Raw genomic sequence first — 72089 nt, forward strand, 5'->3', positions numbered from 1 at the left:
CCCAACAAACGTCGCAGCACTCCTAAAGTATCCATAGGAGATTGGAAAGATCAAGAGTGGCCTCCTGAACGAATTGTACAATACTATGGTCCGGCCACCTGGGCTGAGGATGGTTCTTATGGATATAGAACACCTATCTATATGCTCAATCGAATTATAAGACTCCAAGCAGTACTGGAACTCCTGACAAATGATTCTGCCTTGGCTCTCAACATCTTAGCCAAGCAAAACACTAAAATTCTAACAGCTGTCTACCAAAACCGGTTGGCTTTAGACTACCTCCTAGCCCAGGAAGGTGGTGTATGTGGCAAATTTAATCTTTCTAACTGTTGTTTACAGGTAGATGACAAGAGTAAAGTCATTGAGGAGATCACTGATCGAATGATTCGCCTGGCCCATGTACCAGTGCAGACGTGGACTGGAATCCTTGACTGGACAGGGTCTTTACCCAACTGGCTCACTTCCATTCCTGGCCTTAAAGAACTCCTCTTTCCTCTGATACTTCTTGTTTTTACATGTATTCTGTTTCCTATTTGTCTCCCTCTTATCTTTAGGCATCTCCGATCCATGATTGAACATATTGCTGATCGGCGAGCGGCTGCTCACGTCATGATGATTAATAAGTATGTGTCTGTCTCCACATTTCCTTCATCTGATTCTTCTGACTACGACACTACCAATGATTCGGATACCGATTCTGATAAAGAATACTTAACTACTAACTTATAAGTCTGATAAACTCTAACCTCTAAGCATTACCATAATGGAGCCAACGTGTTGTTGGGGTAAGTCGGGCTACAAAGGGGGGTGACACCAATATGGTCCACCCGTCTCAAACTCGTGAAGAAACCAACGACCTAACAACATATTAGGGCTCACATTCAATGTCACTGGTATTAACTCTCATTGTCGTTTCAGTTCCTCTTCAGATATAAAGTGATACTTCTGCCTTCTCTTCAAAGTTGAAGTATCAAAGGGGGGAATGAAGAGGTTCAATTTCGGGACCCCCCCCTGAAGTACGAAAGAGCAACTGAACATCTTCCGACTAATCATGCCAGCAGTGAAACGCACAGCCATCTTGAACATACTAATATTTGCAACGCAAATGATACGTAATGCGTAGTGACGCAGTGACGCACTAATTTGTAACGTAACTCCATTTTGGAATAATACTTTGTATTGTATTAATACGAATGACAATGTAAAATGTCTAACACGTCAATTAAATGACGAAACAATAGTCTGATCTTAAGCTACACCTACTAGAGGACCACGCTAGCTAATGCTTGTTCAGCAATTTGTGAAATGTTTGTTCAGCAAAAACCAGAACGCATGTGTGAAAGATAAGAATTGTAAAGTGCATAAAAGTTTGCTCCGGAGGGGGCGTGGCATGCAGTTGTACTGAGCCTTTGTCTTAGCTGCATCTTGCTGGCAATAAAAGTCTATCTTTACGGATCAGTTGTCTGGACCTCCTTACTGACTAAAAAGAGACGGTTACAGTCATGGTTGGGAAGTGGGAAAATTTTGATGCTCTCTGTCATTTTTGGGAAATGTGCATCTCAGAACACTTCTGTTTTGTACAGTACAGGAGGAAGTGCATTCTGCTTTTATTTTCTGGTGTTGCACTACAGGCAGAGTCCATCTTTTGGAGGTTACCAACTCAGCTTTTGTCTCCATGTTTCTGCTTCTAAGTTTTGGTCACTCATTCTGTATTTGGTAAGGGTCCTACCTCTGTTTTGCATGTGGGATCAAGGTGAAATTTTCTGCTTGTAGGTAGTTTCTGTGTCAGGTTCTGGAGCAGTCTAATTTGTTCTGTTTTCAAAGCTGCATCTCCTAATAGGAAGAAAGTATAGGGCAGTGCTTCTCAAATTTTCTTGACTTCTGTACCCCTTTCAAGAGTTTTAGATGTCTAGGATCACAAAAATTCAAAATTTGCAGCAAACATTATGGCCCCTATTATTATGCCTGGGAGGTGGTAGGGGGTTGGGGAAAGGGAAGAGAAGGTAATGTGCATTTACCAAATCCCCTACTTTGAATGTCATCGCACACTACTGATACCCATTCTGTATCAGTTGGCTCTAGAAAGGGCAAGGCTCCTCCATGCCAGGTTGGTCCCTAGGGCATTCATACATGTGCAGCCTCACTTTATGCCCTCACTATGGGGTTCCTGCAGAGCTCCTGGCTTCTGATGCAACACAGTGCATCTCCTCAGGTTTGTTCCAACAAAAGGAGTAAGCAAAGCTGAAATAATCACTCCATACAGTGATTAGTGTTCCAACAAAAGTAAAGCTTACTGAAATAAAATCTTTTCAATAGTAATAAATCTAACACACTACACACTTTCTGAGAGGTGCCGCCACATGGAAGATGAATCCTTAAAAGTTACAAAGTTATATCCCCAACTTCTACTTCAAATGGAAGATTGATTACTTGTACAGGTCAATGCAGACAGATGCATTCAGCGGAACACACCTTTCTGCAGGCAAAACTAACTGCTGATGCATCATGGAGTTTTGCACATAGAAAATGCAGGTTTCCAAACAGGAGTACTGTTTAGCACCCTTGCATGGAAATCCCATGCAAATGAGGGCATTAAGCATTACGCCCTGCTGCAGAAAGCAACCCTGGAAGTGGACCCTTAGTCCGAGGAACGGTAAGAGCTACCTAGGAGCGAGTGAACCCTCGTAGATCCCTCTCGTCGGAAGGCGAGACCTGGTACCGCAGAAGTTGAGTAGATGCTTCGCCACTGGAAGTCCTTGGTCCCCCCAGGAGAAGCCCGTAGGGACCAGGACCGCTTGGACTTAGATGAATCACAGAGAACGGAAGATAGGTCTGGATGCAGGCGCCTCCTGCAGGTCGTAAGTCCATCCAGTAGTGGCAGCCGAAGAATGGTCGGAAGTAGGTCCTATAGTCCAAGTTATGCGAATGGTCGGAAACCAGTCCAAGGTCAATGCCAAGAGAGAGGTCAGAAGCCGGTCCAGAGTCAATGCCAGGAGAGAGGTCAGAAGCCAGTCTGGAGTCAATGCCACAAGAATCAAACCAAGGAGGGAAGAGAGCAGAAGCAGGAACAGACGAACAGGAACAGGCTCGGTCAGAGGGACCCAGGAACTCCGAGCTCAGAACTAACCAAACAAGAAGCTTCAATACCAAGGCTAGGTCTGAGGAGCAGACCTTGCCTTAAATACCAAAGTGCAGGGAGGAGTCCAAAGGAGGAACCACGACAACTTCCTGTCGTGGCTCCTTAAATTTAGCCTGCAGCCGCGCGCACGGCTCTAGTCAGCCCCAGAGAGGGACGGAGTCAGCCCGGCAGGAGAAGAGCCATGCGGCCAGACCTCAGCAGCGGCAACGGCTGTGAAGGGAGCACAGGAGAGGGCTGCCAGAGCCTGCCGGAGCCTGGGAGATGGCCCGACCCCACCGGTAGGCTTTTGCCCCGGTCGCAGGCTGCTGCGACCGGTGGCCATGACAGTTGGTCCCGACCGCGGACCATAACACTCTAATGCTGGAAACTTAATGCTTGCTCAGAGATCGAGTTCAGTTTCCAGTGCTGGACAATAAGAGACAGCCACATCTCTCATCTCTTCATGTGACTCCCCTAAATCCCTCTTCTGTCTCCTAGCAGCTACCGAAGGCAGACTACAATAAAGGCCGAACAAGCCTGAGAAAAGCACTGCAGAAAAGCTGGAGGATAGAGGCGAGCTTACTGTCAGCAGGAAATAACAGAGTGAGTGACATATCAGGAAAGAGAAGGAAATGAAAGCACTTACAAAATGTCCCCAGAGCCAATGATCACTCTAGGGGCCACCCTGGGGATAGTAACTGGCCTGCTAGCTGGTGCGGCCTCACTTAACCTAGCAGCCTGGACACCCGTGGGCTCCTATCCGTCCCCACCACAGCCTCAGTGGGCTCCCCACTTACACATAAGGAAAACGTGACACACAGTTTGGATGCAAAGGCCACAGCCATTTATTAGAATCCCTAACATGGAAGTGAAATTAGGCACCAAGTCCTTTTAATAATATTTACAAAATTGCGGCCAGGCAGATGTCGATACTCTAATATATCCACCCAAGTGGAACCGCGGGGTCTCGCGCCCAGCGAGCCCCTGGTACATGCGTCGTTACCGCCAAGAAACGGATGGGATCATGGTATGGACCACCACAAAGCAAGCCCCCTGCTGTAGCCTATCCACCAGAGAGGATACCAGCCCAGCCACCACAACGCAAGCCCTGCCGGAGCACCTCCCCACGTATCAGCAATCAATCTGTCAAGGCCCAGAGTGCGGGCCCGACATTGATCATCTGTGGCAAACGGGTGAGGGCCACTAGGCCTCTCATGCACCTCCCAACTTCCTTATGATGCTTCTGCATTTATGACAACACTCCTGGACTCGGTCGTTGTTGCCACAGGGGCTCGGCACATGAAAGTGCGGAAGCACCTTCCCACCCTTGCGTGACGGGCAACCCCCAAACAATGGCTATGGCCACTGCATCTGGGTGAAAACCCTCTGCATAGCTTGCAGAAACAGATTGTTTCCCAAGTTCGACAGGTGAACGCCATCCGGGGCATATAGTTCTGCGTAGTACCCGACCACCCATTCATGTCGCAAATGATAACCATCCTGGAGTTCTATGGCTTCGGCTACCTGCCAGTTGAACTTGGCATGGTATCTACCCCATCGCCCAGTGCACATCAAGCTATGTTGGGTATGATCTCAGACCAGCAGATTTTTGCGGACAGCCATGAGGAGGCCAGATGCCTAAAGTCCTTCCTGATAGTGTTCATCAGGGCGATGCCGACGCCTTTGCCTAAATCATTGCCGCCAAAGTGAATGATGATTAGATCAGGTGGTGCTGTGCTCATTCTCCTCGACTGCAACATGGTCCATAGCTGATGCCACCGCATGCCTCCTTGACCCAGCCAATCAATTGTCCAACCTTTCCATGAGAGCCTAAGGTCATGACCAAACTTCCCTTCAATGGCTCTTTTCCATGAATGCATGATGAATGAGTGGCCGACGATCCACGCAGCGCAACACCGGATGACAGCTGCAAGTGAAATAGAAAACTAGATCATGGGGCGTGCCCAGCCATGGGCAAGCACAGGGGAACTGTCCTCATGCTTAACATATGACACGTAAACTCCCGACCTCCAGTGATCCAACTGCTGAAATCACAGCCTGCGGAATCCCAGCGGTGGCAGCACTGGAAGTGGCTCCGATGAGGAATGAGTGAGTGCCAAAACATTCACTCTGGAGCCTCACTTCTGCTAGGGCTTTCTTGAACACCGCCGAAAACTGATACCGAGTTAAAGGTGATTTATCACAGTGTAGCAAAAAATAAACCGTTCCCTTTTGGATGTAGGGTTAGGTATAGGGTTATGGCCATTTCCAGATATGTCTCCAGATCTCTAACCACTGTCAGCGTGATATCTTGGCCATGGGCACTCTGGTCAGTCTTTGATTGCCTCAACTTTAGGTTTAAGGTGCCGCCTGAGACGCTGACATCCTCCTCCAGCAAGCCCCAAAGCTGTGATGCCTTACGCGAAGGCACCGTAAATTTGCTGATGCACAAGGCACTGAAAAATGCCAACGCAAAAGCAACCCGGAAAAGCGCAGTCTCAAACTCATCAGTAGCTACTGCGAGCAGGACATGCCACAGTTGTAACAGTAGATCTTGGGTTAGTGGTCTCCGAGCATCATGCCGAGGCAGAGTCTCTCTGGCCCAGCTGAGCATCACTCTTTTAACCACCAAATGGTGCTCAGCGCAACTCATTTCGAGCTTTGAGAAAAACGTTAGGGCCGCTAAGTGCAAACGAACCATGATCCTGGACAGTCCCTACCACTTGGTGTGAGCTATGTATTTAATCAAGAGGTCCTCTGGAACCTGGTGGCCGGATTAACGGTTTGCTATGAAAAACGCCTTCACTTTGATGTAGTTGCGGATATATGAGTTCCATGTAGATGGGCAAGTGATCTTCACAGTATCTCGTGCACTGTCCGGTTCCGAACGACCAAAGCTGTTCCAGAACCTCTCTGCCATTTGGCTCGACTCGCAGTGCAAGCTTCCTGAACAGGGACCACTTGCAATGAGAAAGAGAGTCAGCTATCTCATTGCGCATTCCAGGAACATGCTTTGCTCGTACAAAATGTTCACGTGCAGGCAGCATAGGACGAATTCCCTAAGTAGCTCTGCCTCCAGGAGGCACTTAGAAGTTAATTGATTGAACTACTGCCACGTTGTCGTACCATAGCACTACCCATTGGCAGCTGCGAACGCCGCCCCAGAAATGCATGGCGACAATGATGGGAAAGAGCTCAAGAAATGTGATATTCTTGTTTAGGCCACAAACAGTCCAGCTGTCCGGGCAGCATGCTGCATACCCATCACCCCTAAAATAGGCACCAAAACCAATGCCTCCTGATGCGTCAGGATATAACTGAAGGTTGTTGCTGCTAACCAGGCTGGGCAGCCAGGCTGAGACACTGTTGAAGTCCTTGAGGAACTTGGACCAAAGCTTCAGGTGCTCCTTGATGGGCCTGCTAACCCACAAGTGATAGTGGGCATGAACATGGCCTATTGTGGACCGAATCAATGCACGAATATCCTTCCCATGGGAATAATCCGCATGGCAAAGGCGAGGATGCCTATGAGGGACCTCATGTATCTCAGCGTGACTTTCCTGCTGTGCAGGATGGCGACCACCAACCCTGACAGTTTCACTACTTTGTCGCATGGCTGCCTGGATTCCACACATGTGACATTAATCTTAATCCCCAGGAAAGTGAGGGCAATTACTGGGCCAAGGGTCTTGTCTTCTGCAAAAGGGACGCCAAATCTGTTCGCCAATTCGCGAAAGTGAGGAACAGCTTAACGAATTCCAGCAAATTCTTCTTTCCTATGAATAGGAAATCATCCAAATAGTGAACTAGTGATGCTATGCCAGAAGCCTCCTCAGTTGCCCAATGAAGGAAGGTACTGAAGGTCTCGAAATAAGCGCATGAGACTGAGCATTCCATTGGCAGACACTTGTCATAGTAAAACCAACCCTCGAATTGGAAGCCAAATAGCTGGAAAATGTTCAGGTGAACTGGGAGCAGCCTAAATGCAGACTCGATGACTGCTTTAGCCATGAGGGCAGCCTGACCACAGGATCTTAATAAGTCCAATGCAATGTCAAAAGGACGAATATTGCACTGAGCAGAATTCCGAGGGAATATGGTCGTTCACAGAAATGGCTCCACTCAGGGCCAAGGCTGGCCCAAGGTGAACCAGCAGAATTTAAATTGCCCACCGGCCACCTCCCTCTGACATCAGTGAGGTGCACTTCCCCCCGGTCAATCAAGTGGCCTGGTGTCGGGGTGCACCTAGATGACATCGCCGATCCCGGACCAATCAGGGGGAGTGCCGTCATCAGGAGCGCCGCAGCACCCCACGGTGCCAGCAACACAAGACCAGCACCTTTCTTGCTTGCATGTGGAAGGAAAGGGGGTCAAACTCCTCTCTTCACACCCGCGAAGGTATGTTGCCAGCATGGGGGCGGCGGCCACCCGCACAGGTGCATCGGGCATCTGGTTATTTACTGCACCCTTACATCCATGCTGGAGGCCGTCCATTTCCTGTGAAAGTGCTTGCCAACAGGGAAGGCGCTGCTCAATTGCAATTGGAATCCTGGCACTGCTGGCAGGAAGAAACCCCTGAGCCAGCAGGTAATGTGGCGGAAGTAATGAGTACTGTAATGAGTACTCCCTGGAACAATACACAGCACCGTCGGTGCTCGTCAAAAAATATGCTTTGCTGAAACTGCCACCTTCCCAAATTAAAATGTGCATTTGGCCTGTGCTGAACACACATTTTAAAGATCACGTGTGTTTATTTATTTTTTAATTATCTCTTTATTAATTTTCAAAACCATTACAATCAAGAATTACTTGATATCAGAACACATATCAACACTTGGCTCACACAAAGAGGAAAAATTTACAACAAAAGCTAAAATTGCACAAGCTAATATTACTTAGTCCACAAATGGGAAAAGAGAGAGTATCATAGAAAAAACATAGAAAATGAAATAAATGGTCTTTTCCTGAGGTGATAGGGACAGGCACGGATCTATTATGCAAAACATTCTCCATCTGAACCAGCTCAATGAAAATATACTTAATGCTTTGGAACTTAATATGACATTTACAAGGATATTTTAATAGAAAGTGAGCCTTTAGAGCTAACACTCTAAGCTTTAAAGCTTGAAATAATTTCCTTTTACTCTGAGTTACTTTAGTAACATCAGGAAAAATAGCTAATTTCATACCCATAAACATTGCTTCTCGTTTAGAAAAGAAAAGCCGTAAAGTCATGAAATTATCTGCATCTCGAAAGAAGGTAGCTACAAGTGTAGCTGTCTCGAGGGATTCAAACTACAAATGTTCTAAAAGAACGGTTAAATCAAAATCTCTAATATTTGTGGGATTTGCTTCTAATTCCCTTTCACTTACAGCTACCTGTCCTCGATCAGGCAAGTAGTACACCTTTTCAAAGTGGGGTATTGCTTTAAGACAGTGGTTCTCAACCTTTTTTCTGTCGGGATACACCTGACAGATGGTTCTCACATGCATGACACACTGACCCATGATCGTCACAGGGCTAGATGTAAAAGTACAGTTTGCATCCACTTGAACCCCCCTGACCCACAATAATGGATGTAAAGCAGAATTATGACATTCCCCATACAACTCACCCTACAAAAAAGATATTCTGGTTCTGGTGTCATCTCAGTAACAGCAACTCAAACTCCTTCTACTTCCAGGCTCAATAGTCCTACTTATGAAAAGACAGCAGTTTACCACCAATGCATGTCCTCTTGAGAAAACACAACAAATAAGACTGATACAAACGCTTACATGCTAGTAAAATATCTCATCTCGGTAAGAGACACAGATCCGACCTAACATACTCCCAGGATCTGTAGTAATGCACATAAACTAATCCGCACACAGTTACACCTGTATTATGGAATACACTCAAACAGGAGCAACCCTATCTATGAAAAGGCAACACTACAAATATTAAATCAGGCCCTAAAAACCAATACACCTCTTATTAGGAAAACAGAACTAGCAAGCAGCTATAGATCCCCACACAGAAATAATTGTAAAACTATACTAATAGGCAGAATAAATGTTTCAAAACAGCTATGAACAGAATAACATCCAACAATTAAAAACTCATAAAAACTATTAAACATTCTCCAAACACCAATAAAATATTTCAAAAAAGCAGACATCACATAATATTAAGTAATAAAAATGGCAATCAAGAAAAATAAACTTAAAAAGCCACCTTTACTTACCCCCTCCAGCAGCTCTCCTACTCCCCTTCCATGCAGGCCATGGCACACACCAGAAGGAGCAGTAGAAGCTAAGCTCTATACTCATGGTCCTCTTCCTTAGTGCCCATGTCTCTCTCACACACACACACCATACCAGACATGTCCCCATGACCAGTTTCTGTCTCTCACACACCAATCATCTCCCAGCCTTTGACACACATACACCAGTCACCTTCCTGAACAGTTTCTCTCATGCCATACACACACAGAGGCTTCCCACTCCCGTGTTCTACTTACATATATGGGCTTCTCACTCTCATAATCACTTTTTCTGTCTCAAACACACACACACACACACACTCACCAGTCTCTCACTCCCATGCTTGTTCTCTCCACATGCACATGCTTCTCATTCCCATAATCATTTTCTTTCTCACACAGACACAGACACACCAGTCACCTGACCTCTCTCATGCATACACCCACACCCAGGCTTCCCATTTCCATGTTCTCTTTCAGATATACATGCTTCTCACTCCCATGCTGTGTCTCACACCACCCAGGTTTCTCACTCCCCTGCTCACTCTTCACATGCACAGGCTTCTCATTCCCATAATCACTTTCTTTCTCTCTCACACACACATACACACAAACACACACCAGTCACCTGATCTCTCTCATGCATATACACACACACACAGGCTTCCCACTCTCATGTTCTCTTTCAGATATACAGGCTTCTCCCTCCCATGCTATATCTCACACACACCCAGGTTTCTCACTCCCATGCTCACTCTCTTCACATGCACAGGCTTCTCATTCCCATAATCACTTTCCCTCTGTTACACACCCCAGTCTCTCTCTCATTTCCATGCTCACTCTCCATGTGCACAGGCTTCTCATTCCCTGAATCACATTCTTTCTCTCACATTCACACATACCAGTCTCTTTCTCTCACACACACCGTCACCTTACCAACCAGTCTCTCTCTCTCTCATGCATGCACACATACAGGCTTCCCACTCCCATGCTCTCTCTCACATAATCAGGCTTCTCACTCCCATGATTTTTCACACACACACACACCCCAACACCAGGCTTCTTATACCCATGCTTTCTCACATACCCAGATTTCTCACTTCCATGCTTTTTCTCTCTCTCACACACACACACACACACATCAGTCACCTCCCTGACTAATGTCTCACACTCTCACATACACATCAGTCATCTCCCTGAGCAGTCACTTTCATTGTCTCTCACATATACACACACATCAGCTCTCTGACCAGTTTCAATCACACACATGCTCTCAATCACACACAGGCTGGCTGGCTGGCTGCTTCTCTCTCTCTCTTTCTCTCACTCACTTCCTCTCCCCCTCCCCCCCCCCCCCCCCGAGCACAAATGGTAGCTGCAGCAGCCTCCTCCTCCAGCCCCCGCAGGCCAAGAAAAAAGAATTCCATCGGCTGCGGGAGGCTCATGCTGCTGTCTCCTTTCCTGATTACTGGCTGCTTCAATTGCTCGGGAGCCGATGCTGCTGCCGCCGCTGCTATTTTTCCACGTGGCACGGCTCTTTCTCCTTCCCGCACACCGCGTATCACTTCCTGATCCGGGTCGGGAAGAAGAAAAGGCCAGCCACGGGTGCCACAGCTTCTTCTACCACCGCTGCCGTTCCCACTGGGCTTGAACATACTGATAGCCCGGTGGCAACGGCAGCAGGGAAGGAAGAGCAGCGGGAGAGACCGGGAGCATGTGACACACCTGCCAGTGCTTGGCGACACACTGGTGTGTCCCGACACACCGGTTGAGAAGTGTTGCTTTAAGAAAGCTTTAAAAATTCTAAGAAAAAATTTTTAAGCAATTCCACATAAGGGATAAGGGTGTTGGCTGATACCAGCCGAATGTGGACCTTTGACCGAGGTGAGGTAAGGCTGCCAGCGAGGTGACCCATGGATCCTCACCGTCGGTAGGTAGATTCAAAAGGTGGAACAGGAAAACCCCTCACCTGGTAGAATGGAATCCAGGCATGGCCTGGGGTCGGAGGCTGGCAGAAGGCAGGCAGCGTCCAGAGTAATCCGAATCAGGGCAGACGGTAGGCAAGCAGGTAGGTCAGGCAATCCGGGTCAGAGGCAGGTGGCAGACAGGCAGGCAGAGTCCAATAGTAATCCAAATCAGGGCAGGTGGCAGGCAAGCAGGCAGGTCAGTCAATCCGGGTTAGAGGCAAGCGGCAGACAGGCTGGCAGAGTCCAATAGTAATCCAAATCAGGGCAGGTGGCAGGCAAGTCAGTCAATCCAGGTCAGAGGCAGGCAGCAGACAGGCAGGCAGAGTCCAGTAGTAATCCAAATCAGGGCAGGCGGCAAGCAAGTCAGGCAATCTAGATCAAAGCAAAAACAGCACGACACCAAAGCAGCTAGCAGGAAGACCTGTTGCAAGGCAAGGCTGGCAGACAGGTCCATGGCTTTTAAGGAAGCTGTCTTCCGATGTCACTTCCTGGGGCTGGGACACTTCCTGGTCCCTGGCCCCTTTAAGAGGCGGGGCGAGCACCTGGAGGCCCACCCGCATTCCGTGACATCAAAGGTCCGGCATGAAGAGATTCCCAGATGCCCCGTTGAGCAGTTACGGCCGCAGACCTGGCCATGTCGATAAGCTGGGCTGGTCGCGCGGCTGTGCGGTTGCGTCGTGCAACAGTATCCCCCTTTTAGGCCTCCTCCCAGGAGGTCTGGGTTTCCGAGGATGGGCACTGTGAAACTGGCACAAGAAGTTTTTATCAAGTATATGGGATGCGGGTTCCCAAGTATTTTCTTCGGGACCAAAGCCTCCCCACGATATGAGTTACTCCCAGCGGTTCCGGCCATGACGAATGTCCAGAATCTCTTGAACTTCAAAGATCTGATCGTCCTCTGTTGACACTTGGGAGGGTTCAGGTAGTTTGCGAGACGGCTAGGAAAGAATGAGAGGTTTCAACAAAGATACGTGAAAGACATCATGTATCTTGATAGCCGCAGCTGGTAGGAGACTGGCCCCATGCACTGTATTACAGAAAAAGGGCCAAAATAGCATGGTGCCAACTTCATGGATGGAACTCTAAGGCGTATGTTACATGTACACAACCAGACCTTTTCACCAGGATGAAATCGGGGTGCCAGTCGTCGATGGCTGTCAGCTACCTTTCTGGCCCGTAGGTCGGCTTTATGGATCAGTTCTTCAGTCTGTCACCAGAGATTGTGCAGATTGACAGCTGTCAATTGAGCAGCAGGGGAGGGTATGGAGAGAGGTAAGGGAAGGGGTGGTAATGGTTGTCTCCCATAAACTACCTGAAAGGGAGAAGTGCCTGTGGAGGAACTGATGTGGGAATTATGTGAGAATTCCACCCAAGGAAGAAGGTCAGCCCAATTGTCCTGATGAGTATTGGTAAATGTTCTGAAGAAGGTTTTAAGGTACGATTGAGTCTTTCCACTTGCCCATTGGCCTGGGGGTGATAAGCACTAGTGAGACCCAGATGGATATTGAATTTCCGGCAAAGGGATTGCCAATATTTAGCAGTTAATTGCACACCTCAATCAGAGATGATGCGACAAGGAAGGCCATGTAAATGGAAGACATGGAGATAAACAGATGTGCCAGCTCTGGCACAGATGGGAGGCCAGGGAGGGCCACAATATGAGCCATCTTCGAGAATCGATCCATGACTACCCAGATGACAGTACAGCCATGGGACGTGGGAAGATCCACAATAATATCAGTAGAAAAATGTGTGCAAGATTGTTTGGGAGCATGCAAAGGTTGTAGAAGTCCCCATGGTTTTCCTACGGGTGGCTTGGTTTGGGCACAGGTGGGACAGGATTCTACATAGGATTCTACATCGTGTGTCATAGATGGCCACCAATAATATCATCTGAGTAGATCCATCGTACGATGTTGGCCTGAATGTCCCACCACGAGAGAATCGTGGGCCTACTCTAAGACCATTTGATGATGCCTAGTGGGAACCACAGTCTTCCCGGAGTGTATGGGTAAGGTCGCAGCTAGAAGAATCTGGGCTGGATCTATAATGTATACCGGTGGTTCCAGGGTTTCATTGGCTTCAAAAGAGCGAGAGAGCACGTCTGCCCTGGCGTTCTTTTCGGCCTGGCGGTAACGTAGTTCAAAATTAAATCGGGCAAAGAAAAGTGACCATTGGGCCTGACGAGGATTAAAGATGTTGTGCCTGATGCAGGTATTTGAGGTTCTTATGATCTGTGAAAGTCGTGATCCGATGATGTGCCCCCTTCAACCAGTGCTGCCATTCCTCCAAGGCTAACTTGATGGCAAGGAGTTCCTTATCTTTTATACCATAGTTACACCCCGTGGAAGTGAACTTGCGTGAAAAAAAGAACAAGGTCGTAAGGTCCAGGAATCTGCCCTCTCGCTTAGCACTGCTTAGCACTGCTCCCACTCCCAAGCATCCACTTCCATAATGAATGAGCATTCTGGATCAGGGTGCCAGAGGCATGGTTCCTGTAGGAAGGCCTGCTTAAGTCTTGTAAAGGCTAAGCATGCCTCAGGTGGCAAGTTCTTGGCGTCAGATCCCTTTCGCGTAAGTGTGGTTAGTGGAGCCACAAGTTGGGAAAAATGCGGAATAAAATGTCGATAAAAGTTCGCAAATCCTGGAATCTTTGGAGGCCCCGGAGGGTAGATGGTTGGACCCAATCCTGGATGCAGCGCACCTTTTCAGGGTCCATGCAGAAGCCTTGGCAGCACACAATGTAGCCCAGGAAAGGTAGACTCTCTTGCTCGAATGCACATTTTTCCAGCTTGGCATAAAGTTGGTGGGCTCGCAAGCATTGTAACACAGTTCATACCTGTTGTCAATGAGTCTGAATATCACGGGAAAAATAAGGATGTCATCAAGATAAACAATCACTGAGTCATATAGGAGATTTCTAAAAATCTCATTCATCATATGCTGGAACACTGCGGGAGCATTGCATAGGCCAAAGGGCATGACGAGGTACTCATAGTGGCTGTCTCGAGTATTAAAGGCAGTCTTCCATTCGTCCCCCGGCCAGATATGGACAAGGTTGTATGCTCCACACAGGTCCAGCTTAGAAAACGTTTTGGCAGTTTTAAGACGATCTAACAGTTCTGTGATGAGTGGCAGAGGATATCTATCCTTTTTAGAAATAGCATTGAGTCCTCGATAATCTATACATGGGCTTAGGGAGCCATCTTAATGTTAATGTTAATGTTAACGTTATAACCCTTTGTTCCTTGTAAACCGATATGATATGATCTGTATCATGAATGTCGGGATAAAAAAGCACTAAATAATAATAATAATAATAATAATCTTTTTTGGTGACAAAAAAAAAACCCGCACCAGCCAGTGACGAGGATGGTCGGATGAACCCTTTTTCGAGATTTTCCTGAATGTATTGGGACATGGCCCTGGTTTCTTCTGGGGAGAGAGGATACACCCTTCCCTGGGGGGGAAAGAGTGCCTGGTAACAGGTTAATAGTGCAAAGAAACCTTCAGTGTTCAGGCAGAATCTCTGCTTTATTTTTGCAAAAGACATCTGTAAAGTCCCAATACTGTGGTGGAAGATCCAATGAGGTGGTATCCAGGGTAATGATTCTTGGAGGATATATGTGTTGTAGGCAAGTTTTGAAGCATTGAGAACCCCAGCTGGTGAGCTGGAGGGTCCTTCAATCAAGCACGGGAGAATGTTGCTGGAGCCAAGGTAACCCCAAAACCATGGGGTCCAACCGACTCCCTCAAGATGACCGAGGGGTTAAAGGGGCTCTTATGGAAGATAAGGCCATTGCAGAAAGACTAAATGAATTCTTTGCTTCCGTGTTTAAAAATGAGGATGTTGGGGAGATACCAGTTCCGGAGATGGTTTTCAGGGGTGATGAGTCAGACGAACTGAATTAAATCACTGTGAACCTGGAAGATGTAGTAGGCTAGATTGACAAACTAAAGAGTAGCAAATCACCTGGACCGGATGGTATGCATCCTAGGGTACTGAAGGAACTAAAAAATGAAATTTCTGATCTATTAGTTAAAATTTGTAACCTATCATTAAAATCATCCATTGTACCTGAAGACTGGAGCAGCGGTTCTCAACCGGTGTGTTGCGACACACCAGTGTGTCGCCAAGCACTGGCAGGTGTGTCGCGGCTCCAGGTGTTCCAATGCCCTGCGTGTGCTTCCCTTCTCCCTAGGGGCGGGGCTGAAGAATGGAGAGACGATGCTTGCCACCGCTGGAGGCCAGGCCGGCATGGCCAAAGAGGAGAGAGACCTGCGTGCCACCGCCGGCGGGGCCAAAGAGCGGAGAGACCCTGCGCACTGCAGAAGGCAACTGGAGAGAATTTGCACGCTGCCGGAGGTCAGGCAAGAGGCGGCTGAGAAGTGGAGGCTAGGTTTATTGGGCCAAACAATGAGAAGAGGCTCCATGTGAGCTTGTATGTGTGTGGTAGAATGGGTGCCTGGGTGCATGAGTGAGAGCTTGTGTGTGTGTGTGTGTGTGTGTGTGTGTGTGTGGTAGAATGGGTACCTGAGTGAGAACTTGTGTGTGTGTGGTAGAATGGATGCCTGGGTGCATGAGAGGGAGCTTTGAGTGTGTGTGTGTGTGAGTGGTAGAATGGATGCCTGGGTGCGTGAGTGGCAGCTTTGTGTGTGTGTGTGTGTGTGTGTGTGTGTGTGTTAGAATGCATGCCTCGGTGCGTGAGTGGCAGATTTGTATGTGTGTATGGTAGAATGGGTGCCTGGGTGGTGAGTGGCAGCTTTGTGAATGCGTGGTACAATGGATGCATGAGTGGCAGTCTGTATGTGTGTGGTACAATGGGTGCCTGGGTGCATGAGTGGCCGTGTGTTTGTGTGTGTGTGATACAATGGGTGCATGAGTGGCAGTGTGTGTGTGAGTGGTTGTAAGTGACAGATTATGTGTGAGCTTATATGTAAGTGACAGAGCATGTGTGTGATTGAGAGAGACTGGTCAGGGAGGTGACTGGTGTGTGTGTGTGTGTGTGTGTGAGAGAGACAGAGAATGGTCACCAAGGTGACTGGTGTGTGTGTGGGAGAGACAGAGACTGGAGGTGACTGGTGTGTGTGTGTGAGGAAGAGATACTAGTTAGGGAAGTTACTGGTCTGTGTGAGACAGAGACTGGTTTTGGGCCCTAAGGAAGAGGACTGTGAGGACAGAGCTTCAGCAGCCATGCTGCTTCTGGTGAGTGCTATTGGCCTGCAAGGGAAAGGAGTAGGAGAGTTGCTGGAGAGGGTAAGTAAAGGCAGGTTTTTAAGTTTATTTTTCTTGATTGACTGCCATTTTAATTATTGGGTATTATGTGATGTGACTGCTGTTTTGAAATATTTTATTGATATTTGGACAATTTTTAATAATTTTTATGAGTTTTTAATTGTTGGATGTTACTCTGTTCATCAGCTGTTTTATAACATTTATTAGTATAGTTTTACAATTATTTCTAAGTGGGTATCTATCTATAGCAGCTTGGCTTGCTCTGTTTTCCTAATAGGAGGGGTATTAGTGTTTAGGGCCTGGTTACATATTTGTAGTGGTAAATTACTGTCTTTTCATAAGGAGGGGTATTGTGCTTGTCAGTAAAGAGAGTTTGTTTTGCTTTTACTGAGATGTCATCAGAACCAGAATATCTTTTTTTGTATGGTGAGCTCTACGGGTAATGCCCTAGTTCTGCTCTGCACCCATTTTTGGGGGTCGAGGGGGTTCCTGAGGATGCAGAATGTATATTTATATTTTGCCCCATGACTGTCACATGTTCAGTGTGTCACACATGTGAGAACCATCTGTCAGGTGTGTCCCGGCCAAAAAAAGGTTGAGAACCACTGGACTGGAGGATGGCCAATGTAACCCCAATATTTAAAAAAGGCTCCAGGGGCGATCCGGGTAACTATAGACCAGTGAGCCTGACTTCAGTGCCAGGAAAAATAGTACAAACTATTCTCAAGATCAAAATCATAAAGCATATAGAAAGACATGGGTTAATGGAACACAGTCAACATGGATTTACCCAAGGGAAGTCTCGCCTAACAAATCTGCTTCATTTTTTTGAAGGGCTTAATAAACATGTGGATAAAGGTGAACCAGTAGAAGTAGTGTATTTGGATTTTCAGAAGGCGTTTGACAAAGTCCCTCATGAGAGGCTTCTAAGAAAACTAAAAAGTCATGGGATAGGAAGTGATGTCCTTTTGTGGATTACAAACTGGTTAAAAGACAGGAAACAGAGAGTAGGATTAATTGGTCAATTTTCTCAGTGGAAAAGTGTAAACAGTGGCGTGCCTCAGGGATATGTATTTGGACCAGTGCTTTTCAATATATATATATATATAAATGGTCTGGAAAGGAATACGACGAGTGAGGTTATCAAATTTGCGGATGATACAAAATTATTCAGAGTAGTTAAATGATAAGTGGATTGTGATACTTTACAGTAGGACCTTGCAAGATTGGAAGATTGGGCATCCAAATGGCAGATGAAATTTAATGTGGACAAGTGCAAGGTATTGAATATAGGGAAAAATAACCCTTGCTGTAGTTACACAATGTTAGGTTCCATATTAGGAGCTACCACCCAGGAAAAAGATCTAGGCATCATAGTGGATAATACTTTAAAATTGTCGGCTCAGTGTGCTGCAGCAGTCAAAAAAGCGAGCAGAATGTTAGGAATTATTAGGAAGGGAATGGTTAATAAAACGGAAAATGTCATAATGCCTCTATATCGCTCCATGATGAGACCGCACCTTGAATAATGTGTACAATTCTGGGCGCCGCATCTCAAAAAAGATATAGTTGCAGTGGAGAAGATACAGAGAAGGGCAACCAAAATGATAAATGGGATGGAACAGCTTCCCAATGAGGAAAGGCTGAAGAGGTTAGGGCTGTTTAGCTTGGAGAAGAGATGGCTGAGGGGGGATATGATAGAGGTCTTTAAGATCATGAGAGGTTTTGAACGAGTAGATGTGACTCGGTTATTTACACTTTTCAATAATAGAAGGACTAGGGGGAATTCCATGAAGTTAGCAAGTAGCACATTTAAGACTAATCGGAGAAAATTATTTTTCACTCAACGCACAGTAGAGCTCTGGAATTTGTTGCCAGAGGATGTGGTTGGTGCAGTTAGTGTAGCTGGGTTCAAAAAAGGTTTGGATAAGTTCTTGGAGGAGAAGTCCATTAACGGCTATTATTCAAGTTTACTTAGGGAATAGCTACTGCTATTAATTGCATCAGTAGCATGGGATCTTCTTAGTGTTTGGGTAATTGCCAGGTTCTTGTGGCCTGGTTTGGCCTCTGTTGGAAATAGGATGCTGGGCTTGATGTTCTTATGTTCTTATAGAAAGAGATCTGCTCCTAGTGCAAGAGTCCGGTGCGGAGATGTAAAGTCTCAGTCGTAAATGTGATATGCCCCAGCAGGGGCTCTCCATAGATCGAGGAAATATATAGAGGATGGTCTCAAGCGTAGAGGGTTAGCTGTAATTCTTTCACCAGGGCTCTGCTGACAAAGTTTTCCTCAGCCCCAGAGTCTATTAATGCCAGCAAGGGGAACTCCCTCCCATCCTTCAGGATGGTTATCGGAAGAGTTAGTTGTGGGGATGTGTGGGTGCAGCCTAGAAGTGTTTCCCCTCCGGCGACTAGGCTAGTTCATTTCCCAGCTTCTGGGGGCATGAATTTACCACATGTTCTCTACCAGCACAGAAAAAACATAGCCCCAAATGGCGTCGACGAAGTTTCTCCTCAGATGTGATGTGGGTTCTTCCAAGCTGTATGGGTTCATCGACTTGCCCCAGAGAAGAGGCCTCCGAGCTGGTGAGGAGAAGGGGGTGAGAGAAGGAAGGAGCCAAAGGTAGGAATCTTCTTGGAGGGTGCGACTTGCGAGCGCGTTGCTGAAGGCGTCCATCAATTCTCCCAGCAAGATCAATCAAAGTGTCCAATGAATTAGGTAACTCCCTCACCGCTAATTCGTCTTTGATGCATGGTGACAGTCCTTCAAGAAAGATGGCCCGCAAACTGTCCTCAAGTCAATTTAACTCCAACAACAGGGTACGGAATTCGATAGCGTAGTCTATCAAGGGCCTGACACCCTGACGGAAGTGGAGCATATCTGTGCTTAACGTGGCTGATCATCCAGGGTCCTCGAAAGCCTGTTTGAACATTCGTAGAAAAAGTTGAATGTCCTGGAGCAAGGGATCCACCCTTTCCCATTGTTATGAATTGGTAAGGTTGTGAACCCTGGGTCGAGGTTAGAGGTGACTCCACCCACAAACGTGGTCTCAGCAGCATAGGACACATCTGTAAAATAGACTTTATTAAGCTGGAAAGAATAGCAGAACCCGCAGAGCGGGAATGCAAATACAGTTCTTAGTAGTGGTGGTAAACCCAGCAATGAAGATCCAGTAGTGGCCCACAGAGCGGGGTATGCCAGAGAGTTCCCCTTGCAGAGTAGAATACCTTGAGTGTGCAGATCCGGTAGTGGCCCGCGGAGCAGGGTACGCCGAGGAGTCTGCACTGTAGATGGTAACAGAGGTGCAGGAGTCCGGAGGAACTGCTAGGTAATGAAGCTGTATTTTGCAGCGCAGAGTGAGATGAAAAGAAGTCGCTGAAGGGAGAACAGTAGTGGCCTGAGGTCCGGGGTACACTGTAGGGATTCCCCAGCAAGGTTGAAATGGTAGCATACAATAGTGTACTCACAAGGAAGTTCTAGATAGAGTCCCAGGTAGTGAGTAATAGATTCTCCAGGCAGGAAGGCCTTCCGAGGAGCAGATAGCCAGGATGCGGAAAGGCCCCCGAGAAGCAGGTACCTAGAGCGTCCAAGTACTGGAGACACAGGAACAAGTCCCAACGTAGTGTGGAATTGAGCAACGATGAAACTCCTTTCTAACTTGTAGAAGGAGAGGGCCGAATGGCTTAAGTACATCAGCGGGATGACGTCATGCGGAGGGGACGCCTCCGAGGTTCCCGCCATGACGTATACAAAGGAGGCCCTGGCGCGTGCACGCCCTAGATAATTCCGGATCCAAGATGGTGGCCGACAGTGCCCACGCCGTCCCGAGGATGCCGGGGGAGTCGGCGTTCGCTGGCGGAGCATGCCACTCTTCCTAAAAGAGCCGGTGCAGGGAAAAAATAGGTGAGCATGAGAGGTCGCAGCTGTCTGCGACCGACAGGCGCAACAACCATAAAGGTGATGCCCAGTCAAGTGCCTTGCCATCCAATAGCAAAATGATGAAAGTAGTCTTGATGGCGTCGGTGGAGAATTGGGCCAGTTGTAGCAAAAAGTGCATTAAGCATTGATTCACGAATCCTCGACAAAGTTTGGGGTCCCCAGTGTACCTGGGTGGTACTGGAAGATGCAGAGAAGCAGGAGCTGCTAATGAAGCAGGAGGCTCTGGTAGGGGTTGGGCTTCAGCTGCCGTTAGAGCATCGAGACCTGCATTGAAATGATCCATGGGGGCTACCACTACCTCAAGATGTTGTTGTTGCTGAAGCTTCCTGGCTAACCCAGGAATGGTCTGGAGTCCCGAAAGGTCCACCAGGTCAATGGCCCTGCAAACTGTTGGCTGATGCCAACCGAATGTGGACCCTTGACCGAGGTGAGGTGGGGCTACCAGCGAGGTGACCCATGGGTCCTCACCATCGGTAGGCAGACTTAAAAGGTGGAACAGGAAAATGCCTCACCTGGTAGAATGGAATCCAGGCATGGCCTGGGGTTGGATGCTGGCAAAAGGCAGGCAGAGTCCAGATTAATCCGAATCAGGGCAGACGGTAGGCAAGCAGGCAGGTCAGGCAATCCGGGTCAGAGGCAGGCAGCAGACAGGCAGGCAGACTCCAATAGTAATCCAAATCAGGGCAGGCAAGCAGGCAGGTCAGGCAATCCGGGTCAGAGGCAGGCGGCAGACAGGCAGGCAGAGTCCGATAGTAATCCAAATTAGGGCAAGCGGCAGGCAAATCAGGCAGTCCAGAACAAAGCAAAAACAGGAAGATACCAAAGCAGCTAGCAGGAAGACCTGTTGCAAGGCAAGGCCGGCAGGCAGGTCGAAGGCTTTTAAGGAGGCTGTCTTCTGATGTCACTTCCTGGGGCTGGGACACTTCCTGGTCCCTGGCCCCTTTAAGAGGCGGGGCGAGCACATTGGACGTTGGAGGACCAGCAGGAAGAGGTGTCCCGGATGCCCCATTGAGCAGTTACGGCCGCAGACCCGGCCGTGTCGGTAAGCCGGGCCGGTCGCATGGTTGCGCGGCCACGCCGCACAACAAAGGGAACATTTTGGAAAATTTATAAAATGAATATTCATCCTACGATTACAGATTTTCTACTTTAGTATGTAATATCGAATTATTCTTAATTAACGACATATAACTATTCTGTAAAGTTATACATTTATCTTCTAAACCTTTAATTTTGATCCTCATATCTTTAATTATTAAAGAGTGAGAATTAATTAGAGCTGATAAAGAGTCCCATTTGGTAAACATAGAATCCATCCTGGTTGTAGGAGAAAGCTCCGTCCTAGAAATGGCTGACCAGAGCACCTCAAATATAATTACTTCAGGCAGGTAATCAAGTCTGTCACCTGAGGGGTCTAAAAACTGGAGCTCCAATAACTGGTACTGTCCCACCTCTAGCAGACAAGGGCATGGAAGATCCAATCCCCCTTTTTCCTTCATTCCCAGAACTGGGAGAGACAACAGCCTGAGGGCACAAGGTAGAGCTAAAGGTAGAGAGAGTGTGGTCATTTTGAGTTGGCTCTTTTTTTAATTTATATTTTATTAATTTCTTTAAACATCATATAACAATGAAATAAAAAACAAGCAAACAAATTGGAATACAAAGAAAATACAAAAAGAAATAGCAAACACACAGTTCTTGTTACATAGTCTTCCAATTAATCCAGACCACATTAACAAATGGGAAGCAAACTTAAAGCAAAAAATAAAAGAAAATACAGTGCATCAATACTCTAATAGAGAGAAAAAAAATCTAATTTTATTTTACCAGTATCACAAACTCTCCTAATTCTAGCTGCTACCAAATTCCTAATCAACCAGTCGTATCCACAAGAAAGGTTTCCAGATGAACAGAGTCAAGAAAAATGAACTTATTCTTCTGAAACATTACAAGGCATTTACAAGGAAATCTAAGAATGAATGTGATTCCTAAAGCCACAAGTCTCTTTCTCAAATGTAAAAACTGTTTTCTTCTAAGCTGAGTATTCCTGGAAACATCAAGGAAAACTTGCACTCTGACCACAAAAAAGAAATTCTTTAGTTTTAGAGTACTTTTGGAGCACAAGATTCTTATTTTGCTCTAAACTAAAGGTAAACTAAAGTAACTTTCAGAGTGGCTCTAGTGGGTATACTATCTATGGAAGCTTCTAAAAAAGATGTTAGATTAGGACTATCAGCCTGCAAAACATCCATAATATCTTCAGAGCCTTGATTTTCCTTTATAAATCAAAGTACATAATACATTTTAGAGATCAATATTTCTTTATCACTAGAAATATTCAAAATTTCCCACATATAACACATTTAGGCTCACCTACTTCATTACCCCCTTCTGCCACCATACTCCATCGTGCTTTTAATATCTTTTGAGAAGTGTGATAACTTTATTAAGTTCAGAGGCTCATTATAAGGTTTGATGTATTAACCTAGTTCCAATCCTATAACATCTAGATGAGTCCTGTCCCAAGGAATGATATATGGTATATTTCCACCCCTGTAACATCTTGATGGAATTTCTTTGAAGTTGCGTACTGGGACTGCAGCAGCTGCCAGTGTAGAAATCCACCGCTACTACTGAAGTATCTCAGGTGTGATTTCCCCAATCCTGCTCTGTGGGAATGTAAGAGGTGCTGACTTGTGAACACTCTATCTTAAATAGCCTGCCTCAAATTCTGTCTTGCCATTCCAGCTCAGCAGATACCGGAGGGAGTAAAGCACTGCAACCAAATATTAAAGGTACACCATGTTAAATAATTCATGCATCTCAGTTCCCACTATAGCCAGGTTAAATGCCTTGCTAGCTAAGTCGGATTGTATACGAGCTTCTGTTAAGCATGCAGTTATTTTACCCACTGTCAAGACTGGCCAAACTATTCAGAGACCAGTATTTGAAAAATTGAATCCTGTTTCTGAATCCAGTCCTGTTGTTGCTCCCAGTTCTGTACCTGGGAGCTCTATCCATTCAGGTATTTTTAGTAGGGATGTGCATTCGTTTCATCCATTTCATACGTTTCCTATACAAGCATGTAATATGAAACGTATGAAACATATGAAACGAATGCACATCTAATTGACATGTAATGGGAAACGTATGAAACAAATTAAATGAATGAAATGGATGCACATCCCTAATTTTTAGTTCAGTGTCTGAGATTTTACCTCGGTCAGCTGATTCCTGCTTGTGAGACACCCCCTTAGGTCAGCCACTAGATGGCCCTAGGTATCTGGTTAGAACCCTAATATCTATGAGCCTTCCATCCCCCTCTGCCCCTCCCAACCTGGAGGGCTTGGATTGGATGCCTCATCCTATTTAGCTCAGCCATGTTAGTGTTAGGTGTGGTCAGTTTTAGAAAGCCTTGTAATAGTGACAATGCCTTGTTTTTTTGTCTCTGGTGAGGCCTCCTAGCCTCATCCTGTGCCTTAAGTTTGAAGGGATTCCTCATTGTGCACTCCCTGCTAGAGGGTCCTGCTTCTATTAATTACAGAAAAATAGATTAGGAGCTGAATTCCCTTTTGGGATCTCTCTCCAGGGGACTGAAGACCTGTGAGTTCTACTCTACTTCCTAGGTGAGCAAGACTGGTGACACTCCTTTTGAGAGAGATTGTGATGGCTGAAAATATATTCAGCTTTATCTTTAAAATATATTTTTGGACAATTGCTTTGTGGGCAGGTTTTTTTTTTACTCACCCCTCCCTAGTAGGATGCAGAACTGAAGAAGCCTGATTCCTTTTTTTTTTATTTTTCCTGCAAGAGAAGTCCCCAACAGCAGAACGAAGAAGAATGTGCAAGACCAGGAGACTCCAAGTGGATCTCCACTTATGGGACCAGGACAGACTGGGTATCTGAGAGTGAGATGCACTCAGGTAGGTCTGCTTTTTCTGTGATTGAGGGGACTCCTCCAATAGGGTTCCTGGTTAGCTGCTGGGTGAGCTTTACGCAATTAAAATCAACATGGCAAGTTCTACTCAGATGCTTGAAACAAAGGGCACTTACCTAAAGAGAAATAAACACGTGCCAACAGTCAGATGTAACTCCAATCTTATGGACTTTAATTTAATTGTTGCACAATCTATAAACTTTAATTTAATACCCAAAGCCTGGTCCTGCCTGGTTTGTCCCTGCATCTCATCCCTTGGGATGCAGCTGCTAGCAACACTCACGGAAAGTAACACACCACTGTTTGGACCATAAACGAGAACATCCCCCAGCCCACCCCCGGGATAGAGTTTGATCATGGGAGTTAATTGCTAGGCGGATCAACCCCAAAGAAAACAAATAAGTTTGTGCGCCCTTGGGACCTAAACATCCCCAGTAAGGGTTACACTTGCAAGTGGACGGATGTTCCCAAAGATTTCTCCTTTTACGGAGGTAGATATTATACAAGTATTTACAGCAGCAGGACAGTCTATTTACAATCCTTATGTCTATTTGTGCTGAACAGGTACTTTCTCTTCTACCTCTGCTCCTTGGTGCTAGGGATGCAGACTTCCCAATGGATTTCATCCAGTTTGGGGCAGTAGGGCTCAGGACAAAAGGGATATCTTTTTGTTTGACTAGAAGAGATTCCATTGTCTCCGGCCCATGTGATTAGGGTCAGTAGTGTATTCCTGACTGGCCACAAAGCCAAAACATGGACTTGAAACTCCCCTTCCATTGTGCATGATTAAAGGTTGATTAGAGATAGCACGGTCTGGGGTGGGGAGGGGGGGTGGAAAACAAAGAGTCAGGGATTGGCGGTACCGTGTGCCTTTTATTGCTTATTATGCTCCTGTTGTTGTAGTGGTTTGACAAATGTATTCTGTGGTCCCGGTTGGGATGTTTTGTTATTTCAGGGTACCACTTTCCCTGTTAATAAAAAAGTATTTTGACAAAAAAAAAAAAAGAGAGAGATAGCATTCCCCAGAGGTCTGCTCAGAGATTCCTATGGAAGTGTGGTCCAAGGAACTGGTGACAATGATCCACTGAACTATAGGCAGCTTCTCTCGGTGCCACATCTTTTGCTCAGAGCTGCTGTCCTGATAGCAAGATGATCCTGTACATATGGAAGGGGGTTGGAGGATCATGAATGCTCTTCCAGGGCCTTCTGACTCCACAAAGCCATTAGCAGCAGCTCTTCTTCCTTCTCTTCCGGAGAAGTCTGAAAAATTCCAACAAGGTTCTCTGAATGCTGCATGCTGGCAAAAAAAAAAATGAATGCACACCTAAAGAGGTGCACATGAATATTCCACTCAATGTGTTAAAGAATTACACTTAGCCTTTCAGCGAAGGAAGGGCCATTACAACTATAACAATTTTGAAAGTTTAGTAACAAATGTAGAAAGTTATTCCAATTAAAAGGGTATTCGTTACAGCTTGTTTGTTGACCTTTATTTCTATGTTCCCATAAAAGATAATGGGAGCTGGGCAGGAAAAAAAAACCCCCAAAAAAAACAGGACAAAAACATTTCTCCTGCTCTTTGCCGGATCAACAATATTCAGGGTGGAGGACTCTGGGAATCAAATAAAAGCTTCAGATGTGTGTGGGTGATTAATCCCTTGTGAGTCAGGGCAGGGACAAAGTAAGGGGCATTAATGGACTCCTCCTCCCGCACATCCCAAATTGCTTTTTTCCAAACCATGCTGAAAAAGTGGTTGTCCGTGCCAAATAACCCCTCAATAAATCTTTTTTATGACCATTGACATTTGGCAAACCTTAAATGCATAGCTCTATTCGCCAAGTGCAGGCTCAAGCACAGTGGATGAATTGACCCGTGAACTCTGTGTGATGTGGAGTGTAATGTTCAGTCGTTCAGCAAGTGTAATATTCAGCCAGAGGCTGTGTTAATAAAGTTGCCAACAAAGGTTATAGGGCCAGGGGGCACCCTGGAAATAATAAAGTGGTTTGTGTTTCCTATTCAGGCTGTATGGCTGAGTTTCTCTGGAATGGGGCTGAGTTGTACCTAAATAACTTGCACATGCCCATCTGTAACATGACTAGTATCAGAAGTTTGAACCTCAGGCAAGCCTGGCAGCCTCAGAGACAGTTTCCAGTCTGCAATGAGCCACCCAGTGCATCAAGATGGCAAAGCTTCACCCTTCTGCATACCTCAAGTTTGCTGAGCCAGCATCCTGGCCTGACTGGCATCAGTTGTTTGCCCGGTAGAGAATGGCAGCCAAGCTGCACATGGAGAATGAGGTGGTGCACACTCATTTATTTATTTAAAAAATACATAACCCTTGTCCTCCTGAGTTCAATCAGTCAGTTCATAAAAACCAAAATAAGCGTATTTAATTTATTCTGTCAGATCGAATGCATTCTTAAAGAGAAAGGTTTTTAGAGCTTTCTTGAATCTTCATAAATCAGGAGCTATCTGGAGCTGTCCAGGGAGAGAGTTCCACAATATAGGACCAGCGACAGAAAATGCCCAGCTGCATGTCTCAGCAAGTGCATGAGGCACACACATGCTATCTCCAACTTCCTTGATGGGTTGATTATAAAGCCCTAGGAGAGGTATAGATTTGTAGGATAGAGCCAATCCACGGTAAATTAATGCTGTTCAAGAGTTTATGTATAAACATAGAGATTTTGAAATCGACCCGCCATTGCATGGAGAGCCAATGCAGAGAGTAGAGAACTGGCGTTATGTGTTCCCTCATACCAGTCCCTGTTAATAGATGGGCAGCAGAATTCTGCACTGTCTGGAGTGCCCTCAATTAATTAGCAGGAAGAGCCAAATACAATGAATTACAGTAAGCTAATGCTGGAAAAATCAGACTTTACAACATGGCATGAAAATCTTCTGAATTCAAGAATGGTTTTAAAGAGCAGAGCATCCAAAGTTTACTAAATGAAGTCGCTACAATAGCTTTGATCTGAGGATGCCTTGATAAAGGTTGGTCAAGAATTGCACCTAGGTTTCTTACTTGTTTTGTAATAGGCAGTTTACATCCCTCAAATTAAAAAATGGTAGGAGCATCTGAAACTAGAAGCCTCCTCAAAAGCATCAGTTTGGTTTTTGATCAATGCTCAGAACTAATTTGTTATATAGAACAACCAGTGTTTTAAGACAGAGAGACATATTAAAATAAAATTAAAGATGGCAGACCAGGATGACTTTATTGGCATAAAACATTGCATATTATATGCATAAATTTTATAATTTAACCTCATACTTGCAAGAAGTTTACAGAGCAGAGCTAAATAGATATTACATAAATGATCGGACCAAATCTTGGGGGACACCTATAGAGACAGGATACCAGGAGGATGCCCCCAGCGTAGTCATATTCTGTTGGGTTTAACCATTTAGGTAAGAATTAAACCAAGATAGATCTGGCCCTGTTATTCCAGTATCGGACAGCCTAGTGATCAGAATCTGGTGGTTTATAGCATCAAACGCTGATCTTATATCCAGTAGTACCATAACATACTTAGTACCAATATCAAAGCCTTGTTATATTGTGTCGAGGCCAGATAACAGCAGTGTTTCATACTAAAATGTTTACGAAAGCCAAATTGCTATTGATCAAGCACAGAATATTCATAAATAAAGTCAGACTATGAGGCCTAAAACTAAGTATATCGTCAAGTCATTTGTCTCCCAGGCTGAGGGAGACAGTAACAGGTATGAGGAGTACTTTATTCCCAAGCACAATGCAATTTATGGAACAGCATGGTTCTAACCAGCAAACTCAGCTTGAGAGAGGAACCGCTGGAAGCTTTCATTAGGCAGTTGTATGAACTGACTGCACTATGGCACTGGAGAAGATAAAGAGGACCAGATCGAGAGCAGGCTGATGACTGAAATTCAGAGCAAAAGTATGTCACTGAAGTTGCAAATGCAGAAACACCCTGATGCTATCCACAACCAGAAAGATAACCAGATGCTCTGAACTGATTAAACACAGGTCCAGGCTCCAAGCACACATAGAGGTAGATTTTCATACCTACACACGGGTGTACATGTACGTGCACTACCCGACGCGCACACATGTATGCCCGATTTTATAACATGCGCACACAGGCACGCGCATGTTATAAAATCGGGGGTCAGCGCATGCAAAGGGGTGCACTCTAGTGCCTCTTGCACGCGCCAACGCCCACGGCCTTTCCCTGTTCCCTCCCAGACCGATCCAAAATTGGAGTGGCCTGGGAAGGAACTTCCCTTCCCCCTATTCTAACCTTCCCAGCCCTTTCCCTAACCTTCCCCCCCCCCCCCCCCCCAGCCCTTTAATTTAAAGTATGTGAAGACGCCGAACATTTTTCAAATTTTGGATTAGAACTGCTGTCCTCTGATGAAGAATCCACTATTCAAAACAAGGCCTTGTCGGGATATGGACATGGATTTGAGATCTAGAGCGTGCACAGATAAGTGATAGGGAAGTTCCCTGCAGTAAGATTGGATGCGAGAAAACTATGTGTCGGCGTTATTGAGAATTGTTTTGGTGCTTCTTGAAAAAGAGAAAGTTAAAAAAGCCCGATGTGGGTGGAAATAACTTCAAGGAAATGGTTTTAAGTTATTTTTCACTAAAATTTAATCACGTTAAAAAATAGAAAAAATATTCACGGGTCGGAGGAGGTCAGTTTATGATTAAAAATGCCATACATTGCTGGATGCGATGATATGAAATTGTATGAAACCTTCCTCTTCTTCCCCTAAAAATTTTCCTTGTTGGTGGATAAACAATTGTATTTGATAGTTTTTTTGATTTTGAGAGATTTTTTCCTGTTTGAAAAATGTTAGGAAAATTAATAGAATATTGATCTCAGGTGATATCGTTTTTTGTGTATTTGTGATATTTATATCCCTCTAAAAACAGTTTGTGCGTTGTTTTTGTGGTCTCTTACAATAAAGATTATAGGGCATCAGAGGGAATCTTGGGAAATAATTATGAAGTCCACTGTTCCTTTTCAGACTGTGGGACTGAGTCTTTCTGGTATGGGACCTAGCTAAATTATACATAAATAACGAGCCCCTTAACCTTCTATAACATGACACTCTAATATTCCACAGAATTTTGTTAAAAATATATAAAAAAATATAATCCACCCTCAGTTATTATATTAAAAAAAAATCAAACAAAAAAAACATGCTAGTAATTTAGTTGTTTATAACTGGCATCTTTGTTACTAAAAAAATATTCTTAATACCGCTGCTTTATGCAGGGGCTCATGTAATAAAAGTGACTGTGTGAAACCAACAGCTTTAAGTTGTCTGGGCATCTATGTTCTCTGACTTTGTTTATTGTTTAAAAATAATTTCTTGATACAGTCAGGGTCAAGCTGTTCAGGATGATTCTGCCCGGAGCTGACATCAGGCAACGCCTGTCCATCCTGCTGTTGGGATTTTCAACTCTCAGCAGAAGAGCTTGCAGGCAAGGTTGTGGAACACATTGCTTTAAAATTGATCCATGAAGAGAACCATCAGAAGAGAGATCCAGGAATTCCGCCCCCCCCTTTTACCTGGCTAAGTAAGATATGAAAATTACTGGTGCCTGTCTAATTGTGCTCCCAGAACAAGACATTAGCAAGGAGAGTTTCCATACTGCTCTAACAAAGACTGCCGCCAAGATACATGCAGACTAGGCCTGACTAGGGACAGGAGCTTGTTCTACAGAAGAGTAATTTTCAAAAGCCTTCCACCCACGTCAATTAGCTGTCTAAAAATTGCTCACCCTTTCCATGGGTAAGAATAAACATGGGAGACTAACGCCGCACCTCCATTTACCCGTAAAAATATGTAGGCAGGGCTTATTTATTCAGTTAATTTCTTTTACTTGATTATTCACCTTTTGTTAGCCCTCAATGCAGTGAAGTCAGATTAACGTGCACGGTTTGCATTTTCCAAACACTGGATGGGAAGAAGGGGAACAGCAGAGAAAGCAGGAACGTTTCCCCCATGGGCTTTTTTCAAAGGGAAGCATGCGTGCACGGTTCCTCTGAGAACTGGCACAACGTCCATGGCTAAAAGTACCCACAGGCTTTCTAACCATGTGGGCTGTTTTGACAATTGCCGCCTTTGGAAATTAGGAATCCATTCCTATACCACACTGCAGTCACATCACTACAGCTAAGGGCCTATTTTTCCCATAAACACAAAACAGGTGAAAACTAGGCTCTTTGGTGCTATGTAGTAATGGGGATGGTGAACTGATTTCTTAGACAATTAAGCAGCAGCAGCATGATATTTGAGTGGCCTCAGATACAGAATAAACAAAGCCAAGGTGCTTAAAACATGAACATGATTAAAAAGAGCTGGTATCAGACATGAGATGATAGATGGAACCCTGTTCACCAAAAATCAAAGTGAAATACTTACAGTGTTTCTTCCCTTATAGCAAAGAGGCTGCAGGGTCAACAAAAGCCTTTGCTATTAATAGGCTTACTTAGAGCAGACTTGGAGTATAAATAACAAACATTGCACAAGAATTTCATTTGGGGACGCAGAGTTGTCATCTCTATGTAAAAAGTAGACTTTTTTTCTAATACAAAGAATTTGACATTTTGCACTTCAAAATGCTCTTATCCTCCAGTGTTTTCTAGTGGGTGAATACAATGCCACCCTCTCTTCTCCCCAAACTCTTCCCATTAAAAAAGCCTTCAAGGAACAGAGGCTGTGGGTGGACAGACACAACCATGGTTTGTGATAACCTGGATTTGTTGAGCGAGAGTATGTGTTACAGAAAGGGGATCAGCATACCCCAAATACACAAAGCATGGCTCATCTAACCTGCAAGAACACTTTCAAACCTATGGAAACAGCAAACAGTGCTCTATGGGATGGCCAGAGGAAAACATATAGCCATGCAGCAGTATCAGTGCAGCCTCTGGCATCGGAAGGCACAGCCAAGATCACTGAACCCCTCCCCTCGATGACCCCGCCCCCCTCCCCAATGCTTTATATCAGTGGTCTTCACCCCCCAGCCCTCGAGGGTTGCCAACAGGTCAGGTTTTCAGGCTATCCCTAATGAATATGAATGAGATACATTTGCATACAATAGAGGCAATGTGCATGCAAACCTATGTCCTGTATATTCATTAGAGATGTCCTGAAAGCCCAACTCCCAGGCCTCAAGGTCTGGGAATGAATATCACTGCTACACACCAACCACCATTACAATACAGAAATGTGCAGCTGAAATGTATGTAATGGACAACCCAGTGTTTAAGATGGCTGCTCAGCACATCTGGCAATCTGCAACCAAGTGACTTGTCTACCACCCACATTCTCCATTCAGCCCCACACCACAGTTAACAGATGCCGAGAGTGAAACCACAGTCATCTACAATGAGCTTTAGTTCAAGTCTGCTAACTCTAAGTAACTTAAAACTACAGTATCTTTATGACAATTTTAAACATCTCACTTTTGTTTTCTCTGTAGTTGCTGCTTTGCACAGGTATTAGTATTTGAATGCCAAAAGGTGTACCCAGTGATAAAGGAAGTACTAAATAGTAAATAATAATCAATAAGAATTGATAAATATAAAAAATGTTTAAAAAATAAACATGACAATAACAATACAAAATATTTTAATATAAAAGTTAAAAGTGAGATACACAACAGAAATAGATCATTAAACTACACAACTGGACATGCATCAATGCTATGGACTCTTTGCACACAATTTTGATCTTGGGACTGTTCACAAGTATATTAGCACATAAGCATCAAGACTATAATATAGATGAGGCCTGCAGGCCAGCCTTAAAGCAGTGCCCGATTGATCCTGCTGTGCATGAGACCACAGCTCTTTGCACATCAATTTTCCAATGATCAATACCAGGCTTACAGTTGAATTCCAATAGCTGCTCATGCACTACCATCCACTTGTGACTTTTGAGGTATACCGGCTATTTAGACCCCATATTATAATTGTAGTTTCAACATAATTTACCCTGCTGCAAACATTATTGCTGAAACATGACCATGTCAGGTTGTGTATTTTAATGATAAAATTCTGCTGTGCACCACAATTTAACTTGTATATTCAAAGTTTTTATATTGTTATTGCCATGTTTATTTTTTAAAATGTATTTAAAATTTGTTAATTGATATTATTTACTATTTATTACTTCCTTTACCGCTGGGTTCACCTTTTGGCATAATTTGCCTCTTTTTTTCTTTGCATTATTTTTTGAATGGCAGGTAAAATCCAAAAGAAAGTTATTAACACTTGCAAGGTAATATAGATAAGGACTATGGTTTCCTGTGGCATCTCATGGGTTATCCAAGCTTTTGGTGGGTAGTACCTAGATCATTTCTTTTCTCCTTTCCTCATTCATTTTTCCCATTTTCTACTTCAGTTGTTTTTGTGTTTCTCTCCTTCTTCTCTTCTTCTATTGTCTCTCCTTCTTCTCTTCGTAAACGCTGTCTTCCCCATGTCTCTAGTCTTCTAAAGATGCCTTCACTTCCTAACCCTCCCCCTCATCTTTGTTCCTTCCCTAGAGTTGCTCTTGTGCTCTCTCTCTCCCCAATCTCTCTTCATCTTCTTCAGTCACCTCCCTTCTTTGTCAACTTCCTTTTCTTTACCATTCCTATCTCTCTCCTGGTCTTCTCTCCAGTTCCTCCACTCCTACATAAGAACATACCATGCTGGGTCAGACCAAGGGTCCATCAAGCCCAGCATCCTGTTTCCAACAGTGGCCAATACAAGCCATACGAACCTGGCAAGTGCCCAAAAACTAAGTCTATTCCATGTTACTCTTGCTAGTAATAGCAGTGGCTATTTTCTAAGTCAACTTAATTAATAGCAGGTAATGGATTTCTCCTCCAAGAACTTATCCAATCCTTTTTTAAACACAGCTACACTAACTGCACTAACCTCATCCTCTGGCAACAAATTCCAGAGTTTAATTGTGCATTGAGTGAAAAAGAACTTTCTCCGATTAGTTTTAAATGTGCCCCATGCTAACTTCATGGAGTGCCCCCTAGTCTTTCTATTATCTGAAAGAGTAAATAACCGATTCACATCTACCCGTTCTAGACCTCTCATGATTTTAAACACCTCTATCATATCCCCCCTCAGCCGTCTCTTCTCCAAGCTGAAAAGTCCTAACCTCTTTAGTCTTTCCTCATAGAGAAGCTGTTCCATTCCCCTTATTATTTTGGTCGCCCTTCTCTGTACCTTCTCCATTGCAATTATATCTTTTTTGAGATGCGGCAACCAGAATTGTACACAGTATTCAAGGTGCGGTCTCACCATGGAGTGATACAGAGGCATTATGACATTTTCCATTTTATTCAGCATTCCCTTTCTAATAATTCCCAACATTCTGATTGCTTTTTTGACTGCCACAGCACACTGAACCGACGATTTCAATGTGTAATCCACTATGACGCCTAGATCTCTTTCTTGGGTGGTAGCACCTAATATGGAACCTAACATTGTGTAACTATAGCATGGGTTATTTTTCCCTATATGCATCACCTTGCACTTATCCACATTAAATTTCATCTGCCATTTGGATGCCCAATTTTCCAGTCTCAGAAGGTCTTCCTGCAATTTATCACAATCTGCTTGTGATTTAACTACTCTGAACAATTTTGTATCATCTGCAAATTTGATTACCTCACTCATTGTATTTCTTTCCAGATCATTTATAAATAAATTGAAAAGTATGGGTCCCAATACAGATCCCTGAGGCACTCCACTGTCCATTTAATCCTACTCTCTTTTTCCTATCTTTTAGCTAGTTTGTAATCCACGAAAGGACATCGCCACCTATCCCATGACTTTTTACTTTTCCTAGAAACCTCTCATGAGGAACTTTGTCAAACGCCTTCTGAAAATCCAAGTACACTACATCTACAGGTTCACCTTTATTCACATGTTTATTAACTCCTTCAAAAAAGTGAAGCAGATTTGTGAGGCAAGACTTGCCTTGGGTAAAGCCTTGTGGACTTTGTTCCATTAAAATATGTCTTGCTATATGTTCTGTGATTTTGATGTTTAGAACACTTTCCACTATTTTTCCTGGCACTGAAGTCAGGCTAACCGGTCTGTAGTTTCCCGGATTGCCCCTGGAGCCCGTTTTAAATATTGGGGTTACATTAGCTATCCTCCAGTCTTCAGGTACAATGGATGATTTTAATGATAGATTACAAATTTTTACTAATAGGTCTGAAATTTCATTTTTTAGTTCCTTCAGAACTCTGGGGTGTATACCATCCGGTCCAGGTGATTTACTACTCTTCAATTTGTCAATCAGGCCTACCACATCTTCTAGGTTCACAGTGATTTGGTTCAGTCCAACTGAATCATTACCCATGAAAACCTTCTCCAGTATAGGTACCTCCCCAACATCCTCTTCAGTAAACACTGAAGCAAAGAAATCATTTAATCTTTCCATGATGGCCTTATCTTCTCTAAGTGCCCCTATAACCCCTTGATCATCTAACGGTCCACAGGCTTTCTGCTTCGGATATATTTTTAAAAGTTTTAACTGTGAGTTTTTGCCTCTACGGCCAACTTCTTTTCAAATTCTCTCTTAGCCTGTCTTATCAATGTCTTATATTTAACTTGCCAATGCTTATGCATTATCCTATTTCTTCTGTTGGATCCTTCTTCCAATTTTTGAATGAAGATCTTTTGGCTAAAATAGTTTCTTTCACCTCCCCTTTTAACCATGCCAGTAATTGTTTTGCCTTCTTTCCACCTTTCTTAATGTGTTTCTGTTTTCTGCTTTCTCCATTTTCTGCAATATTTCCTTTTCAGGTCTGTCTTCTTTGTCAGTCTCTTTTCTTTCTTTCCTAATCTCTTCATCCATTCTTCTGATCTTCCTTGGCTCTCTTGTCACCTCCAGATTTCACCTTCTCCATCCCCCAGGTCTTTCCTCTTTCTTACCAACACCCTGTGTATAATTAAGCCCCTCACCTTTTCCATTCCCCTGAGAGAAGTGGAAAACATGAAAGGCGATTTGAAGACACTTGAAAAATGGTTAAGGGTTTGCAAGCTCTTTTTCAGTGCAAAAAGTATTAAATTATGCATTTGTCTCTCAAAAAATAAAGTCACTAATCAACAGAAGCAAGTTTTCTCTCCCCTTCAATTTAGGTCTTCCAGGGGTTTTTTAATCCATTGTTCTCCCTCCCTAAAATCCTTCACTTCTCTCAGATTTGCATTGGTGGCATCAAATAGACCCGAGGTTGTAAAAGGAGGAAAAAAATGCAGCAGTGTATTTCCCCTCAACAAAATTTTATTTATTTATTTATTATTTTTATATACCGACATTCGATCTCAATTGAGATATCACACCGGTTTACATTCAGGTACTGTATCAAAGGGAGCACTTTTGTTGTAAACAATGAAATACTAAGGCGAACAGCAGATGAATATCAGGGTTTCCGAAATATCCACTGTCATAAAAAGAGGATATCATGATGCTATGTGGTGGGTTTTCCAGCATGTTAAACGTTATTCACATGGGCCTGGATAAAGATATTCGAGGGTGTGCAGGAAGCTGAGCCCACCTCTAATTTACATTAATCAGGCTCTTCTCTATCTCTATTCCTGCCACCAAGGATTATTTACCCACCTAAATAAGTTAATTTTATTTGCCTTCCCAGGGTCTCTACCCTAAATATATTCACTCCTGCTCAGGAGTATATTATCCAGCTGGTCTTTTGCCAGCATAGCTCTTATTTCCTATAGGTGGAAAAGTGTCTCTTTTCTTTTCCTCCCATTGAAAATCATGAGAGCAAGCTTGTGCCACACAATTTCTTTATCCTATTCCTTTGGAATAGAATTGGGGAAAAAAAGTCTCAGGAAAAATTTTGCAAAAAATAAACAACTAAAAGCTCTGTTTAGAGAAGTTTCTGATACAGTTGCCATCTAGTTGCATGTCATAATTAACATGACTAATTAAAGATGAACTGTATAAGTAATGATGTATATATCGATACTTAGCTCAAAAGGAACATCATCAATATGACTGTGTTATTAGGATGTGATACCTCATATTTTGTGTGGAGCCTCTCAATATTTTTTGGAGGGTGCTCTCGTCAAGTCTTATTTCAAGCGTTAACCATAATATGTGGACTCGGTTATACGCTGTGCGGACTTGTTGTTTTTATAATCACTGGTATCAACAATCCCTGGACTTAAAGCAATGCATTTGCAAACAAAATTTTTTTAAGGAATTTTTTAAAGTAAATTATACGATGGAAAGTGTTCACTTATCGTATTATGCTGAGCGTGCATGGGTGACAGCTTTTTTTTCCAAAACACCGGTCTAAACCCGACACGTCCGTGTTTCGTGGACTTCTTCAGGGGTTTTTTACATTCTCAACGGTGTGTGGTTGAAAGCTTGTCCCATCTTATAGACGCTTCGTGCGCGATCACAGCTTGAAAAAGCAGGATCGCGCACGAAGCGTCTATAAGATGGGACAAGCTTTCAACCACACACCGTTGAGAATGTAAAAAACCCCTGAAGAAGTCCACGAAACACGGACGTGTCGGGTTTAGACCGGTGTTTTGGGAAAAAAAAGCTGTCACCCATGCACGCTCAGCATAATACGATAAGTGAACACTTTCCATCGTATAATTTACTTTAAAAAATTCCTTAAAAAAATTTTGTTTGCAAATGCATTGCTTTAAGTCCAGGGATTGTTGATACCAGTGATTATAAAAACAACAAGTCCGCACAGCGTATAACCGAGTCCACATATTATGGTTAACACTTGAAATAAGACTTGACGAGAGCACCCTCCAAAAAATATTGAGAGGCTCCACACAAAATATGAGGTATCACATCCTAATAACACAGTCATATTGATGATGTTCCTTTTGAGCTAAGTGTCATAATTAACAGGCTAATCTCCTGATTTTACCCTATTGAATTCATTGGATGTGCAGTTCTGACTGTCCCATTGAGTGAGTTCCCTTAAAAAAAAAATAAATCAGAGCCACAAGTCCCTGTATGCATTGAAATGAAGCTAGGACTGGATTAGCTGGTCCCTTGTGACTCGAAGTTAAAAGTGACATCCCTAGTTTCTGGCTGCTTTTAAAGAGATAGTACTGCGATGACTGCAGCACATCACAGCAATTGTCTGTTGAAAAGCAGCTTGACTTTTGTTTAAGATTTAGTTCAGTGCAATTTATTGCCTTCATTTCCACATGCATTTGCATCTCTTGATGCATTTGTGACATTAAATGAAAAGTTTAAAAGAAAAGCAACTCATACTTATCAACACATGCCCCTTCCCCTCTTCACCCATTTATATCTCTTTCCCACTATCACGAAATAGATGCATCTGGACCTGTGCTGTAAATATGCACACACAACCTTGCATTCAGACCCATCATACATGCATACTTCTTACTAACCCTTGAAAAATCCATGAAAAGTTCTATTGTTATAAAGGTAAACTTTTTTTTTATTTTTTCCCCCTTATTGGGGGACAAAGTAGGCAGAAGGATACTGGCCTTTTAGAACTGCTAGGTGATGTGGAAGTGATATCCCTCCATCTGCCCCCCCCCCCCCCCCCTTCCATGGGACCTTCTCCTTTTCCATCTGCATTGCTGGAGGTGGAGCATGAGCATATTTGAATTAGACAGAAAGAGAGAAAAAAAATAAGACAGCCACACAATGCTCCACTAACACTACAGATAGAAGCAAGTACAAAGCAGATAAAAAGCAACAAACTATATATCCCACAGAAAGCATCACTTTACCTTCAGAGAAAATCCCAGGGAATACATGCATCCACTTGTGGCATGTCTGTTCTGCAGGATACTAGTGTAGGCAGTTTAGGAAAAAAAGAAAAAAGCGGGAAAATACTTAGAAACAAGTACCAAGCTATACAGAAGGAAAAAAAGGCATACAGTGTAAGCAAGAAAGGTGAAGACAAGCATCATGACAGACACTACTAAGGGAATAGAGAAACAATATGAGGACCATGCCCAAGGCACAGAAAGGAAGAACTGCTATAGCACAGTATACATACAAAGAGGGACAGAAGGAGGAGGCTTGCACTCTGGAAAAATTGGACCAAATGACCCACATAAATAAGACAAAACACAGCAGGTGCTACATAACATGCAGACAGAGACAGACACCACATGAAATACACTTGCAGATTCACACACAGACATACTGTATTTCCCCGAAAATAAGACCTAACCGGAAAATAAGCCCTAACATGATTTTTCAGGATACTTGTAATATAATCCCCACCCCAAAAATAAGCCCCAGTTAAGATTGTCAGCCGGATGGACGCATTTAGTATGTCCGTTGCAACACACGTTGGACGTATTGAATTATAAAATAATAATATTAATGTATTAGTTTTTTAATTTTATGGTTTTATTATGTATGTTTTATATTGTAAACCATTTTGATTAAATTGTATTTGTAAAAGCGGTATATAAACACTTTTAAATAAAATAAATATAAATAAATAATATTATTGACATTGATACTTAATTATAATTTATATTATCATTTATTTTAAGTATTTGTAAATACCCAAGCGGGCATCTTTGGATGAGACGTAAATGTCCACATACACCAGCCCTCACCCAGGCACCCATTTACACCCACACCCATTCACACCCACACACCCCAGCTCTCACCCAGGCACCCATTTACACCCACACCCATTCACACCCACACACCCCAGCTCTCACCCAGGCACCCATTCACACCCACACACACCAGCTCTCACCCAGGCACCCATTCACACCCACACACACACCAGCTCTCACTGCCAAACCTCTTCTTCCTTCGCTGCAGGGATGGGCTCCAGTTCCGCTGTGGCTTTACTCCGGTGGGCCTTCTTTTTTGCTGCCACATGGATGGGCTCCCATGGCGGCCCTGCTTGGTCAGGGTCGGGTCTCCTCTTCGCCACCATGGGGATGAGCTCCCATGGCGGCCTTGCTACGTTGGGGTTCAACACTGCCATTCCTCCCACCCTACCCCTGGGCTATGTGATGCCTGCCTCACCAGCCAATCAAAGGCTTCCTCCCTTCTTCCTACTCCCACTGGCAGGTAGAAGGGAGGAGATTTCCAATTGACCTGCACAGGAGCAGGCAGAATGAAGGAGGCTTCCCATTGGGCAGTGGGGGCAGGAAGAAAGGAGGTTTCCCATTGGCTCACAGGGGCTGGAAAAAGGGAGAAGGGAAGATTTTTGTACATGAATAAATGTAGATTGTTGTACATGAAAAATAAGACATCCACTGAAAATAAGCCCTATTGCGTCTTTTGGAGCAAAAATTAATATAAGACTCAGTCTTATTTTTGGGGAAATACGGTACAAGCATAGTCAACAACGAGGGTCATATTCAAAAGCCATTTAGATAGAAAACAAAAAAAAAAACCTTAAAAACTTGGTGATTTTAAAAAGCCTATGAAACTTAATTTTGAATAATGTTTAGCAGTTAGATACGCCTGTGATATTTTTAGAGTAATGGTTAATCAGCAATTAGCAGTCAGAAATGCTTGTGACACCTTAATGCAGTGATGTTAGCAGTAAATAATGGTCAGAAGTGTTACTTTTTGTCTTTTTACAACAAAGATTTTTTAGATATTTTTACTTTTATGTTTATTTCTGTGTACAATTCTGGTCGCCGCATCTCAAAAAGATATAATTGCGAGGGAGAAGGTACAGAGAAGGGCTACCAAAATGATAAGGGGAATGGAACAGCTCCCCTATGAGGAAAGACTAAAGAGGTTAGGACTTTTCAGCTTGGAGAAGAGACGGCTGAGGGGGGATATGATAGAGGTGTTTAAAATCATGAGAGGTCTAGAACGGGTAGATGTGAATTGGTTATTTACTTTTTCGGATATCAGGCTAGGGGGCATTCCATGAAGTTAGCATGGGGCACATTTAAACCTAATCGGAGAAAGTTCTTTTTCACTCAACGCACAATTAAACTCTGGAATTTGTTGCCAGGGGATATGGTTAGTGCAGTTAGTATAGCTGGGTTTAAAAAAGGATTGGATAAGTTATTGGAGGAGAAGTCCATTACCTGCTATTAATTAAGTTGACTTAGAAATTAGCCACTGACATTAGCAATGGTTACATGGAATAGACTTAGTTTTTGGGTACTTGCCAGATTCTTATGGCCTGGATTGGCCACTGTTGGAAACAGGATGCTGGGCTTGATGGACCCTTGGTCTGACCCAGTATGGCATGTTCTTATGTTGTTGTAATTTAGATATTTTATTTTTATTTTGTCTCATATATTTTACTACTTTTTTTTAATTTTTAATTTTCAATTTTTTAATATACCTAAGAACTACTCTTGTACAGAAAAAGAGATGTTGATACAGATCTTACCATATACAACATCAAAATTATAAGCATTTGCGGGGGCAGAATTAGAGCAATATTTATATAAGAAAAAAGAAAATCATCATCTAATAGGAAAAAAGGCAAATTGTCTAGCAGTCCTACAGCAATTACTTCACTTATGCCGATACTATAGTTTGAGCTTCTTGGGAGTGAGACCGCAAGAAGGCTCTGAACTGTTCAGGCTCATAGTATACATACTGAACATTTTTATACTTAATAAAGCATTTGCATGGGTATTTTAGAATATATACTGCACCCAGCTGGAGAACCTTTGGTCTTAACGCAAGAAATTCCTTACGTCTTGCTTGTGTTACTTTAATTACGTCAGGGTATATCCAAACAGGACGTCCATAAAAAAGTAATTTTCTATTTCTTAGAAATAACCTAAGAACATGATTTCATTCTGAAAGAAAAGCAAAGGCAATGAGTAATGGTTTTCTATTAGTTATTTCTGTCCCAATGGAAGATTCTAACAAATTAGTTAAGTCCAAGTTAGGCGATTGAGATCCCACTGGCCCTGGATCCTCGACTGGAGTATTTTGTTGCAAATAGTATGTTTTTACTACAAGAGGAGTAGCTGACTCTGGAATTTTTAGAACTTGATGAAAATACATTTTAATTAATTCTAGAGGGGCTATCTAGCGAATAACAGGGAAATTGAGCACTCTTATATTATGAGCTGTCATCGCATTTTCCAGCCCCTCTAACCTTTTGTTTGTAATTTTCTCTGATATTATCAATTTCTGTTATATATTTTCTGTTGATTTTACTCTTTTATCCAAATCTTCCAACTGTTTATTATAAGTTGTTATTAAATTATAATTTGTTACGGTTTGATCCTTTATATCCAGTGTTACCTGTGATAGCGTCTTTATAGATTTCTCAATGGTTTTCAAGGCAGTCCACATTCCTTCCAGAGTTCCATCTTTTAATGTTGAAATTTGTAGGTCTGTAGTCAGAGCTTTCAGCTGGCTCCCTCCCGCTTCAAATCTATCGCTCACGCTCAGCTCAGTTCCTTGTCGAGGAGATCTTAGCTCCTGTTGATTCTCCAAAGAAAGGTCCAGGCTTATTTTCTCCACAGATGTTTTGGGAAATAAACCTCTTGCTCCTTCCAGCTCTTGGACCGCTCCAGAGCTTTCTATTAAAACAATGGCTCCCACATCTCTCTGAAACGCCATCAGAGGAGTCACCGCCACTTCCCAATCACTAGGAGCTGTATCGATGTTACCCGGATGAACGGGCCTTCTCGGCTCTCCGGGGCTCAATGAGGTGTCACAGGTCAGGGAGGAGGATGCCTGCTCCCGCGTCACAGCTCCAGCGACCTGGCTCTCCGGCGTCGAACCTGTAGCCCCCACGAAGATCTACCAGAGGTGGATTTTCCCCCACACCCCTCAGCCTTCCTTTTCTTTTAGTATGGGGCATCTTTTAAGTTGAAGAATTCAATAAGGAAAGAGCCTTTCCTCGAGCATCCTTTGCTGGTCTGCTAGGCGGCAGCCATCTTAGCCCCGTCTATTTTACTACTTTTATGTGAATTTTACTTAGTCCTTGACTATTTTAATTTTATTGTTTTTTCTTTTACTAAGTCCTTGTATTTCTTAATTGTACACCGTCTAGATTGTTTATAGATTGACGGTATATAAAATAAATAAATAACTCTAAATGGCAAAACAGACTTATTCAGCCACTTATCCGGCTAACTTATAATCAGATAAATAGTTATCCAGCTATAATTTAGCCAGATAAAAAAAAGGGCATTAGAAGGGCATTCCAGGGAGGGATTGAGTTATCCAGCTAACTTAGCCAAATATTGCCTTGTAGTGCTAGGTAAGTAGCACTTTTGACAAAAAAAGAAAAAAAAAGAACTAAAGGGGCCTTTGCCCCAATTTCCTCTTTCCATCTAATATTAAAAATGCCCTATTGAGCCTTGCATCCCCACATCAAATAAATACAAAAAAGTCCCAGATCACTGTAAGCCATCCATTCTTCCCTTCCCGACAAACCCCTTCCTCAGATTAAAATGTATAACGGAGGCCAGGCTCACCCATCCCCACCTCCACAATGTTAACTAAGACCCAGACCCTGCTCCCACTTCCAGAGGTCTAAAAAATCCCTGCCGAGGAGCAGAGTCTGCACTTACCACACCAGGCAAGGTCCAGCACTAGAAGGGTACCTACTTCCTGATCTTCCTCCAGGGAATCAATAATAAGTAAGTATTCTTCATATTGCATGATACTGTGAGCTTTGTCTTCTGAAGAGTTTTCCAATGTTCCTGTGCTGGTCATAGTTATTGCGCCCTTGGGCTAGCACACCTCTAGTGTTTGGCAAACTATAACATCTCATTGTGAATTGTCTCATGTTACATGTGTCAATGAATTGGAATGTTAAGGGACTGTTAGAAAAAGAACTGAACCTTCTCATTCTTTTTCTTTGTTTCGGCAGGGGGGAGTGTGAGCAGAATTTGCCTGTCACTAAATTTTTCCTCTATTTTCTAGCATAGTAGGGAGTGGGCAAATTTTGGGGATCCCCCCTTTGATTTATCTCCATCTTTTTTTTAGGAAGGCTAAAGGGGACTATGAAAATCCCTCAGGCATGTGATTTGGATCTTTGCCATCCCCCAGGTGGACTAGGGAGAAGACAGGTTTCCCTGCTTTGAAGTGGAGTTGACCTAGGGGTGGATTTTGATACCTTTTCAGAATCGGAGTGGAACCAATTCCTACAGAAGGGATTGACACTGATATCTGGATGGACTGGCTTGGAGTCTTTTCACTTTTGCTGAAGAAGTAAAGCAAGAGGTGAAGACAGCTGAATTTTGTTGTACATTCTAGTTGGAGTGGCTGGATTTGATCTTGACTGAGGGGAATTTTTTTCCCCCTTTCTTCCCAGCTGGTTATTCTATTCCAAGAGGGGAAGGATTACTTGATATGGATGCTGGTATAAGGAAGTACAGATCTACGAGGAGAAGAGACATGGGTGCAGGGACTATGACTTTTCTGACACTGATTTTCCTTATCTTATTTTTGATATTCATCATCCTGGCTTGGATTTTAATTTACAAGCTAATGTAAAATTTTGTTTGAACACCAAGTTGGACTTAAAGACTGGTTCTTTTCTTGTATTTCGGATCATCGAGAAAGAAAGCGAATATGGGGGGGGGGGGGGGGGGTTGTTTTTCTTTTTATTACTCTGTGTCTGTTGGTCCCCTCCAGCATATCCCTTTCCACAAATCCAGAAAAGCAGGGGATTTGACTGATTGTTAGTGACCATGGACCATGTCCACGGCAAGGTCCCAGGAAGTCAACCTTCCCCACTGCTGGATGAACCCCAGCAATGAGGCAACCCTGAGTGCAGCCAATCATCCAACCGGGTGTCCCGCTACATAAACAAAAGATTTTATACTAGGGATTTTTGTCTGGCTTCACTCAGGTTTAAGGATCCTGAAACAACAACCAGACGTCTGGAAAGAAAGTAGCACAAAAGTAAAGCCACAGAGTACAAACACTTACTTATACTATCAGGCATTATCTGCCAAAGCTGAAGCAAACCAAGAAAGCCTATTTCAGTAAAGCCCTTAGGCCTGGATTTTCTAAAATCGCAAGCCTTAGTGAATCGCGCGGTACCAGGGGGTGAAGCAGGGGGCGGGCCTGCGAAAGCCGGCAGCGATTGCACCACCGCGGTGCGATCGCTGCCGGCTTTCACAAACCAATAGTGCCACCGTGAAAGGTGGCGCTATTGGGCGCGTTAGTGGCGGTGATAAGGGGCCTTACCTTTTCGCCATCAGCGATGTCTTTGCTGCGTCCGCCCCAGTGCCGCCTCGACTCCTCCCCTTCCGGTGCCGACTCCGCCCCGACTCTGCCCCAATCTAGCTATTGCACGCGAAAAGGGACTTTTTGTGTGCGAAAGCTATAGAAAATGACCCCCATGGTAAGGCCAAAAATAGACCTCAGGAGGGCAATATTCAATAAGCCAGTTAGTGGACAATATATCTGGCTAAAGTTAGCTGTATAACTTGTCTCATATATTCAGTGGGATAAAAGTCCCGCTGAATATACTTGCCTAAAATTATTTGGCTATATGTTGCCAGGTAACTTAAAAACCTAATCGGATATGTTTGAATATAGCTTTTTACGTTGTTAAGTTATCTGGCCTTGTGTGGCCAGATAACTTGCTACTTATTCAGATATCTTCAAAAGATATTGGGGCAATAGCACTGTGAATTTAAAATAAAAGAAGTATTAAAGAGCATATGGCCCCAATTTTCAACCTTCCCCACAAACTTTCCAAAATTCCCTTTCGTGCCCAGGGGCGAATTGGCCCACCAGGGGATCGGGCACCCCCTGGTGGGCCGGTCGCGCTAGTCACGTGGTCTGCCGAGCACGGCCGTGACAGAGCCGTGCTCGGCAGACCACGTGGTATCTCCTGGGCCGGCCTGGGCGGCGAATCCCCAGGCCGGTCTTCATCGGGAATCCGCCGCTGTTCGTGCCATGCACCCCATACCATCAATCCCATTTTAAAATGTATTAAATGTGTATTACCAGGGTGGCCTCTTCAATAGTTGCCGGATAAGTACTGTAGCTCTGTTTCTGTTTTGCCATCTGTAGGATAGCAAATGAAATCTTTATAGGCTAGAGCAGAAATCACACTGACTCCAGCCTTTCCTCATGCATCTTCAACTTAAGAACATAAGAACATAAGAAAATGCCATACTGGGTCAGACCAAGGGTCCATCAAGCTCAGCATCCTGTTTCCAACAGTGGCCAATCCAGGCCATAAGAACCTGGCAAGTACCCAAAACTTTTATTAGTATAATCAGCAAACCAACATAACAGTAGACTGCCTGCCTTTGCAGTGTGCTCACCACACAAGCTTCCAGAGACCGGTCAGGAGTTTCTGCTCCCAGCTGTGCACACTCTTATCCTGCCCCAGCAGGGTCCCGCCCACAGAGCTCTCTCTCTCCTGTAGAATTTAAGGTGGGCCAGGCTTGATACTTGCTCCAGCACAAGTTAAGGAGGGGACGTGGGGCCACTCCATCCCACCAACCCTACAGGTTCCACATGCTAACATGGTCTGATCATGCTGCTATCAAGGTGGCTTCCTGACACTAATTCCTGTATAACCATGATTTGCTGTCTCTTGACTCTCTGGCTGCCTTTCTGGCTGTAATCATCAGAAGCTATAACTGCCATGCCTACTTGGATTGCAGCTTCTCCTCCTGCTGAATGGCACTACATGGATAGCTGGCACTGCTGCTGTTACTCCTGCTGCAACTTCTTCGGTTGCAGCTGTTTCTCCTCCTGGATTACTGAACATGGACTGTTGGTGCTGCTCCTGCTACAGGTCCTTCGGGTGTTATAGTGCATGGACCTATCTGCTGTGCATCCCTGCGTCTGCAGTGAATGCTGCTGGATTACAGTAACTGGACTTTGTTGTGATCCCTACCTTGACAATTGCTGCTCATGGTTAACTGGATATTCTATGCTGTGATCCTTGCCTATGCAATTGTTGTGCCTGCTGGAATATTGTAAGTAAATGCACTTTCTCTGTTCTCATCACTGTCTCAGCAGCTGCTATAACTCCTATTGGATTAAATAATGGCAATGAAAAAGCTTCCAAAAAATGTATCTCTATGTCCAATTAAATATCGTATTATTGTTTGTCCTCCAAGGATCACATGCTGGAGGTAGGTATAGCCTTGCACTGTGTGTAGCTTACTTTTTGTCAATAAATAGTTTGTATTATGCAAGACATTGATCCATTTTTTTGTTTTTGTTTTTTTCTTTTTTCACTGCTGTTGTTCTCATTCACTGCTCCCCACTGGCTGTTCCCCTCCAATCCTTTTGAATTACATGGACTCTGCCCCTGTACCTCCCAGACTGCATTTATCAGGCCCGAGCTCTCCTTCCATACTAGCCAAGTGGAAGGATCAGAACACAACTGTTAAAACATTTTTTTTTCCTCAAGTTACCAAATGTTCAGGTAACAAAGCTATTTTGTATCAGTCCATACTTGCCTTCCACTCAGCTTTGCTTAAATCTCTTTTCCCTTGTCCTCTGTGTATACCCAATCCTACACTCTTGTACAAAACTTGTATGCCCCTAGTCACTTTGTTCTGTCTAGCAGTGACGTGAACATTGAACTGCAGGGCCCCAGATCCAGAGATCTCGGAGTAATGGTTACAGGGGTCCTAGAGATCTCGGAGGACAGGGAATATGTTTGCTAACTTCACTTGGCACATTTTTGTAACCTTCTGCCACTAACTCCACTGTGCTTTAAACGTTACTTCACCTTTAAAAATGTACTTAAAATTTAATTAAATAATGAACATTTTAATTTAGTTTAAATAAATTGGAAGTAAAGCTATCATAGCCACTTTAAACCCTAATTGTATGCTCATTAACATATGAATGAACTCAAGCTTATTAGGAATTAGCACACTTTTTTGTTGTGTTAACAAAGGGGCCGATACAGTAAAGTGCACTCCGGTGGATATTAAGTCGGAGCGCCGGCTCTCCCGCGGGTTTTACTGTATCAGCCCGAAAGTAAATAAATTTAAATAGTGCACTTTTAAAATATGCATTAAAGGTGTACTAAATAGGTTCTTTATTTAAGTACATCAGCCCTAGAATGAGCAGAGCTTTGTGCAGGAGAGAGTCTCCCTGCATACAAAGAACTCTAGTCTTCTGCTGGAAGAGTTGGAGTCAAAACCTTGTAACTGAATTAATTAGGGTACTGTAAATAAAAGGAAATGCAGAAAAGGTAATTAACAGCATGACAAACTGCTGATGCTAAGGGCAATTTTAGCATACAGAAGCTCAAAAATTTGGAAAGACCATAATGTGGAAAATCACATAGGTGGGGCTTACCCGGGAGGCCTCTTGGCCTGGCTTTGTACACTTCAGTCTGTATTAAGGATGACCATTCATTTAAAATGAAAATGCAAATCACGACAAATAAGACTAATTTGTTTAATTCGGGGGGCCCTGAACAGAATCTGGGGAGTCTGTGCCTGAGTTAATTAACTGGTGAATTCACCCCAGTGGACGGCACCATTTTGATCCACGGCATTGGACTTGCCGTACATCAAAATGGTGCCTTCCACTGGGGTGAATACACCGGAGTTAATTAACTCCCACACTACCCCTGCAGATGCCGTCTTTTGGCATTGAAGAGCCGAAGAGAGAAGACAATGGACCACAGAGCTCCCAGGCCTGGACACCGAGGCCTGGGCCTGACCCTGGACCAAGGCCCAAGTGTCTGGACCCGGTTTCCTGGCCGAGGCCTCACCATCAGGCCTGGGTCCAGGACTAGGGTCCAGCATAGGGTCTCGACCTTCAAGTCAGATCGTGGCGGCTGGCCTGGGTCAGGACCTAGGCACGGCGTCGGGACCTGGCCTCCGGGCAAGGTCACGGCATCGGGCCTCGGCCCCAGTGTTGGGACCCGGCCTCTGTGTTGGATCGTGGCATTGGGCTTGGGCCCTGGCCTAGGCCCAGGACCAGGCATTGGGACCCGACCTCAAGGTTGGGTCATAGCGTCAGGCCTGAGCTTGGGCCCCAATCTAGACCGAGGCCCCAGAGTCAGGATCCAGCATCTGGGTTGAGCCACGGCATTGGCTCTGGGTCCAGGCTGAGGCTCCGGTGTCAGGACCAGGCCTTCAGGTCGGGTTGCAACATTGGGCCTGGGTACATACCCTAGCCTAGGCCAAGGCCCCAGTGTCAGGACCTGGCCTCCGAATTGGTTCATGGCATCAGGTTTGGGCTGGGTCCTAGGTCCTAGGTCGAGGCTCCATGTCGGCACCTAGCTCTGCGTTGGGTCGCGCCATTGGGCCTGGGTTCGGCGTTAGCCTTGAGTAGGCAAAGGCTGTAGTGACCTACCTCAGCCTCGGCATACGCAAGCCTGTGGCTTCGACCTAATCACCACCGGCGGATCCCCACCAGACCAGGTACGTGGGGGATGGGACAGATCCTGGCCTCGGCATTTTTCCAGAGGGGGGGTGGGAGGGAGGCCTAGTTTTCACTTTTTGGCTGTTTTGATTTTTTTTTTTTATTGTTTTTTTCATTTGTTTCACACGAATCAAAATAATCAAGCAATCCACGAACTGAAGTTTGTGGGGAAAAAACATCCCGAAAATGAACCGAAAAATGAAAACACATTTTTTCCTCTATACATCCCTAGCCTGTACCAATTTAAAAGCTTTAAAGAAGAATTTGTAATTACTAAAGAAACAGAATGCAATTAGCTTACTTCCTTATTTTTTTTATCTGATTGTGCACACACAGATAAAACAGGTTACCAGCTGTAACCCAAAATGTGAGAGCTCTGAGTGGCACAGCAAGAATACACACCTTATAAATGATCTTAAGACATTTATAACAGGCTTTAGACAAATCAACAGTCAGTATATCACACTCTTCATCAACAATAATGACATTATATCAATATGCATTGAATGCCTAATTCGTCTGACTAAAACCTGTGCATAAGCTTACATTTTTCCTATGTGATAACAGCTTTTTGGAATAAACAACTCTAAATATCCTTGTAGGGGAGTGATCCTGTTGTCCGCCTTGTTGTATATGCAGGATCAGGGTAGAGGCCTGGTCCAGAATCCCCCAGAGAGGGAGAGCTCTGTGGGTGGGACCTTGATGGGGCAGGGAGAGGCCTGAGGGTGGGATCAGCTAGGGAGCATAATTGTGTAAACCCAGCAGGGTTCAGGAGGCCACTTAGTTTCCAGGAAAGCCAGCTCCTGTAAATCTATGCTAACCCAAAACTCAAGGAGAGAGAAGTGTACTGCAAAGGTAGGCAGTCATTCTTTTGTGTTGAAGTGCTGTAATTTGAATAAAGTTTTATCTGCATTAGAAAAGGCAAGAGTCCATGTGGCTTTGTGCCTCCAGCTTGGGAAACACAGCTGGGTTTTCCACAATCTCCATATATGTTATGCTTCGCTACTAAAGATTATATAAATATATATTCCTATCATGCTGTAGCTATGTCATTTTCAGTATTTCTGCTTTTAGCTGTTTCTAGCTAGGCCTAAAAGTGGCAGTCTCAATCCTTATGACAGCTACTTAGCATAACCTATCCAAGAATTTTCAAGCCTGAAATCCTGAAATCTACGACAATAAGGACTTTCTGAATATAAAAAGGATCATTACACTATTTCAATTCAAAACAAAAGTGACATTTCAGTTAAAGGTTTGTAACATATGTCTTACCTTGATAAATTGTTGATTTTTGTACTTTGTAAATTTTGTATTTGTATATAGTATTGTTCAAAAATAGCGTGAATGGTTTTCAATAAAAATTTGACTTTTTTTTTTTTTTTTTGCATAGTCAGAGGTGAGAATGTTTATACACATTTTCCACATAACTGCTGCAAAGTTCAGAAAAATCTGCCACAGTAAATGGAGGATTCTGGGATTTTTAGATCACTACAGGCCATTTACTTTTGTTTGTCCCATTACCTTCTCTGATGCTTCTTAACTATTACGTTTGACCAGCCATGGGCAGGCCCCGCGACCGGCTGCCCTTATCCCAATGCCACCTAAGGTCTCTTTGTGGCTGGAACACAACTGACCACAGACTGCTGCCAAGAGTGGCACGGAACACCGTCGTGCTACATCCTCTGCGTCTTCTCATAGGCATGCATGCACTGGAGGTCATGATCTTTAAAAGGCCTGCAGCGGAAAAAGCCACTCAGCAACTCTTGATGACCTCATTGGTTCCTATTTATGGGGCCGATGCAATAAATTAGCTTAGAAAGCGGGCACTGAACAGTCAACACCCGCTTTCTTAATGCGCCCCAGGCGCCTCCAAGGGGGGCGCCATGCAATATTAAAATTAGGGGGTCACCAGCAAGGAAAACCGACGCCGAGGGTTTAGGAAACCAACACTTGTCAGTTGAGCATCTGTTTCCTGAACCTGACTGACTTTTTTTTTTTTATTTGTTTCTTGAATTTTTCATTCTACTTAATATCACAACCATATTAAGTAGGAGGCAGTAGAGAAAAGCAGTTTTTTCTGCTTTTCTGTACTTGTCTTAGATGCGCTCAGCCATTAATGTCTGATCCAGGCAGGCATTAATAGATGACAGTTAAATGAGCGTCCGAGACACACATTTTTTTTTTGCATCGGGAGTGAATGTAGGCTATTCACATGCATTTGCATGTGATGAGCGCTATTAGATTCACTCCACATTGGAGGCATGTTGAATAGGCGCTAATCCCATTATTGCATTAGGGGATTGATTAGTGCCTATTCAACCTGCGTCCAACTGCAGGTTATAAAATGCGCTCAAATGAGCGCACTATATTGCATCGGCCCCTATATAAGGCTTCCTCAGATGACTAGCCAGCACCTCAGCAACAGGTTCTCCTGCCTAATGCAGTGTGTGTTGCTCCAGCTTTGTCTCAATCAACCTTCCAGCTTTGTTTTATCCAGCCTTGCCTTGGCCAGCCTTCCAGCCTTTCCTCATCCTGCCTTGCCTCATCCAACCTGTCCAGCCTTGCCTTGTTCAGTCTGTCCAGCCTGGCCTCATCCAGCTTTGGCTCATCCTTGTTCCATACCCTTCCAGCCCTTCTGACTACTAATCTGGATCTGACCACTGCTTTGGTCATTGACTACTTCTTTGCCTGCCATCTGGCCCTGACCTCGCCATGACCCCTGACTACGCCCTGCTCATTGCCTTCACTGACTTTTGGCCCACCTCTGGACTCTCTCTTGGACTACCCTCAGCTCCCACCTAAGTCCTGCCGGCCCCTGGAACACAAGGGCTCAACCTGCAGGGAATGGGGATGGTTTAGGCAAAAGCCCCAGCTTTTCCCAGACCAGGGCGCGTTCACCAGCTCTTGGCAGGGACCTAGAAAGGTTCGCCTACTAGGCTGCATTGACCTCACCATAGCACAAGGGCAAACAATCATTACATTTAGGTGTTTTCCTCTTCCCTTCTTGTTTTTCAGGTCATACATCACACACTTCACTAGTTTTATGTAAGTATGTATGATATTATGTATGTATGTTGTAAATTGCCTAGACCTTTTTGTGTTAGATATTTAATAAATTTTAATAAATGGTAAATGGTAGTTTTATTTCTTTTTGACCTCCATTTCACACTTGTTTATATGTTCTTATACTTCCATATACATTTATAGACCTTCCTTTTTTTCATCTTCTACTTTACGCATGTTTTTTTTTCCACACACATTGCCCATCTTTCTGCCACATTCTGATTTTGCACATGCCACAGTTTTTTCTTGAGATGGAGGGGGTCTTCATTTAATTTAATCATTTATAATTTAATAAATTATGATCTGCCTTTCCTGAATACAAATCTGACCAATACAGTATATAGTTAAAGCCTTGAGAATGCAAAGAAATTGCACATAATAAGTACATACTAATCAAACATTCAAATTACAGTCATACAAAACAGTACATAGGTAACAGCTTTAGATGTGTTCCCATCTTCTGTGGCCCCCTTCCCCCTTTGGAGCTTCTCTTTTTCTTCCTATCCTCTGCACTCCTTTTTAGCTATAATTCCCCCGTTAGTTCAGTTATAACACGTTGAATAAACCCTGCAATTCCTGGCTAGTTATTAAGCATAGCCATTAGGAGGCTTAGAAGAAACATGCTGCTAGTCAGATCATATGGTATCTAGCCTGAAAGACTTAGGCACCCATTGTAAAATCTAATAGCCATAACTGACACTTTTGGTTGCCAAAACCCTCAATGTTCCTTTTGTTTCTCCCTTCCATAAACAAACCCAGGGCCAGATCCTGGGCAAATGGTGCCCTGGGTGAAAAGCGCTCTACCTCACCTGATGACACCCCTCACCCCAGGCTTCTCTGACTGTGGTGGATGATGTCTGCTGTGACCACTGGGCCTCTCTTCAGCCTCAGCGGGATGGCGTTTGCCATGGCCACTAGACCTCTTTTTGACTATGATAGGATGGTGTCCACTGCAGTCACCAAGCCTCTCTTCAGCCATGGCAGGATGGAATGTGTGATGCAGGATGTGGGATATTGACGGTGCCCCCCAGCTCATTATGTCTCATGCAACCACCCAACTCATCTTCCCCATAATCCAGCCCTGTATACACACACACATTTTCCTCCCTATTCCCTTTGATCTTTCAGTTATATGTCTAAGGTTATGTCCTGTTATCAACTTATTGTCTTTAGCATGCCTGGTATTTGTTATTGTAATTGTTCTTGGTTATTTATAAACAATTATTATTTGCTATTTCAAATAAACCTATTTGTTTTATAAGCATATAGCATCATCAACAGCAAATACTGGTAAAATTTAGTCCAACCTAATTTTGATTCCCCAACCACTCATACCATTTATGCACAGGGTAGCTGGTTCGCCTCTATTTCTCTGCCAACAAACAAAACAGTGACAGAACTTAACCATGCCTCGGTCAGATAGAGAGGGAAGCGGTAAGGGTGGAGAAGAATGGACCTCAGGTAGGGTGTATGGCATTGGTGGCACTGTAGATAGACACAACTGAGCAAACTGGGTGGGAAAATACGATTCTTACCTTTCAGGAACTGTTATGAAAGAAACAAAATAGGAAGCAAAAAAGAGACAAGTTATTATCCTGAAGAGTCTAGCAAGCTAATATTCTGAGCAATCTAGCAAGCGCTGCTGCTTTAATTATGCAGTGTGCTGAATATTCTTTCACTATATGATGTATTCTCTAAGATAAATTGAATTCCCTAATAGTACTTGATAAAGACTGATTGTGGAAAGAAAAAAAACACCTAAATCTGCCTTATGCAATCAGAACTTAAACAACAACTAAGTATGCGGTATCTCATTAATTTGTGTGGCTGGCAACTGGACTATAGTTAATATTGTAACTCAGTGCTGCAGTTGGAAACAGATTGCCTTTAAATGCAGGTTAAAGGATAGTCTAAATAAGCCATTCTAAAACTGAGACATCAAGTCCTAAACAATTGGATAGCTTAGTTGTCTTATTCTTTATTATAATAAGGTGTACATTATAAATTGCAGGCCCATTTAGAAACAGTAGATGACATCTGGGGAATGTACAATAATCGATGCATGCATAACACAGCTTGCATAGGGATTTAAAGTTCATTGTGCTGTAAGGCACAAAGAAGGATTTGTCTAGTTTGATTTTCGAGTTACCTGGACATAACTTGAGAGGTAAATATTTCCTGCCGTGGCCGTCTAAATGTTGTCCAAGAAACTCATTACCCACACAAAATGTAGCCAGATAAAGAGGCGGTGATGGAGGCATTCCAGGGACATGCTAAAAAATTTAACTGGTGAGCCCTGATATAGAGTGCTATCCGGTCAAAGCCATCTGAGTAAGTATGATCAGAGAAATTGCTGCCTAAAGTTACCCAGGCGGCATTAACCAATTTTGCCAAACACTTATCCAGCTATGTTCTGCTGAAAGCTGGGAAAAGTTGTCCAGGTAATGCTCCCACTTACCAGCCTTCTGAATATCGACCTTGGAGTTTATAAGGATACATTTTTAATAGGTAAAATTACACAGATAAGAACATAAGATTTGCCATACTGGTTTAGAGCAAAGATCCATCAAGCCCAGCATCCTGTTTCCAACTTTGGCCAATTCAGGTCATAAGTACCTGTCAGGATCCCAAAAGGTAAACAGATTCCATGCTGTTTATCCCAGGGATATCCCCAAGGCAACCTAAATAATTTTTTATGGACTTTTCCTCCAGGAACTTGTCCAAACCTTTTTTAAACCCAGCTATACTAACAGCTTTCACCACGTTCTCTGGCAATGAATTCCAGAGCTTAATTATATGTTGAATAAAAAAATATTTACTCCTATTTGTAGTAACTTCATTGCATGTCCCCTGGTCTTTCTACGTTTTGAAAAAGTAAACAACTGTGAAATCTTTTTTGTGATACAGTGACCAAAATTGCACTCAATACTCAAGATGTGGTCACACAATGGAGCAGAGGCAATATGATAATTCTCTGTTTTATTCTCTATTCCTTTCCTAATAATTCCTAGCATTCTACTTGCTTTCTTGTCTGCTAATGCACATTAACCAGAGGATTTCAATATAATATGTATGATGACACCTAGATCTTTTTCCTTTTTAACAGAATCTTTTTTATTAAGAAGATATGCATTTCATAGGCAGAACATTATCATACAAAATACAACGCTAGAACCAGAGACAGCGAGTATACAGTAAAGAAACTGAAATGACAACCATGTCCCCTCCCATTGCCCTATCATAACCACCAGCATGCGAATCTCCATTTTATAAGGATAGCACTCCACTCATTCCCCGACTCACTCACAGACAGTCCAACAACTTCCAGCCATTCATCCGTCCATCCAACCTTCCAAATCCAACCAGCCCAACCATTTCTCCAATCATCCACTCCTTAACCCCCTCTCCCCACTCCCCCATTCCCCTGGGAGACCAGCGAACGTTTGCCCATCACACGAACAAATAATACTTAGGGACAAAATTCCCCAAATTCTCCCTCCTCCTAACCCAGGTGAGCGTGTATTTGTAGCAAAAGCTCAGAGAACCACACAACACTGACTATAACCAATTCACCTGATATCTGGCCACATGCAGACCGGTTTGTATGTCTGCAGGTAAGAGATAATAGCATCTGGACCAACTTTCATAGTATCGCTTATCAGGTTTTTTGCAGCTCCTTACACTGTCCATCCACTGCATCTGCATGATATTTGCCATCCAACGATACCAGGCGGTCACTTGAGGTAACGCAAAAGGATCTATCCAAACCAACAAAACCTCCCTGCAAGCTAAGTGAATAGCGAGTCTTCCAAAATGATCATGGGAGGCGGAATATGGTGTCAGGGTCCCTTTCAGCCCTGATATAAGAAGTGTACCTGACTTCGGAAGCTGTCTGTTGATACATCTTGCAATGAACTCCAATATTGTAGACCAAAAGGTTGCAAGGTGGGAGCAGGCAAAAAGCTGATGAAACATGGTGCCGGACTCTTGCGTACATTTAATACAGAGCGGTGAAGACAAATGGCCCATTTTGAATCGACACACATCGACACACATCGTCGCAAATGTTGTGGTGCAGGATTCGGAAATTCAATTCTCGCAATCCCAAATCCGGGATGGAACAGTGCAGAGTCTTAAACAGAGTTGTATATAGGGCTTTGTAATCAGCTCTGTCCATACCTCTGACCAGTAAGCAGTGAGCGTGTCCAAGTACTCTGTTGTAGCATATTGCCTGCTCAAGGTACTTCAGCCCTTTATAGAGTTGTGAGAGTATGTGGTGTTGAATATATTTTTAGCAAAAGAAGAATCTGGTTGAAACATCTCTCATGTACAATGAAATGAGTGGAGATAGTGTTGTACTGGAAATATGCAAAGAATTGTTTCGACGGTATTTGATTTGTGTGAGCTATGGAGGCAAACTCCCGTACCACCGGGCTATCTTCTTCATAGAGATGAAAAATAAATGGCGGTCCATTACGAGCCCAAGCTTGAAATATGTCACTACAGCTGAGTCCAGGCAATAAGTCTTTATTGCCCACTAACGACATCAACAAAGAGTGGGAGCCATTCATAGTGCACTATCAGTGCAGTTACCTCCAAGCTTGCCAACAGGGGTGAAGAAACACTCTAGGAATGTCCGGGGTCTGAGTCATCTTCGGTCTTGCTTACAAGAGGTATAAAGGAGATCATGGAGCAGACATACTAGTAACCAAGCCCCGCTGGCAGTAAGAGTAGGAGTCCAGAAGCCATTCTCCCACAAAACGCATTTGACAGGCAACATAATATCTCTGGAAGTCTGAGAGTCCAAGTCCCCCCCCCCCCCTTCTTGGAGCACATAAGGACCTGGTACTTAATTCGTGCCCTCTTTCCAACCCATAAAAACCTTTGGAAAGCAGACTGTAGCCACCGTAAATCTAAATTGGATAGCCAAATAGGAAACATATGTAGTTTGTATAAAAGCTTAGGAACAACCACCATTTTTAGAAGAGCACAGCACCCAAAAAATGTTAGAGGAAGTGGGTGCCTAGCCATCAGCTGGGCTCCGATAGTCGTGATTGTTTCCAAATATTCATAGTATAAAGGGCGGTGAGATCCCTAGGAATCCACACCCCCAAATACTTTAGTTTCCCAGGGGCCCATAGAAAAGGAAAAACTCTGGGCCAAGTTGCCTGCAGGTGCAGATCTAAGGGCAACGCCTCGGACTTAGAGAAATTTATACGTAAGCCTGCAATCTGTTGAAACTGTGAGAAAATTGAAACTATGGCTAGAAAGCTCACTCAGGGGTGACCCACAAACAAAAGAATATCTTAGCAAACATTGCTACCTTCAACAGATGATTGCCAATGCGAAGGCCCCAGAACTCTTTGTCACTCTTAAGTATTTCATTTAGAGGTTCTATCACTAGGACAAATAATAAGGGAGAGAGAGGGCACCTCTGACACACCCCACAGTGCAAAGAAAAGGGCGTGGACAACACACCATTGATTAGCAGTTGAGCACTTGGATTGGCATAAAGCACCCCTAACCATTGCATAATTTCTCCTGCAAACCCATAGGCTGGAGTGCCCAGAACAAATAATCCCAAGACAGGGAATCAAATGCTTTTTCCGCATCTAGGCTTAGTATTAACGCTTCAGCCTAGGGGTGATAGCTAAGGGCAGCTATCAATCGACGAACGTTTTGTACTCCTTGCCGCCCCTTAACAAAGCTCGTTTGGTCTGGGTGTATTAGCTCAGGGAGTATGGCATTGAAATGGGTGGCCAAGACAGATGCTAGAATTTTGATATCTATATTAATTAGCGAGATCGGGTGATAAGAACCCACATCAAAAGGGTCTTTGCCTGGTTTCGGTATAAGGACAATCGTGGATTGATTGTCCTCCCCTGGTATGTATTTGTTGACAAGAAGATTATTGTAATATGGGGTTAAGGTCAGCAGCAGGGGAAACTTTAATATCTTATAAAAGGGCCCATATAATTGCTTAAACCATCTTGCCCGGCTGCTTTGCCAATTTTCAACCTTTGTATGACAGCGTAAACCTCACTATCTTGAATGGGGGCATTCAGCATCTCCAGTTTCTCCTGAGTTATCTTTGGCCAAGGGAAATCTTGAAAGAGGACCTCAGAGGCTTCTGCACTCCTGGGTTTTGCACTGTAGAGGGATTGATAGTAATCTAAAATGCTAGAGGCAATATCATCTATGGTTGTTTTATAGATGCCATCCTTACCTCTAACTCCAGAGATAACCGATTTTTGGCCCCTAGCTCTAACCAAGCAATTTACTAGGACTATTGCCATGTTTATAGAGCTGATATTTATAGTATCAAAGTGATTTGGAGGCCCGTTGATGTAAGAGGGAGTTTAGGGCCACTCGTATACAATTTACCTCTTGTTTATTTGGAGCAGACATATCTGATATATGTCTTGACTGGGCTGTTTTTAAATCAGCCATTAAGCGCAATATTTCCTTGTTGCGTTTCCTATTTCATTTAGCTACATATGCAATGATCTGACCTCGCATCACTGCCTTCCCCACAGCCCATAAGGTATCTGGGGTCACATCGGGAGTAGTATTTAGTCATACATAGTCTTCCCGACGTCGGCCCGTATGACATAGTGAGGGCAAAGGTAGCGCCGGCGCCATTTTGAATATTGGCAATACGGCCCGTGTGCAAGAGGTCGCTCCCGGACCCCCGCTGGACTTTTGGCAAGTCTTGTGGGGGTCAGGAGGCCCCCCCAAGCTGGCCAAAAGTCCCTGGGGGTCCAGCGGGGGTCCGGGAGCAATCTCCTGCACGCATGACGTCGGGAGCCAGGAACCAAAATGGCGCCGGTGCTAATTTTGCCCTGTCATATGATAAGGGCAAAGGGCCACCGGCGCCATTTCTATTAACGCAGCCGTGGCCAGAGAGCGGGAGATCGCGCCGGGACACCCCCCCCCCCCCCCACTGGACCCCAGGTAATTTAAAACATTTTGGGGGGGTTCGGGAGGGTGGGGGATTTATTTTAAAGGGTCGGGGTGGGTTTTAGGGTTGTTTTGGTGTGCCGGTTTTCCCGCCCTCCCCCCTCCCCCGATTTACGATTTTTTGACGATAAATCAGGGGAATTGCTATTGTATCGCGGCTCTAAAGATTTTTGACGATTTAAAATATATCTGACGATTGTTTTAAATCGTCAAAAAACGATTCACATCCCTAGTATAAAGCGCTTCATAGCTGGGTGCACACCCCTTAAAAGAATCAGACAAGTCCCTTGTCAGGATGTAGAGGGCTTAGAGTATGTCTGCAGGGTCTAGCGATGCCTGAAAAGAGGTAGCTTCCTCCTTCTTGTTAAAAAAGAGAACCTTGTTATCATGCTGCACTCTCAGCTTCGCAGGAAATAGCAAGGCAAAGAAGATCCCTCTTTTGTGCAACTCTGATCATGCGGGGGACATTGCTTTTCGCTGCGCTGCAACAGCAGCCGAGAAACCATTGAAGAGCAGAATCCTGTGCCCCTGGTATTCCACCCCAGGGTGCTAACGGAAAGCTTTCAATAATTGCACTTTGTGAGACCAATTCAAAATCCAAAAAAAGGGGATGCCACAGAAAAGTCTTTTCCAAATCTTTATTAGTGGAGACGTGTGATATATATTTTTAAAGATGCCTGACTCTGGCCGAGTTTCGCCACATTAAGTGGCTGCCTCAGGGGCTTAATTGTAAACACGAGTCAGAAATCAGAAGGACATTCTAAAAATTCATCCGCAATACACATATATCTTAATAGAAGTCGGTTATTCTTAATGTTTTCTCAGTTCCATTGAAAAATGGCGCCATATACGTGTAACTGACTGACAATGCCGATAGTCTCCACTCGTAGCGCTTTGGATGAATTTTTAGAATGTCCTTCTGATTTCTGACTCGTGTTTACATGACTTTTCTGTGGCATCCCTTTTTTTGTTGTTTCCTCTCGGTTTTATTGGATTGCCTACCTTGCTGTTTTCTGGGCCCAATTCAAAATCCAAGTCATCACTGGTCTGGGCCTGCTATTTGCTTCTCTTGGAGGGCACACACGATGTACGCGTTCACAGTGCAAACAATCAGGAGCCAGCACCAGGCCCAAATTATCAGGGAGCCAGGTCTCCACAAAGGAACAGAGATCACGTTCAGGCAGGGATTCAGGAAGTCCTATGATTTTAGCATTATTTCTCATATTTCTGTTCTCCTGGTCTTCCAACCGCACTAGGAGACTGGCTTGCTGTGTGTTTAAGGTTTGCACTTGCCTTTCTGCTGAGCCCAGCCTGTCCGCCTGGTCCGAAATATGCTGTTTTAGCACTTCAATCCTCCAAGCTTGTCCTTCTGCTGCAGACTTGATATCTTGCATGGATGCCTGGATTTTAAGTAGCCTTTCATCAAGCGCAGCAGAGACACTTGCCGAGATCTGGAGGAGTGCCTCATCCGAAATCGCTACGAGCTGCTTGCTGCCACTGGCAGCGGCCGCCATCTTGGCCATGTTGCTTCTGGTCCCGGGAAGGCCACGCAAGGTTCTTTGGTGCATATCGCACCTTCCCTCCGTCAGACCGGTGTGAAAACCCGGCGATTTTGCAGCCCTCATTGCAAGGGTATCTGGGGCTCTGTTGGGACTCCGGGGACCGATTGGACCAGCGATGCCGCTCGATTTAAGAAGGGGGGGGGGGCCTGGAGCTGTCGGATCAGGCTGCCGACCTTGGTGACGTCATACCCGGAAGTCCCTAGATCTTTTTCCTGAGTAGTAACTCCTAATGTGGAACCTTGCATTGTATAGCTATATTTTAGATAGCTCTTCCTTATGTGCATCACTTTGCACTTGTCCATTTGTGTGCCCAGTCTTCCAGTCTTGCAAGGTCTTCTTGCAATTTCTCTGAATCTTTTTCTGAATTAACAATTTTGAATAATTTTATGTCATCTGCAAATTTGATCACCTCACTTGTTTTTCCCATTTCCAGGTCATTTTATAATATGTTAAAAAGCAGTGGCCCCAGAACAGATCCCTGGGGCACTCCACTATTCATCCTCCTCCATTGAGAAAATAGATCATTTAGCTCTACTCTCTGTTTTCTATCTTTTAACCAGTTCCCAATCCACAATAGGACATTGCCTCTATCCTATGATGTTTTTAAAAACTATATATTATTCAGATATATCATTTTCAAATACCAAATATATTTGAAAGAAAAGATCAGGAGCATAATAACATTATAACAAAAATACAAGAAATAATAATCACCCATATAAAATATATATATTATAAGCCCCCTAGAAAGACCACTATAAAGGGGGGGGGGGGAGAGGGATATAGTAGGTCTAAGGGCTAAAATCTATAAATGAATGAAAAAAATAGCCTAAGCACAAACTCAGCTTGAACATGCACTACCTTTTCTAATAAAGACTGCACACTAAGATGGCTAGGAGGGACTATAATGTCTAGCATCAATAAATTCTCTCATTTGGATAGGTTCAAAGAAAATATATTTAAAAGAATTAAAAGTAACAATACACCTACAGGGCTATCTAATACTACAGTTAGCCCCATTACAATAACCTCAGGCTACATAGCCAAACATTTTCTTCTGCGTATTTGCGTAGCCCTAGCTACATCCGGATATATCCAAATTTTTTCCCCCTTAAACAGAGCATCTTGATGTTGGAAAAACAAACGTAAAATATAATTTCTATCCTGCATAAATACAAAAGAAACCAATAAAGTAGCTCTTGAAAAGGCCTGTGAGGAAGAATTTTCCAAAACATCAGTTAAATTAATAGAGATGTTTTGTTCACTTCTGTCCAATTTCTTCTTAACAGAAAGGAGATAGAAATTTTTATGAATGGGAGGAAATGCAGATTCTGAAATATACAAGACATCCTTCATGTAGTTTTTAAACATCTCTACAAGTGAAAACAGTGAGACTTAAGGAAAGTTCAAAATACGCAAGTTCAGATTCTTCGAGAAATTTTCCATGTTTTATACGGGACATGAAATAGATGTTAAATCAACAATATGTGTTGCTTGCAAATCTTTAATCTGGGAAACTGATGCCTCCAGGTTAGATACAGAGACTTCACAAGATGAAATTCATAAGTCCTGGTTCTTGAATTTAGAGTGAATATCCAGCGGGAGATGACGGAGGTCGTTCAGCTCTTCTGGGGTCCAGATAGTTTGGCTAGTGGAGAGGCGGTTGGCGTGCCAGCATTGGAAGAATCTTCTCAATTGGATGTGGTTAGAGGGGTTGTCTCGTAAGAAGTCCAGAAAGCTATTTCTTCACTCCAGGTTAGAACTTTGTTGCCAAAGCCTTCTTCTGTAACTTTAGACAGAAGGGCTGCTATGGCGAATACAGAGCAATCCATTTCATCTTTGGTAACTGTATCTTTGGATATGCATGCCTATGACATTTTAACTTTCTCAGAACTCTCTTATGAGGGACTCTGTCATGTGCTTTCTGGAAATCCAGTACACTATATCAACTGGTTCACCTTTATCCACATGTTTATTTACACCTTCAAAAAATGTAGCAGATTGGTAAGGCAAGACTTCCCTTGGTTAAATGCATGTTGGCTTGTATCATTAAACCATCTATATGCTCAACATGTGGCGCCCCTTTGGAAAGGCCATTAGATGTGACTAGGTTCCTGTGTAGAACCTCCATCTATGAGCTTTCCATCCTTCTCAGCCCCTCCAAACCTGGAAGGCTGTGGTTGGACAACTCATCCTATTTAGTCCAGCCCTTTTAGTGCTCATTGTGTTCATAGTTAGAAAGCCTTTTAACAGTGATGAGGCTTTTTTACCTCTCTGGTAACCCCTCCAGCCTTATCTGGTGCTTTAAGTATGAAGGGACCCTAATTGTGCTCTCATGGCCAGAGGGTCCTGCTTCTATTAATTACATAGAGATAGATTTTGAGCTGGATCCCCTTTTGGACTCTCATTCCAGAGGACTGAAGACCCATGAGCTCCACTCTACTTCCTAGGTGGCAAAACCAGTGAAAGATCCTTCTGAGAGAGATTATGATGGCTGACGATGCATCCAGTTTAACCTCTAAAAGTATTTTTGGATAATTGTGTTGTGGGGAGGTTTTTATGACTCATCCCTCCCCACCGGGATGCAGAGCTAAGGAAGCCTGTTCCCCTTTTGACTCTTCCTGCCAGAGAAGTTCCCAACAACAGAACTAAGGAGAATATGCAATATCAGGAGTTCTCAACCAGATCTCCACTTATGGGACCAGGATGGGCTGGGCATCTAAGAATGAGATGGATCCAGGTAGGGCTGTTTTTCTGTGTTTCAGGTGACTCCTTCAATAGGATTCCCATTTAGCCGTTGGGAGAGCTTTGTGTACTTAACACCACTATGGGAAGCTTCCTGTAAGGGTTATATAAAATGGCACACAATGTGGGGCTTGAGGACAGGGGAAAATGTGTACAGTGTGTTTTGACTACAAATGTGATGTTAGGCATTCGTACTATGTACAAGGAAGGTCTAGAGAGAAAATATGAAACTTACAACAAAATGGCGATCGTTCTTGTGCTCAAGCATTGGAGGAAAGGAGGAGCAGAGGTGATATGATACAGACTTTCAGATACTTGAAAGGTTTTAATGATCCAAAGACAACGACAAACCTTTTCCGTAGGAAAAAAATCAGCAGAACCAGGGGTCACGATTTGAAGCTCCAGGGAGGAAGATTCAGAACCAATGTCAGGAAGTATTTCTTCATGGAGAGGGTGGTGGATGCCTGGAATGCCCTTCCGGAGGATGTGGTGAAGACCAGAACTGTGAAGGACTTCAAAGAGGCGTGGGATAAACACTGTGGATCCATAAAGTCAAGAGGCCGCCAATGAAGAGTGGGTGACTCGCCAGAATGATGGCTACTGCCTGGAGACAATACCCTTATTCAATAAACATATACATGCTTACTGTGACTCCAACATCGCTCTAAGCTTCAACAGCAAGAGGAAACGTGGAAAAAAGGATTTGCACTCACAAAGAGGGGAGTAGCTGGCTTGTTACGGCGGTTACTACCCCAAACCAAATAAGCCTGATACTTCACTTTCAATGCATATACAGCATAGTTCTCTGCTTCAACGGCAGGGGAGAAGAAAAAACTGATACTTCACACATCCAGCAGAGCTCTCTGCTTCAACGGCAGGGGAGAAGAAAAAAGGGTTCGCACTCACAAAGCGGGGAGTAGCTGGCTTGTTACGGCGGTTACTACCCCAAACCAAATGTGCCTGATACTTCACTTTCGATGCATATCCAGCATGGCTCTCTGCTTCAACTTTCGATGCATATCCAGCATGGCTCTCTGCTTCAACGGCATGGGAGAAAGGCTGATACATCACACATTTCCAGCATAGCTCTCTGCTTCAACAGCAGGGGAAAAGAAAAACTGATGCTTCAAGCATATCCAGCATAGCTTCAACGGCAGGGGAGAAGAAAAAAGGATTCGCACTCACAAAGCGGGGAGTAGCTGGCTTGTTACGGCGGTTACTACCCCAAACCAAATGTGCCTGATACTTCACTTTCGATGCATATCCAGCATGGCTCTCTGCTTCAACGGCATGGGAGAAAGGCTGATACATCACGCATTTCCAGCATAGCTCTCTGCTTCAACAGCAGGGGAAAGAAAAACTGATGTTTCACGCATATCCAGCATAGCTTCAACGGCAGGGGAGAAGAAAAAAGGATTCACACTCACAAAGCGGGGAGTAGCTGGCTTGTTACGGCGGTTACTACCCCAAACCAAATGTGCCTGATACTTCACTTTCGATGCATATCCAGCATGGCTCTCTGCTTCAACGGCATGGGAGAAGACTGATACATCACGCATTTCCAGCATAGCTCTCTGCTTCAACGGCAGGAGAGAAGAAAAACTGATTCTTCACGCATCTAGCATAGCTCTCTGCTTCAATGGCAGGGGAGAAAAAAAACCTGATACTTCACGCATATCCAGCATAGCTCCCTGCTTCAACGGCAGGGGAGAAGAAAAACAACCAATAAGGGCTGTATAACATAGTCTGGGTAAAACAAGCATGGGTGTAGCTTGCTTATTGCGGTGGTTACTACCCCTACTACCCCTAACTAATCAAGCTAGATATTTCACTTGGATGCAGCTCCATCACTGCTCTCTACGTTAATGGTGGGGGTGGAAGGGAAATAGAACCAAGAGCTAAGAGAAACAGATAAGTATGAGAGAAAAGATGTGTGAAGCTTGCTGGGCAGACTGGATGGGCCGTTTGGTCTTCTTCTGCCGTCATTTCTATGTTTCTATGTTTCTATGGAAGGGAAGTGTGCCAAAGAAGAATGCACGTGCAATGTTTACGTTTGATATCACAATAGCGTTTGTGACATACGACCAATTAAAAGTGGCTGCATGCTCACAACATCACCTTCAGCACGAGGGACTGCGTGGTATGGGTGTGGGTCCAATCAGATCTACAAACATAAGCCATGATTCTGATATCCAAGCAATCTTCCTTTCTTTTCAAATATTGGTTATTTATTAAATATCTATGGACATTCCTATTTATAATGCTTTGTGTGAGGCATTGAAAAGAGCAGTGATGCTTTACTAAAACAGCATGGCTAAAATTGCTACGATATATGCTACTTTGCTACGATATATGCTACTTTTATGCATGGAAATCCTTTTGAAAATTAAGAACATAAGAACTTAAGAAATTGCTGTGCTGGGTCAGACCAAGGGTCCATCAAGCCCAGCATCCTGTTTCCAACAGAGGCCAAACCAGGCCACAAGAACCTGGCAATTACCCAAACACTAAGAAGATCCCATGCTATTGATGCAATTAATAGCAGTGACTAGTCCCTAAGGGGTAGATTTTTAAAAATTGCGCGATCGCGTACTTTTGTTCGTGCACCAGGCGCGAACAAAGGTACGCTGGATTTTATAAGATACGCGCGTAGCCGCGCATATCTTATAAAATCCGGGGTCGGCGCGCGCAAGGGGGTGCACATTTGTGCAACCTGCGCGCGCCGAGCCCAGCGCGCGCTGCCTGTTCCCTCCGAGGCCGCTCCGATTTCGGAGCGGCCTCGGAGGGAACTTTCCTTCGCCCTCCCCCCACCTTCCCCTCCCTTCCCCTACCTAACCCACCCCCCCCGGCCCTATCTAAACCCCCCCCCCCTTACCTTTGTTGGCAGATTTACGCCTGCTAAAAGCAGATGTAAATCTGCGCGCACCAGCGGGCTGCTGGCACGCCATCACCCGACCCGGGGGCTGGTCCGGAGGCCTCTACCACGCCCCTGGGCCGGCGCAACGCCCCCGGGCCTGCCCCCGAAATGCCGCAGCACGCCCCCAAAACGCCAAGTCATTTCGGGAACGCCCCTGACACGCCCCTCCCCGCCCCTTTTACGAAGCCCTGGGACTTACGCACGTTCCGGGGCTCTGCGCGCACCGGCGGCCTATGCAAAATAGGCGCGCCAGCGCGCGAGGGCCCTGTGCGCGTAAATCCGGCCAGATTTACGCGCGCAGGGCATTTAAAATCCGCCCCTAAGTAAACTTGATTAATAGCCGTTAATGGACTTCTCCTCCAAGAACTTATCCAAACCTTTTTTGAACCCAGCTACACTAACTGCACTAACCACATCCTCTGGCAACAAATTCCAGAGCTTTATTGTGCGTTGAGTGAAAAAGAAAAAGAGTTTTTTTAAAAAAAGCTAAGTGTACAAAACAAAATTTGGGGTAAAGAAAACAAATTATATTTAAAATGTTAAATAATGCACCAAGCATTATCTTTTGTCAAATTAAGTTCTGTTACATTTTTGCCTTAAATTTAAAAATGTTATCTGACAACAGGCAACAACTGATAAAAAAAAAAAAAAAGACTGATGTTCTGTTTAGAATTTGCCTGCTAGTGGCATTTCCCCAGCTGTCTTCACAGTATCCTGTAAAGGTGAAAGGGGAGGGGGATGCTCAAGGTGTTGATGCAAAATGCAGGAAACCCAATGATTTCAGCGTCTCTTGTGCTCAGCAGAAGGGCAGCAGGAATGCTGCTGACCCCTGATCTTTCTCTCCGTATGTTTTCTGAAAGGGCTTTGGCCAAACTGCATGGATTTACCCAATCGTAACCCTTGAAAGGATGCCTGATAAAATAAATCAGCAGGCAAGAATATCAGAGGTCTAAGGACTGAGACATGATTTGAAAACTCATGTTTTTATTAAAAATACTGTGTATATATATATATATAGTGGTTTGGACAATAAAAAACATTTTCTAAAACTGTCGAGCCTTTGATATTTTTTGCCTTAGTTCACTGTTTGCTAGAATATTATTTTAGCATGTGTCTCAGCAATGAAGTCCCTACTCCAGGGCTTCCTGGACCTGTCCAGCTGACTCAACAGCCAGCCGTGTTTGCAGGATATCCACAATGAATATTCATGAACTCAATTTTCATATGCCAGACCTTCGATGCATGCAGATTCATCTTATGCATATTCATTGTGGATTTCCAGCAAACTGGTTGTGGGGGTGAACATTACTTAAACTAGATGTGACCAAATCCAGTTCTCCAGATTGCCTAAAAGATCTGGTTTTCAGGATGTTCACAATGAATACTAGTCAAACATATTATAAACCAGCTGGGGGCAGGTATACACTCTTCTAGGACTCTCCCACACTTTAAGTCAAGGTGACAACATGGGGCATCTGATGTTGTTGGATGGAATCGGAGAACCTTGCTGCCTTCCCAGGGATTTACATGAAGAGGGGGTCCTACCTGATCCGTGCAATCCCACCTCTCCACCCTGTATAATTGAGTAATGGGAAAACCCACTTGATCGGTTTTACAGCAAAGCTCCTTCTAATAGCTTCAAAGTAATACTTTTTCTGTCAGTCTCTCTGTCACATTTGGCATTCTAGTCACTGTTCAGATTCACATTCATGTACTCACAGAACAATGTCTTATCATTAACTGTCCCGAAATCTTTTTACTCTTTTGCTTTCACTTAAAGGAATTCATTGCTTTCACTATGCCTTCTGTCTCACACACATTGAATTTGCTTTTCCTGATTTAACAGGTATCAAGATTTGAATTACTCCCACATTCCCAAATGTCCTTAGCAGAAGAATGCAGAACTCATAGCTGCGGGATGAAGCTTATGTCCTGCCAGTTAGGCTTCAGCTTCTTTTCAAGTACAATTTCTTGGGAATATAGGGTGAGTGCCTTGGGTTTCTCCAGGGATTTACATTTTGGATAAGTGGGAGGACGGTGTCAGTGCTACACAGTGATTCTGACTTCTGACGGGATGAAGAAGGATGTGGGGGAAGGCTTCGGGCCCTGTATTTTTTTTAAGACACAGGGTGCAATGGGGCTGGCAATTCCCCTCCCCTTGGGGAGGAGGGAAGAGCTTCTCCTCCCCTGCAAGGGTAATGGAAAGTTTTGGGGAATTCAGGACAGGGTGGGTGGATTTGTTGCCCCCTTTTTTTTAGTAAAGAATGGGGAGATTGGGATGCTATAGTCCCAACACTTTTTAAAATTTTATCTTGGGGGTAAGGGTAGGAATCGGACCACTCCTGGCCTGCAAGGGATTTTTTTTCAAATATTGAGTAAGATGATGAATGGAAAAATTACCCAGATAACTTTATCCAGAAGGCTTGTCTCACTAAATATTCAGCTCAAGTTATGCGAGCCAAGTTATCAAGATAGCTTTGCCTCTTGCTAGGTTACGCAATATGGACCTCATTCTGATCAATTCCAGAGATACAACCAGTGTATCAAAATAAGAATGAGAGATCTGCCATTTTCTTTTAAATCTTCAGCTCAGTGTTCAGCAGTGGTCAAAAAAACAAAGAGAATGTCAGGAATTATTAGGAAAAGAACGTAGACTAAAATGGAGAATGACATAATACTTCTGTATCACACCATGGTTTGACCACACTTGGAATACTGTGTGCAGTTCTCGACACCACATCTCAAAAAAGATATAGCTAAACTGGAAATGGTACATAGAAGGGTGAGCAAAATGATAAAGGGGATGGAACGGCTCCCCTCTAAGGAAAGGCTAAAGAGGTTAGGGCTATTCAGCCTGGGCAAGAGATGGCTGAGGGGAGATAGAGGTCTACAAAATCATAAGTGGAATAGAAAAGGTAAATGTGAATCAGTAGTTTACTCATTCAAAAAATACAAAACTCTGGACACTCAATGAAGTTAGTAAGTAGTACATTTAAAACAAATTGGAAAACATGTTTCACTCAACATACAATTAAGCTCTGGAACTCATTGCTGGAGGATGTGGTAAAGGCAGTTAGCATAGCTGGGTTTAAAAAAGGTTTGAACAAGTTCTTGGATGAAAAGACCATAAATCGTTATTAACCAGGTAGATGGGGAAAGCTACTATTTACACCTGGACGATAGCAGCATGGGATCTGTCTATTTGGGATCCTGCCAGGTACTCGTGGCCTGGATTGGCACCATTGGAAAAAGGATACAGGGCTTGATGGACCCTGTATGGCAGTACTTATGTTCTTATGTTCTTTCCGTACTCGGGTTTTCTGAGTTATCAACATCAGAGGACCACTGTTAACTAGAACAAAAAAAAAAAAAAGGATGTCCTTCTCTGCTTTTCTTCTTTATATTCATTTCATTGCTGCAGTAGGAAGCCCAAAGTTTGCCTGCATCACCCCAAGTTCTTCCTCCACCCAGCCCTTGCCATTAGATCTCTAACATGCTTGTGTATATGGCTGAGCGAGGGAGGCACGTAGCTCCAAGACATTATGGAACCCTTTTGCACATAATAAAATTTATAATAGGTTTGACACATCGATCTCTGCAGAATAAAAGGAAATGCTTTATTCCTTCTCCCCGACCCGCCCTCCTCCCCTTCCATTATCTTAGGAAAAAGGAGGTGAGAGAAGTTGACGGACTCGGAGATTGTTTTTTAATGGCTTGATTTCATGGTCTTTGTGTTGTTTAAGTACCATTCATCTTCCTCCAAATCTCTAGCCAGAGTTTCATACTGCTTGGCAGCTTCATTTTCTATGGGCCCACTAGATCATGCAAAAAAGGTCTATCTGATCACTTGTCTATGTAAAAGCAGCAAGAGAGCCATTAGAACAAATGCCGGCACATAACTACAGGCATCTCTTTCATCCAAAGATTTGTAGCACACTTGAGAACAGATTTTTACATCCAAAACAGTTGTTACTCTTGTCATATTCTTTCAGCAGTTGTTTCACTATTGATTTTGTGTACAATTTGTCCTATTTAAATTTCATTCAGGAATATTCTGTTATGTACTGTTACATGAATAGGGCATTTAGATAACTACTGCCTTTTATTTGGAGATTAGATGATTTGCCTGCACTTTGTCGTCAGACGTAGCTAAGAAGCCGGAAAGTAAAATAGTTAAATTGCATACATTTTGAGCCACTGTAAATTGGCATTCTGAGCTAATCAGGCTAGGAGTCCCTAAACTGGATAGTCTGCAGGCAGTGTAATGCTGCACAGTATTCAAGACAGAAATCAAGAGGGGAGGAGACAGGAGAGTTTCACCAGATGAGGACGTGAGGAGTGCACTTAAATGAAAAACCAGCTCAACTAAACGGAGGGCTTTATTTTAACCTTGTTTTCTAGGATAGTCTATGATGAGCAGGTTTGATTAAATGTAGGCATGCTTCTAGTAATTAAGTAAAATACTGTGATTGCCATGTTAGTCCACTTGAATATTATTATGTATGCAGATCCAGGACATGTGCTCCTTTCCCCTCCCCCCGAGATTTTGATAATTAACATAGTCATAATCAGTAGTTTCTACCCCCACCCCTCCCCATGAACAATCCTATAAAAACACATCACACAAATGATCCTATAAAAACACATCACACAAATGATCTCTGATCTAAGTTCTCAAGTAACAAAGAACCCACTAAAATTATTTGAGAGCATTGAGAGTGAAATCTGGGGTCTACACAGTATGAGATAGAATCCCAATATAAAACTTGCAACTAAAGTTCTACAATACCCTGCATTGACAGAAACTCTCCCAACAAATGATGCAGAGCAGAACAAGGACATTTCCCCTTACCACTCACCAAAGAAAAATAATGATCAAATTCTGGTGTCACCTCAGTAACAGCAACAAAACCTCTATCCACTACCAGGATAAGAAACATTGTATAATAATACAAAATCCTACAAAAAATGTACTCAGAACCTATAGAAAACCTGCCATACTATAACACAATAACTCCTAGACCCAAATGGTAAGAACTCTATCTATGAAAAGGCAGCCTTGCAAACATTATACCAGGTGCTAAAACACCAGTACACCTCCTATTAGGAAAGCAGAACAAGTCAGGCTGCTATAGATCCCTACACAGAAACTACACACTAGCAGAATATCTCACTTCAGTCATGTATATAGAACACAGACAGACTCTCACCAAATACAGAATAAAGTAGAAATATAAACATGCAGACAAAAACTGAATTGGAAACTGCAAGAAGCTAGACTCTGTATGAAGTACAACAATGGAAAAATAGAATCTCCATTCTTCATAAATCATCAAACAATAAAATCAAGTAATATAATAAAGATAAAAATTCCCTGCTGGGAACTTTTGATTTCTAGTCACCTTGAAATGGCTTGGAATAGTAGGGTGGGCACACAAACTTTATCCTCTTTCTGTCATATACACACATTCTGTAATTCACACATGCTCATTGTCTCTTTTGTAGTGTTAGCTGTTACCACATTATAAAATATTGTATTTCTATATTTGATTTTTTAACTTTGTAAACCATTGTGAAGGTACGTCTGATGTAACGGTATATAAATGACAATAAACTAAATTAAACTAAACTCTCACACACACATACTCTCATTTGCACTTCCTCTCTCTCACACACATAGAATATATTCATTCATTTTCCACTTTTCAGTTCTTCAAAGTGGATTACAATCAGGGTCTGGTATAGGTGAAACCCCTGATCCAGTCCTAGTAAGAGTGAGTCCACTTGCTGTTGGCATGGCCCTAACAGGTTTATCTGCTAGGCTGCGTCAACCACGCCACAGCCCAAGGGCTCACATCAGTGACAGTTTGCTGAGGCCATAAACTTGGTGGACTCATCCCCAACTCAGGCTATCTCAGATTTGGCTGCCCAGATCCACCAGCAGCAAGACCAGCTCAACAACAAAACTGGTATACTCCAAAGCCTGGAGGCACAAATGGAATCCATGCAGGTTCATGTACCTACACCTGAACTGACATCTCCTCCAGCCGCTCCCACCCAGCTTCTGGGAC

The 72089-nt window shown here is 43.7% G+C and overlaps 1 long non-coding RNA gene across 2 annotated transcripts; it reads left to right on the forward strand.

The window, feature by feature from the left end:
- The first annotated feature begins 23957 nt into the window (after positions 1–23957).
- Positions 23958–46510, forward strand: LOC115086123. 2 transcript variants are annotated; one of them, XR_003855087.1, is made up of 3 exons: positions 23958–24129; positions 24315–24426; positions 46035–46510. It is a non-coding gene; the product is annotated as an uncharacterized LOC115086123 (long non-coding RNA). The 2 variants fall into 2 exon arrangements; XR_003855086.1 differs by having other exon boundaries at positions 24320–24426.
- The last annotated feature ends 25579 nt before the right edge of the window (positions 46511–72089 follow it).

Source organism: Rhinatrema bivittatum, chromosome 2, assembly GCF_901001135.1.
Source record: "Rhinatrema bivittatum chromosome 2, aRhiBiv1.1, whole genome shotgun sequence".
NCBI lineage: Eukaryota > Metazoa > Chordata > Amphibia > Gymnophiona > Rhinatrematidae > Rhinatrema > Rhinatrema bivittatum.